The sequence below is a fragment of the Cavia porcellus genome, unplaced genomic scaffold (assembly GCF_034190915.1).
Source record: "Cavia porcellus strain 051 isolate PalLab524CR breed Dunkin Hartley unplaced genomic scaffold, mCavPor4.1 scaffold_8, whole genome shotgun sequence".
NCBI lineage: Eukaryota > Metazoa > Chordata > Mammalia > Rodentia > Caviidae > Cavia > Cavia porcellus.
The window spans coordinates 14,436,892-14,508,980 of NW_026947491.1; the positions used below are offsets into that span (position 1 = coordinate 14,436,892).

General features: G+C 42.7%; 1 long non-coding RNA gene across 2 annotated transcripts; it reads left to right on the plus strand.

Annotated features, from left to right (window-relative positions):
• The first annotated feature begins 8,008 nt into the window (after positions 1–8,008).
• On the plus strand, positions 8,009–34,900 carry LOC101788613 (uncharacterized). Of its 2 annotated transcripts, none has more exons than XR_010049146.1 (3): positions 8,009–8,440; positions 21,851–25,113; positions 27,168–34,900. It is a non-coding gene; the product is annotated as an uncharacterized LOC101788613 (long non-coding RNA). The 2 variants fall into 2 exon arrangements; XR_216197.4 differs by having other exon boundaries at positions 8,030–8,440; positions 21,851–22,261; positions 27,168–31,387.
• The last annotated feature ends 37,189 nt before the right edge of the window (positions 34,901–72,089 follow it).

A 72,089-nucleotide genomic window follows, 5' to 3' on the forward strand; every position in this document is an offset into this window, starting at 1 on the left:
AGCGGAATTTAAATGTATTTGTGTCAACCAGAAGGACAAGAACACAGGACAGTTATAAGTGGGAGATTTTATATCTGACTATGGCATTCATTCTAAACCAATGGGCCAGAAAATATCAAAACTTTCCCCAAGTCTCCAACCACGACTACAAAATCAGTGAAATTTAATTTTCTTTTTTACTTTTTTTGGGATAATGTAGATTGAACCCAAAGACTTCAGACGGAGCTGTTTCCCTAAGCACTCCTGTTAATTTTTTACTCTGAGACAGGTTCTTATTAAGTCACTAAATTTCTTAGGTTTGTTTTAAACTTGGGATCCTCCTGCCTCAGCCTCCCAAAGTGCTGGCATCCCTGGTTGTGCCATCACACCTGACTTGTGTGTTTGTTCTTTGTATGAAATTCTGCGATCTCTTTTGCAGGCTGTCAGTGGATATTTCAGTTCATTTTTTCTTACTACAATTTTCCAAAAATATTTTTTTTTTCTCATTTAGGAGTAGGAGGTGGTTTTTAGGAAGCCTTTTCCAAGTCTGAAAATGAGATCTTTTAATATCTTTTCCTCTTCGTTTGTTCATTGAGGTCACTGGAGTATTCATACTAGGGAATTGCCAGGGCCTGCTATTTTAGGGTTGCTGAGGAGCCCTGGAGACACCTTGTTTCAAAAAGAAAAATAATTTTAGAAAGGGAGGTTAGCAAGGTAGCTCAGTGTGAAGTGCTTGGTTCCATGCCTAGTCTCTCTCTCTCTCTCTCTCTCTCTCTCTCTCTCTCTCTGTCTCTCTCACACACATACACACACACACACACACACACACACACACACACACCCGTGTCTGTATTCAGTTCAATAAATTGTACCATAATTGTGTGTAGCACCCCTTCTTCTGGTTGTTCTCAAGGTTCTGACACCACCCATGCCAGTGTACCCTAGATCCACATAGCTCCATATTATTTCCTAAACAATAGTTACTTTACTTGTAAGTTTGAGACAAATGACCCATGTTTAGTCCAGGCAGGTCAACAAAGGGAATTTTTTGGAAGAATAAACATCTAGTCAATTGATTGACAGTGTTCAGGTCTGTAATTTTTTTTAAAATTTCACACCATTTCACTATGCATTTGTCTCTCCCAGGTGCTGTTTTTCTCACCAACTGAGAAACAGATAAACATTCTCCTCTTCTCTTCTTGCCCTAACTCTGGACACCGGGGTTTTTTTCTCTTCACTGTTGGCTTTGTTGAGCGCCTGTAATAAGAATCTGAACACTGAGGGAAGGAGACAGGAGAAGCAGGGAAGGTGTGGGTTGGAGGCAGGAAGAACCACGGGGTGGAAGTTCAGGCTGAGGAAGGAGGGAGCATGCCCGGTGCAGGAGGGAGACCTCAGCAAGGCTTTAGCACGGCCTTGTGCATTGGAGAATCACAGGGTGGGAGGGTGGGAGCAGAGGTGCAGGGCTGGGGACTTTATGGCTGGGAGATCTTGCTGGGGACGCCATCTGGTCCCCAGGACATTGGGTCTCGAGGCTGAGCCCCATCGTCTGATCAGGGTGGCAGCCTCTCTGCACATGCATCGTGCAACTGTCACCCAAGAGTAGTGAATTCTTCCAGAAATCAGAGAGAGGAAAGAGAATCTCGAGTTCGAGCCCCAAACTGCTCAGCTTAGCGACTTCTCAGACCCTGTCTTACAAAATAAAGAAGAAAGACTGCAGATGGAACCCAGTGTAAAGGCCCCAAGTTTAGTCCTCTGTACCACAAAAATACATTCGATTGCGGACAATGCATATTTAGCAAAAAATTCAATAAGAGTTCATCTGTTCAGAGGACAGAAAATACAGTGGTACCTGAATGTATCTTTCCTACCCAGAGAGGGTGCTGCGATGATTTGCATGACACAAGACAGAACATATAAAGAGAGGCCACATGAGTGTCTTTATCTAGCAGTCGGTCCTGACCAACTTACTCAGAAATGGCATCCACACACATGACTCCTATCTACACAAGCTCATGGAACTGGCAGAGTAGCGCATGTGCAGAATATTCCCGCACTCTGAGAGGCTGAGGTAGGAAGATCACAAGTTTGAGCCCAGTTTGGGCAACTCTGTGACTTAGCAGGACCCTAGCTCCCAATAGAAACTTTTAAAAAATTAGCTGGGTATGGGTTTAATCATTAGTACCTAGAAAAAGAAAAAAAGAAGAAAAGAAAAAAGTAAAGAGAATAGAAAGTCACTCAGAGGTCTTTCATTTGTACTTTTGCAAAGACCCTGGAGTTGCAGACAAGGGTTATTTTCATGTCTGTCCTCTTCACTATTATCGTAAGAAATTAATATTATCCACCTTATCTAGGAATGCTTCAAGGGTCTCGACCCGACCCAAACCATGAACCCAAAACTGAACCAACTCATGTTAATTTGCAAAGCCATCAGGTGAAACTGAAACCCTACAGTAATTATAGTTGAAATGTACACCAAGACCACAGCATCAGCTCCAGACCCTGCGGGCTGGATGCATTTGTAGAGGTAATTAAGGGACGTAAAAATGCCTCTGCCTCGTCGGTCATCAGGCCTTTATTTGTAATATGACTCGAAGCACATGCAGTGTGACCAAAATAATTAAAGAGGAGAAAACCCACACCAGACCTAGGAATGGCTGAGCCATGTGCTTTGCGACTGTGCAGGGGAAGGCGCAGAGAGGAGTGGGGACCAAGCTGAGCAGGGTTGGGGAGAGGAATCAGCAGAGCCAGAGGTCTAGTCTTCTGCAGACAGATCTATTACTTTCTAAAGTTGATGAGATGGAATTAGTGCCCTGACTTGAAACCATTCCCATTGGAATTAGAAACTTGCCTTACTAGATTCCCTCCATTTCCATCGGTTCCTTTTAGTTTAAATTTGTTAATCTTGCAAATTAGAGGTGGACTGGAAGAAGAAACAGCAGGAGAGAGAAAAGGCTGCCTCCTGGTTCCTGTGCAAGATTCAGATGGTTTACATGTAATCCTTGTATGCCGGGAAGCTGAGGCAGGAGGAGGATTGCAAATTCAAGTCCTGCTTGGACAACAACAAAAACAATAAAAAATTCAAGGGTGTCCAGCGTTGCTCTCAGGCTCTGTGTGTGTATCTGTCCCTTGTCCAGACTCAGGGCTTCCTAAGTACTATGGCCATGTCACTGGGTAAGTGTGGGCCAGTTCTTGAGCTGAGCGAATGTTTAAATGAATAGGAAGCAAGTTTTCTACAGAGCACTACTGGGGTCTTTTAAAATTTTGTTGTTGTTGTTGTACTGGAGATTAAACCCAAGACTAATGCTGAGCTACATCCCTGGGCATCTATTACTTTTTATTTGAGACATTGTCTCACCAAGTCACCAAACTTCCCCCTCTTGAATCCAAATTGTGACCCTCCTGCCTCAGCCTTCCAGAACACTGGCATTATAGGCATCCATCACCACACCAGCTTGGCTGTAGTCTTTTTTATTTCACACTCCCTATTTTACCCTATTTCTTATCTACTTTGTATTTTGTTCTCTAGTTTATTTATATTTTAAGTATCTTGTATAAGAAAAATCATGTGATATTTAGGCTTGTGTGTCTGATTTACTGCACTTAGTATTATGGTGTTAAGGTGCATGCACTTTCCTATGAATGATTCAAATTTATCTTTCTTTGAGGCAAAGTAATACTCCATTATTTATAAATATCACATTTTCTTTCTCACTCATCTCTTGATAGACATAGAGGCTGCTTCCAAGATTTAGCTGTTGTGAGTAATGCTGATATAAGCATTGGTATTCATGTGATACTGAAGTGTGATGGCTTTGATTCTTTGGGGAAAATAGCTAGAAGGGCAATAGGTAAGCACAGTGGGATTTCTAGTTGCAGTTTTCTGAGGAACATCCAACCTGATTTCTATGCCGGTCATACTAAAGTCCATCAGCAATGCTGAAGGGTCCCTCTTCCCCTACAGCCTCGTCAGCACCTGTTGTTATTTGCTTTCTTGATGACTGTTCTTTCTGGAGTGAGATGGACTCTCAGTGTTGTTTGCACTTGCATTTTTTTAATGGCCAGTGATGGTGAGTCTGTCTTCTCATGTATTTTTTTCCTCAGGTCTTTTATGAGAGCTCAGCCCCATAAGTGAGAGCAGAGCCTTTCTGACTTAATCAGACCCTTTAAGTTTAGAGTTAAAATTTCAAACTGTGAATTGGGGGGAAACACAAACATGTAAATCGCAGCACACTGAGGCTGGACTCCTACAAAAAGCTCACACATGAGGAGACCAATGTAATCACTGACCAGGGTCTCAGGAAACCGAAGCTGTCAGCCCAGCCAATTGTGCACGGCATGCCATATGATGCTTCCATTCAATATGGTGGCCATGGTCCAAATCAGGGCTTCATGATAGAGAGACCCAGGCAGATCTGCCCTATGGCTGGGCCCCTCCTCTTCAGTCTCTTGCCACCAACTCTGCCACATCCTGTTAGATGAGTTGTTAAATCAACTGTGCTCAAGGGAAGCTGGATTAGACTCCACTCTTAACGGGAAGGTGGCAAAGAATCTCGAAGCCTGAGTCGAAGTCTCCACAAAGTCATCCCAAATGTAAGACAGGTAAACCGACCCCAGACCCCATGGCCTCCTTTGCTTCAACTATAATTTCCTTCTTATTGTTTCATGGTCTTCTTCACACCAGATTGTTAGCTGCAGTACATAGGATCCATCTTACTCCCTATCCTTTTGCTATTACGTAGTACTCTGACTAAATGGCTATTGAAGAGTAAATATTTCACCATATGCATTTTTTTACTGTATTTTCCCCACCTTCTACTGCCCAAGGGCAAGGGCTACATCTCACATAGCATCGTGCTTTGACTCTGGGCTTAGCAGTGTCTCAGTCTCACACAGATCATGGATTGCAGTGGTTGGTGGGTGAATTATTAAGTGCATGGGTTCATGGCTGGATGTATTAACTGGGAAGATATGTCTACATACACGTATCAATGCTTTTGGAAGATTTTTTTATTTACTAGCAAACTTTAGCCTAGACAGAAAACTATTTTTCTTAAAATTCTACATTCAGGGCTAGAGAGTACTTTTACACTGGAATAAGTGCTCACTGGATCCATTCAATTTACCGATTAAATGAATAAATGGATGAATTTGTAATGTGTTCACTCATAGTGGAATAAATTGAAAGATGTTAATTATCAAATGGCTGCAAATTGTGCTCCATGAAATGAATTGTATTGTGGCTGAACATTGGCTCAAGGCTCACCTCCGACCCAGGAGTCGGACAACTGGTATAATTCTCCAGGGAGGCTGAGTTTGTCCTCAGGAGACACTGGCTATGTCAGGGGACAAAGCTGATCCCCTCAGCTGGAAGGTGCTGCTGGCCTCTAGTGAGGAGAAACCAGGTTCCTCCATGCACATCAGGAAAACAAGGGTTTGCTCACAAATTTCCACAGGGCAAGATGATAAGCATTGGACTAGAATTCAGGGAAGCAAAGATGAATAGCACACTGATTTTGTCCTTGAGGCACTCCAAAAAATGTAGACATGTAAGTCAGTAATTATTTGGGGGTAACTTCTTTGAAACCATAAAAAGTATGATCAAAAAATAGATGTGCATTTATGTTAGAAGAAAAATGATTAGAATAAAAGGCACATTTACCATGAGTTTCTCTCAAAATCCTCCCCTTCTCTTTGAAGACACTCATCTCATTGCCCTTGCCAATTTCTGCAGCAGCTCTGAAGTCCTCTTTCCTGAGGGTCTTTAATTGTGCTGTCTGGTTGCCTTGATGTTCTGAATTGACTTAAAACATTTCTCTTGCATGGTCTTTTTGATTGTGTGGTAGAGTCAAAAATCAGCAGCTTGAATTATGTAAGAAGACACTGTCTCAAAACCACTAAAACAAATAAACAAATAAAAAGGAAGTAGCACAGTGTCAGATGCAGTGACTAAGGTGGATGAGGACACAGGATCATGATTTTCTGAGCCGCCTCTCTGCTGGATGGAGCAGGACAGCAGCATTCAATGCATTTCTGATCACATCTCATTAAGACACTCAGGAAAGAGGACTCTCTCAGAGCTGCTTTAGAAACTGGCAAGGAAGATGTCATGAGTGTGTTTTGAAGAGACGCTTTTAAGGGGAATTCATGACAATGCATCTTCTACTGTAGTAGGATTTTCATATTTCAAACTTTACCATTTATTTCAGGCACACCTTATAGATCTCCCTGGAGGGACCCTAGAAGGGTTCATCAGCAGAGAAATAATTTCTGTCTATATTTCACCCTCAGTTGTCTTCATAGTTATTATTGCTAATATTCAGTGTGAAATCAACATAACTAACACATCAATAACTGTTTTGGAGGCCCCTGTTTGCAAAACTTTTCCTAAGATCCACTCAGCATTAAGAAACTGGTGGTCACTATGATAGCTGTAAATGAAGCATGAGGAGAAAGACAAATGCCATCTCTATCTAGAAAACCTTTCTCAACATTTTGTGTCTGTTTCAAATCCCCCTTTCTGTGAATCCATCATATAGAGAAGCATTTTGAGTTAGACTTTCTGGGTTCCTACTGCACTAATCAATTCACAACCTGGGGTGAAACACAGTGACTTTAAAGAATTGCTCTTGGTGTTTTAAAACTGAAAGTATTTTAAATGGTTACTGAAAGAGTAAAACCCTGAGCACTACCCTCAAACCCAGAGGTAATATAGAAGCACGCTTTGAAGAGTGCTAAGGTATATAGCAAATGCTCAGTAAAAATCTTGGGAATTTTGCCAATGTGTCCTTATCACTGCAGGCAGAGGCAGAATCCTGTTCCTTGACAGTGAGGATTCTTAAACATGCAGTTCTCATTTGGTGTCCACTGATGACTGCTGTCAAGGCCCCCAGAAACACCCAAATTCATCAATGCTGAAGTCCCTTACATAACATAGCATGGGCTTTACACATATTCCCATATATATCATCTCATATACTAAGTTACTTGTGATACCTGAAACTTTGTAAATGCTACACAAATAGTTATTATATTGTATGGTTTAGGCAATAATGATAATCAAAAAAGTCTTCACATATTTAGTACAGATGGAATTTTTCTGAGTGTTTACAATCCATGGTTGGTTGAATCCATCTTTGGGAAGAGGCGACCAGACACAAGACCATATTTGCACATTCAGGACTGAGAATATAGTGAGTTATAAGAGAGCCAGGATAGAATCAGGACCTTTGAATAGAGTGTTAATGATGATTAATTTTTATTGAGCACAAATCTAGACCAAGCGCAGTTTCAGGTAGCTGTGCCTGTATCAACACCATGATTTCTGATTGTCATTTCATCAATAACAGCAGACAGTGTTTTCCGTCTTGTCAATGAGAACACAAGGCTTCCTCTGTTAGCACAAACTGTGCAACAAATCCCAGCGCTGAGAAGGGGTGGAGTGGGCAGGTGCAGCTGCAGTCTGCAGCGTTCCCAGCATCTGCTCTGCTGCCTCGACAAGCTACAAGGGGGATGTGTGGTGCTGTAACAAAACTGCAGAAGGGGTGGACTTTTGTGACCAGGAAGTCCAGGGGCTCCTTAGCCCAAGAATCTCCTAGGGCCAGGAGTCAAACGACTCTCACACATCCACACGGTGAATTCATTGTTGTTTCTGCAACTGGACCCCAGCTCTTGTAAGTCTTGAGTGTACGCTTAGGATGCATTCCTTCTTCCTCCCAACCATGCGATCTATATCTTTCTAAAGGACGTAATTAATCTATGCTGTGGCTACATTTAAAAAAATACCCATATCTCCCCCTGTTAACCATATCTTTTCCATATGGAGTTTTAAAGTCAGATAAATCAAACAAGAACAGTACACTGTATGTGCGTAAGGGAGTGGTTGCCAGAATTTTTGTTAAAGAATAAAATGACTTCAGTTGATAGGTATTTATGTGAAAGCACTGGGATCTTTATAGGTTCATGCTTAAAACGTATTTTCATTGGCTTAACTAGCACGAGAGAGGTAAGCAGAAGCCTTGGGATTAGTAATCAGCAGGCTCGGAGTGATGGATTCTGGGCTGGCGCTCTGTGCATCTGGTGGGTTGTGAGCCCCGGGGTGGCCGTCCGTGGGAATCATGGTAAGGCAGGAAGACGCATCTCCTGCAGATGCGAGGGCTGTGAGCTTGGGGAAGAGACGGTTAAAGCTTCCCGTGCGAGCGAGTTATAGCATGCAGCGCCAGTGCCAGGTCAGCAGTCTGCGTGGAGCTTGGACATGGCTGGTAGCGCCAGGCTGTGCCAGGCTCCCAGAGCAGCGCTGCTCAGCATTACTGGTGCGGACCCTGGGCTGCAGCCTGGGCAGTGCTCTGACTGCCGTGCTGGAGGGAACTGTGCTCCGAAAAGAGCTTCCCACAGAAACTGGGATGCAGACACAGCACCCATGGCTGGGACCCGGCTGCTGCCAGGACAAAGGAGCCCGGAGCAGGTGAGAGGAAGCTGGGGGACTTGGGTGCTGCTTGCCTGGTCCATGACTCCGCTGTGCCTCTAGGAAAGTCTCAGCCAGCTGGGGATGGGTGACCAGCTAGACATTTCTGCTTTCCTAATTCCTGGTCAAAGAGCAAAAGCTGGCTGGCAGATTATGCACTTGGGTCAGACAACACTCTCCAAATCAGGGAGTCCACCTCCAGTTAGGGGGAGGGCTGGAGTCTGATTAGCATGTCTCCATAGGGGACATCACTCAGAGCCTTCGGATCAGGAAGAGGATGGTGGTGATGGGTGACAGATACCAGAGGGGCTGGAGTGCTGAGTTCTAATTCAGAGCCTGTTCGAGGGTTACCAGGAATTGCTTGGTGTTGGGAAAAACACAACCTCTCAGAGTCTGGGTCACTGAAAAACATGGATGCACATTTGCTGCGACAAGGTCCAGCCGCTGGGGAAGAGAACTGGGTTGTGTTTGCACCTTTGTTCGGGAGTGCTGGGCGCAAGGCTAGGGGTAAGCATTCCAATAAACTGTCCATCAATTCCCAGTGCTTTGGGACATAAAAAGCAATCACAGAATAGGTGTATGGACTTGGATATCTAGTGCGTAATCTCGCCCAAGCAGCCTAGGAACATGAAGGTGTCTGGTGTTGGGATCACTGCATTGTTTCAGGGGTGAGCAGTTCTCTGGATTGCAGTGAGGATAGTCGTACTGATGGTCTCAATGTTGGGTTAGGGGAGGTGTCAGGGGCATTTCTGAAAGATGGGAAGGAACTTGGAAAGCCTAAGCTTTGGGAAAAACCTATCCCTGTAGCCAATGGGCATGATATCTTGGAACCCAGCTGGGTCAACCTTCATGGTCTACTCAGAAAGCCTAGCACAAAGGTATCTTTGAGGAAAAGAAGCCACACATAGGCAGACGTCCAGCAGCACTTTTTCCCAGACCAGAGGAGCACAGGATCCTGTTCCCTTCTAAATTGAAACCCCTCTAACTCCTGCCTGCCTTTGGGGTCCCATCTGGGCATCACTGTGAACCCCGAGGTTGGTGTTGGTGGATGTGATCCTCTCTCCAGCTCCAGTGTCCTTTCCTGGTCTCATTTTCAGACACACCCACCTTTGTGCCTTGGTGACAATTGCTACTTTTGTTTTCTTGCTATCTCCAGTGGCTTCTCATGCCCCTGCTCTGTTGAGGCTGACAGTAACCTGTAGGACCTGTGTCCATTGTCTAAGGCTGAGCATAGCTTTGCTTTTCTCTACAACTCCCACCCCCGCCTTAGCTCACGCAAGGGTTGCTGCTTCCTGGGGAGCAGCAGGAGTTGTTTCTATTGATCACGTGATGCTGTCATTACTGATGCCCCCGCCCGTGCTCTGGGAAGGCTTCGCAATGCCTGGCATGCAGGATTCAGGACCTTAGCCAACTGCAGGGAGAGGGAGGAGGATCCACGCCCCGGGGAAGCTGGGAATCTCCCAAGACCCGCAGCCCTCAGAGGGTGAAAGATTTGGGGACCCTGGATGTCAGGATCAGGCTGCTGCCCTGCACTAAATGAGAGATGCCAGCAGCTGGATGTGTCACATCGTCCAGGAAACAGAGCCTCGGGCGAGGTCTGCACCAGATGCCGGGCAGAGGCTGGAGGCTGAGCCGCTGAGCGGTTGAGACAGTCAGTAAAGATGCTGTTTATGCTGATGCACTGGTCTGATCTCAGATGACAGCTTGTTATTACCCTTGGGATAATTCGCACAAAAGGAATTTTAATAAAGGCTTTGATTTTGCCTGAGCAGAAGAGCCAGGTCCCTGGTGCAGGAGGAGACCATCCCTGGTGCCCTCTACACGGACCCTTGGAGCCTGTGGTGTTTCAGCGGCCCCTGGTCCTCAGGGGCCTTGCAGGTCCACTGTGGCACCATAGTCCCGATAACAAGCTGCGCAGGGAGGTAGGGTCTACACCCAGGCAGGGACAAATGTCCCCAGAGCCAGGTGGGGTGGGAGAAGAGATGTCCTGTGCCCACAGAGACCAGCACATCACTTACTTAGTGCCTGTCTTGGCTGCACCATGGGTTCAGGCACTGGACAGAAATCGCTGTATTTTGTGTTCCTCTCTCTGTCTTTTTCTCCTGTTTATTTTGGAGTGTTTTGTCACCAGCAAATGCCCTACACCCTGTGGGGTCGCAAAGACCTCTGACCATTCTCATTAGTGACCCTGTGATAAGAGGGCACATTTTTCTCTGGGGTTCACATGAAATGCCTGAGCTAACTGTGGGGCCTCAAGGGATTGCCTACTCCCCCTAAATGTCACACCGGGTCAAGGGGACACAGTGTTCAGAGGAGCCAAGCCCATCCCTGCTCTGAGGGAGAATTTCATGTAGATAAATTGGTAGGCACCAAGGTCACCAGACTGCAGTTGGAGAGGACAGGGTGAGAGGGACTGAGAAAGTACCTGGGCAACTTCTCTCGGTTTATGCTGATCATTTTGGAATCAGGTGGTGATGTGAAAATGCTGACTACAACTTAAAGAATACAGAAAAGGGAAAGAGGAAGCCAGGCCCAAGGGTGCACCCCTGTGACCCCAGGCATCTGGGAGGCAGACACAGGTGGTTACAAGTTCAAGCTCAGCTTTGGCAACTTAGCAATTTAGGGAGACCCTACCTCAAAATAAAAACAAATTTAGAAAGGGCTTGGGATATATCTCTGTGTGAATAACCTGGGTTCAATCACCAGTACCAAAAAGAAAAAAAGTCAAGTGTTCAAATACCTGGTTAATTTGCATACATTATTAGGTGCCTGCTATGTGTAAAATATTATTTTGGTTTCTGAGGGAGACCTGGGAAAGGGGAGGGGTTGGGTCAGTTGTGCTACAGACCAATCAGGAAAGTGCTACATTCAAACCCTCATTTAAATCTGACAGCGTTCGAAGGACCAATCAGAAGAGGCTATTTTCAGTCTTTGATTTGCATTTGGGCACAGCCAATCAAGGACGCTGTTCCAAATCCCTCATTTACATCTCTCAAAAAGCCAAAGGAGTCTTTCCGCAGAAAAGTTTAAATCTGGTGCAACACCAAGTGAGTTTTGGATAGGACAAGTGCCCCAAAGATCTTGCCCTGCTGAGCATATCTCATTTCTACCTTCAATAAATATACAACTTTGCTGCCTTTTCTGGGTATCTTGTTCAATTCTTTGTTCAGGACACCAAGAATCTGGAAGGAAGTCCCACAGGACCTGCCATCTGGCAGCACTATAACAATGAAGTGAAGGACACTTGTAATCTTAGAACCCTTGGTCCCAGGGGCCCAGTGCTTAGAAATCCCAGCTGCCACCCAGGCCAGATAGTAGTCACAAACCATGGAGGTGGGCCAGTGGCGTTGGCTACTTTCTTTCAGTGTGAGATGAAACACTTGATGTCCAAAGTTAAAGAGGAAAGGTTTTTTCCAGCCCATAGTCTGTCGAGGTTTCAGTCCTTAGCTGGCTAACTTGGAAGCAGGGTGGCCTGGTGGAGTGACCTGGCAGAGGAGAAATACTTCATGATGTGGCATCTAAGAAGGGAGCAAACAGCAGCAGCAGGTTTGCATTCTGTCAGTCCCTTTGCATGCTATCTAGGTCACAAACCTACTGATTTGGGGCCATTCACACCTAGAATGGGTACATTAGCCATGCCCCTTAATTCCAGCAGCACACCCTTAATGCACAGTCTCAAACTCTGAAACAGCCACCTTTGAAGCTCACTACCTATGAGTGCATGAGGCTTTGAGGGGACATCTAAATACAATCATAACACCAGCTGCAGGAGGCTGGAGAGCCACCTGTCCAGCTCAGAAGGCCACCATTCTCCAGGGGAGAGGGAAAGAGCTTGAGATGTTATTGTATCCTGCAGTCTCATGGGAAGCCAGAAATCCCAAAGGAAATCTCACATTTTCTGCCTTGCCAAAGTTAAACATGTATGGGAAGGATAAGGGGTGAACGTCATGAGGTTTTGAATTCTACTTGGTCCCTATACAGAAGGCAGGTCACTCTTTCTGAGAGGTAAAGTCCCCAAGTCCAGATGCAGAGCCATAGTCTTGGGTTGACCTGGAGATGGAGAAAATGCAAGATTAAAATCAACAGGAGATGGGTCTCTCCAAGTTGTGCATCATCAGTCTCCTTCAGTCCTTTCCATTCTGTGTGATATGACAGGAGGCAGATTCTTATTTCTCTGTTTCTTACTGATTACATTTCCTCAAAAATAAGCCCAGTTCTTCTGTTAATTTTTGCTCCAAAAGATACAATAGAGCTTATTTTCAGGAAATGTCTGCATTTATTGATGTATAAAAATCTATCTTTCTTCATGTACAAAAATTTGCATTTATTCAAACGCAATTATGTCATCTCCTTCTGGAGCATCATCCTAGTCTCCAAACTCTCCAAACTCCAAATTCTGGCCTGAAGTTTTTATAACTCCATCTTCTGTGGAACCACTGGCCTCAATCTCTCATGTACAGCAGGTAAAGCTCTTTTTAGATGGGCAGAATTCTTGACATGAATTCCTCCCATGAATTCTTCACCAACATCATGACCTCTTGCAGGCTGGGCTTCACAGTTTCCATGCAATCTATTGTTGATAAAGGCTGATAGGGCAGGATTGGCAACAAACACAATGCCAGTTAAGAATGTTGGTCAGAACATAGAAAATTACAGGCATCCCACTTCAGAAAATGTTTATTTCATAGGAGCACATTAAATACGTCAGACATAACAGAGCACATTGAATGATGAAGACTCAAATTAGACACCATCACGTCCATTCGTTATCAAGTACATTCATTACGCACGTGTGTATCTGTACTCTGATTAGTCATTCGACAATAAGCCTCCAGCTCAGCTATTTACATAGGCGCTTTCTTCTCACCCAGGAGTGTCTGCTTGGGTGTTTACAAGTGCCTAATTTTAACTTATATTGTTGTGTAAGTATTAATGTCAATTATGTTTAGTCATATTTAATTATGTGTTAATATCATTATTTTAAAATTTGATGCATTTGTCGTGTTTTGCAATGGACGTACTAAACATGCCCATCTGGCTAGTGATATTAATTGGGGCTCATTTTGGGGTAGGACTCATATTATGAGCATCCTGAAAACTGAGGGCTTACTTCCTGGTTAGGCCTTATTTAAGGGGAGGTATGGTATTCGCTCTGGGTATTTGCAGTTTAAACCATATACGCATTAAGAGGTGCATGTTCATCTCTTTCCTAGTCAGGGCTCGGGTTGCCAGTCTGGTTGCATGGGTAAAACGCAAACTGTAGCCTCTTAGCTCGAGAATTTAATTTGTTCCGCAGCGCTGCGGAAGATGGCCACTTTTGAGTACATCATCCAGTGTGGAGTTTGTGAACAGAAACAAATTTTTCCAAATGCTTCTGTTTGCAAACTGAATTGTTCATGAACGGAAGTGTTTGTGAATTGTGGTATTTGTGCAATTCAGCTGAACTCCAATTTGGGGTTGGAAAGTTGAATGCTTGTGTTCTTCCTAGCTGGTGTTGTAGTGTGGCTGTTTTCACTTTTTCTTTTCTTTCTTCTTTTCTTTTTGAGACCCAGTTTCACTCTGCAGTTTAGGCTGGCCTTGAACTCAGTTCGTAGCCCAAGCTGGCCTCGAACTCACAGGGATCCTCTTGCCTCAGCAGCTTCTTTCTTCCCAAACTTTAGAATTGGCCTGTACCATCGACAGTTAAATGTGACTCTGCAAACAGAACACTTCACACAGCATTGATTGCAGAGCTTGGCATGTAATAGGAGTTCAATACATGGAAATGCATTGCTACTAACCTTCTGACTTCACGAGGATTATTTTAATCTGTGGGCCTTCCATCTGCAGAATGGCTACAAAGATTTCGGAATCACTGAGTGCAGGAATGCTTACATACATAATCCTATAGGGCTCCTGAAGCATGTATCCTATATAGGAATACAAGGAGGTAGATTTCTAAAGCCCCAATTAAGTGGGAAAGGTCGCTTTGGAAAAGGTAACAATGAACCAGAACCAAGCAATAACAACAACAACAAAAAAGCTACTTAGTTTGGCAACCTTTGTTAACAAAAATCCTTTAAAAAGAAAAAAAAAGCCCCCCTTGGGCATCTTATGAATGGGACTAAACCAACCTCTGTTCCTTTGTCCGTCACACACAGGGTTAATTGAATACTCGGGATGGGGGTGGGTCTGGCTTTTGTGGCAGTAACTGGTCACAAAAGAAAAACCAATTGCTAGGTCCTGAAGGGGCTGCAGCTCACACCCAGGCTTCAGTAAGCCCCTCGATTCTTCATTCTCAGCCAGGAGGAGGCGAAGAGAAAGTGAAATCTTTCCAATGCACAGAATTAGCTGGGAAAAGGTGCCATCCCGTGCAAGGCCCACATTCAGTGCAGAATGCCCTGCAAGCAAGCCTGGCTCCTCTTTGTGCCTGGAGCAGTGGTGTGTAGCTGCTGGCTCTGCAGGCCCCTGTGCGCAGGGGATGGGACTTGTCAGGCTGAACGGGCCGCCCCTCCCCCACCCGTGTCCATTCCCCACCTCCAGTCTGCATTGTGTAATTAAACCTCCAGAGCCAGAGGATTTGGGAGAAACACTACACTCCAGACTGCTGCTTGCTGGGGGACTTTTCTTTAGTTCCACTTGGCTTCCCAGGTAAACAAGCTTGGGAACAGCTACCAGGTGGGAGCCACATTCTCACCTTCCTCTCGCTCATCAGAAGGTCATAGCACCGTAACACTGAACAACATGCAATTGTAGCTAAGATTCAAGCTTTTCTAGGGATTCCTGGCTTCCCTCCCTCCTTTGTGGAATGACCCCATTAAGCATAAAATGTTCTTAGACACTGATGAGTGTGTTTCATTTCCGTTTTCATTTTATGTTTATTAGTCCACAGTTGCAGGACAAAATGAGTGGTTACCCTTGTCCCCGGAAGCTGGTAGAGGCACACAGCACCTTTTCATTCTTTGTTCATCCTTTTTGCCTCCTGTTCCTTTCAAGTGAGTGCCTCCATCTGCTGGTCCTCTTCTCATTTGCAAAAGATCTGTTTCCCTCTTTCCAGTCATCTATCCTTTCCTTTGCTCTTCAATTCATTTATACTTTGAGTTTCTCAAATAGAAGAAACCACACAATATTAATGCTTTCTGTGCCTGATTTATTTCACTTAATATTATGGTCTCACGATCCATCCATTTTCCTGAAAAAGACCAGATTTCATTCCTCTGTCTTTTTTGCTTCATGGTGGGCAAACTTGTGTAAGTGAAAGGCAGGCTGCTGTTGCGATAGTGAGACGCCAGAGCTGTGGCTTCTCAGGCAAGCTGTCTAATCTCTGTGGGTCTCAGCTTCCTTCCTACAAAGCTGATGTATTCAGAGTATCTGGGAACAGCTCAGTTGTATGGAAAGCCTAAAGGATAACAGCACTTTCTGAGCACTTTGATGGATCGAGCAGCCACTCAGCGCATCTTCGTTCACACAGCACTTCCAAAGCGGACACTTTTGAAACAGGAGGTTAGGGCAGGGCAAAAATGGACAAATAACTCAGCAAAATCTGTTTGGAATCACAAAAACCCATGGCTACATGTTTCTTAACCAGAGAAGATGTGCACAAAATAGAGGATCCAGAAGTGTGTCAGGTTTACAGCTGTGTACTGTGGACCAATCATAAAAGTGCTATTTTCAATCCTGTGTTTGCATTGTGGGGACAACCAATCAGAAGACAGTGTTCCTGATTCTTCATTTACATAAGGAGACTCTCCACAGGGCCAGGCCTTGTGAGTTTTTCATGGGACAGCTGTCCCAGGGCCTTCCTTATCTGCATGAGAGGGAAGACCTGGAGAATAAAAGCAGAGGACATGAAGGAAGGAGGCAGACTTTCCAAAGCACTTTGAGAGCCACCAAACAAAATTCTGTGTGGTTCACACTAGTGGGCATGGTTTAAGGTCTGTGTATTCTGGGCCATCTCTAATTCGTCAAGCAATGGCTGGAAATTGAGCAGACATCAGATTTTTATTTGTTTTTTGTTGTTGTTTTGTTTTGTTTTTGGTACCCAGGATCGAACTCACGACCTCAGTGTCACCAGGCAGGTGCTTATGCCACTGAGTTAAATTGCTGGCCCAAACATCAGTTTTAAAATATCACACACACACACACACACACACACACACACACACACACACACACTAAACAGTAGTAAGGTTCATGGGAGAGGCGCTAGCATTTATCAAACCCAATTTTTCAGCCTAGAAGTTTGTCATGTTCATGATACTTGGTGTGGGCAGAGAGCATTTGTTAACAAATCATAAAATACAAAGTTCAGGGTGAACCCCATGTGCAGGGAATAAGCATTTGGTGGTTAGGACACTGACAGCACCTGAAAGCCACTAAGTGAAATTCATTATTACATTTGCTGGGCATGGACTCAGCAGAGGGGTGGACCCAGATATAGAGGTGCCAAATTTTGTATAGGTCCTGGGTGGGGATGGAGGGCAAAGGACATGGGGGCCTAGGAGTCTGGAACGCATTCCACATGCATGGGGTCATTTTTCTACTCACAATATGTGTCCTCCTCTCTAGATTCCCCTGTGGGTCCTGGTGGATGAGGTCTGTCCCTTGGTGACAGCTGTAGGCAGCGCCCTATTCAGACATCTTGCAGCACAGGTTAGCGACCTGTTACATCTGGAGCTTCCTTTAGGAAGATCCCTGTTCCAAGAACCTCAGTTTTCCTACTTTTGAAATCATAGCCCACAAAGTCATGGAGCTATCCCACGGGAAGATGCCAGTAATGTCCCTGGTGAGGTGAGGTCTGGCGGGTTCCGCTGACCCTCAACTCTGCCTCATCCTGCTCTAATCCCAGCTGATGAGATGAGAATTTCGCAATGAGTGTTCTTTCTCTCCCCCACCCTTTCTTCCCGCCCCCCACCAAGGATGAAATCAAGGGTGCTCTACTAATGAGCTATGGCCTCAACCTATTCACATCTGGGGAGCTGCCCAAACCCCTATGATCACTCAAAGATAAATTTTAAAAGGAAAAAGAAATATAACCCAATCATTAATGGAAAGATAAAATGAAAACAGAGTCACAGAAATGAAGCTAGTAAGATGGACTTGAATTGCTGCAGTGCCTGGTGTGATATCCTTGGGGGCTTGGGCTCAGGTGACTTTGAATGTCAAAGGTTCAGCACAGGACTTGGTACAGGACAGGCATACAATGCACACACACACACACTGAGGATGACAATCTGTGTGTGTGATGAGGCACTGCTTGGGGAATCATCGTGGGTGCACTGTGGCTGCCTCCAGTTCCCTTTGGCCCCAGCCAGGCAGTGACAATGTGGGCTTAGTGATTGGAGGAGCCTCATGCGCTAGTGGAAAGGAGGGAGAAGCAGACGGAGGTAGAGACTGGGTTCTTGTGTCTTCCGTGCTGCAGGGGAAGCATTCCACTGTGGCTGTGGGATTTATTATGGTGCCAGCAGAGACACAGAGGACCTTGGCTGCCTTATGATTTTCTCGCCCTGGCAGCCTTCATCTAGTCATTTCCGGTCACACTGTTTTCTGTGCTCTCTGGTCTTGTGCTAATGAGGATCTCTCAGGATTGACTGGTATGGTAATGATCTATGGAGCTTACTGTAGATAGCAATTAAACGTGGGTAATGGTCAGCGTGGGTGGACACATTAAAAGTCCTAGAGGCAGAGATTTATGGCAACAGTGCGGCTGTCTCCTTGGTGTCTTGTGCGTTTTCTATTTCCTGCTTAGTCTACTCTGAGGCTAGAATGATTTCTCGTCTCTTCCAGCATCTCCCCAATTTCCAGGCCACCCCAAATCATATCAGCTTTATTGTCCTTATTACATACCTTTCACTTCCTGAGCTGGGATCCAACTGAGACCTGTGTCTGTATTTCTGTGTGCAGAAAAGCCACGGGCTATCCAAGGAGTCATTTAGATGTAATGCAGGAGAGGATTTTTATAAGTAAGATCTGATGACACCCAACTGTCACAGTGGGAGAGTTCCTGCAGGCTCTGGGAAGCACCATCTCTGAAAGCAGCACCCTTACCTCTGGGGTGAGAGGTTAGCAACCCGATCGTCAGGGCCCCGCAGCTGCTGCGGGCGGGTAGGACTCTGATGCTGTATTTCCCCCTGGTAATGTCCACATCTGTGTTTCCCTCTACCATTGCAGCTGAGGGAAAGGAAAGAGCTGTGTTTACAATCTTGGGTCTTTCCTGAGAACCTACTGACTGAGCATGGAAACGGTGCTAATGATATCATTTGTGGCACAGCTTCCCGAGCATTTTTGAGGTATCTTTTCCTACTTTTCATGGCCAAAGTTGCACACTTTGTTGCCCAAGAACACAGTGAAGGGTTTTGTGTTATAAGACCAAAAGCAGAAGTCTGCAGTGAATAGCAATGCATCAAGGGGCTGCTTTTTTTGAGCAGGAGTGACCGAGGTGTGGCATTTCCAGGATGAAAGCGTCCAACCAGGCATCAGGGATGATGTCTCTGAGAGGTGCGATGGCTGCTTGTTGAGTGTGCTCTGTGACTGTGATTTGTGAGTTGTTTAAACTAGCACCGCATACACTCAGAGGCCACAGAAGACATGATGCCCAAGGGGACGGTGACAAATGGTGGCAGTGCCCAGATTCACCTTGGAAGCCCCTGTCCTTGGGGACAGAGAGCACATCCCTGGGACCTCTCATGCTGAAGAACACGGAGATTTTCTTGGACATTCAGATCACATCAGCACCCTAGAATATGCTGTAGCCTAGGAGGAGCAGCCAGTGGGGAAGTGAAAGGGTCACTGCCATCAGGTCTCACTCAGCCCAAAGGAACAAAGGCAAGGCCCAGCCCTACTGCATTTCAGTGGCCTGCACCTCTTTCTTCTCAGAGAAGAAAGGGTGTGGAAAGTGACACCAAAGTCCCATCTCTATGTGTGTTTCCAAGAAACGAAGGCTTTGCCTAGAGCAGGTCTGTGTGGCGGGATCGGAGAGGCAGAGGGCCTGCCGAAGAGTCCAGGGAGGATGGGCGAGCCCATCACTTGTATTCATGTGGTCGATTTGTGCAAATCTAGTGCCTCCTAAAGTGGAAAGGCTTGGGCTGAGGATGACACAAGAGGAGCCCTAAGAGGGTGTCCAGCTGCCATGTCCCTGGTTTTGGAAGTGTCTGAGGAACAGAGAAGCAGCAGCACCTGCTGGATTGAGGCAGGGTTCCATTGTTAGAGTGTTTGTGCCCTCAAAGAGAACTCATGTCCAGTGGGGTGGTGCACTCCTATAGTCTCCACACTCTGGAAGGCTGAGGCAGGAGGGTCACAAGTTCCAGCTCAGCATGAGCAATTCAGCAACTTTGTGAAAATTTGTTTCAAAATTAAAAAAAATAATAATAATTTTTAAAAGGCTCTGTGTGTGTGTGTGTGTGTGTGTGTGTGCCAGGAAATCTGCATTGTTTGGGAAGCAGAAGTGACAGGCTCTGATAAGAGAAAGAAGCCTGGACCCTGCTCAGGCCTCTACCGAACAGGGTTAGGAAAAACTGAACTCCAGACTCAGCAGGACAGTGCTTAAAGCCTTTGGAAATATTCTTGATTGTTGGTGAAGCCAAAGAGAACCTGGAGCAGAACGTGATCGCCATTCCTGGAAAGCAAAGACAAGAGATTCAGACAGGAGATTTGGCCTTGATATTGTTAGTGATAGCAGACAGGGGTCCAACCTGGTACAGAAGATCTCTGGGCTCCTCTAGAGAATCAAGTGTGGGTGCCCTTCATCAGGTACTGGACAGCCAGGGACAGCACGTAGGTTACCTGCCATTAAAAGGGAAGCAGCTCTCACCTTACTCTAAACACCTGGGGTGACTTGGGCAGGACTCGTAGAGATGAACTAGTTACAGGCACATGTCCTATAGGTGGAGTGGAAGAAACATCTCAGGTCCATATAATTCCTCTCAAGGCACAGTTCGCTAGCTCCAAGGTAGGGCAGCATGGCAGAGCGGACTGGCGGAAGAGAGGTGCTTATGGCATAGTGGGCAGAAGCAAGGAGCATTAGGAGAAGTCAGGGAAAGAGAGGAAGAGAGGAAGAACGGAATCCCTCAGGTTACTAAGAGGCTAAGTCTGACCCTCTGGGCTCCAAGTCTGAGAAGTGATGAACAGTGAGACCCAAATGCTTCTCCTAATTTCATGTCTGGACAGCAGAGGCCTTGGTCACAGCCTCGTCTCCAGTTGCAGTTCTAGCCTCCAGTGTGGCTAGGCTCACTGGCAAACCCTCAGTGCAGGGACCCACAGGGTGACTGTGGCGGGTATATTATAAATGCCATTCCTCTTTGCTTGGATTTCAGACATGAGAAAGACCTGATGACTTGCCTCTTCCAACATTACAGGTGTGAAACTTGCACATGTAAGCTCAGCTCACGCCCACTGGGCTGGGACACAGTCAAGCAGCCATGCCCAGCTGCATGGGGTGGGGAGGGCTATAATTTTGGTGGTCTGTGCCCAGTTACTTCCTGGGTCTGTTATTGCTTACATATAGATGTCCGCCCAAAGCCTCATGCACTCAGAGGCAGGGCCCTTGGAAGGTGATTGGATTATGGGAATTTAGAGCTGACTTGCTGCTGTTAGGTGGCGGAGTTTGCTCAGAAAAGGTAGGTCACAGAGTGTGGCCTGGAATGGTTTGTCTCCTTCCTTGGCTTTTCCTCTTGCTTCCTGTTCACCCCACCATGAGCATCTCTCCTCTGTTGGGTCCCTCTGCCATGGGCCAACCTGCCTTAGAGCCAGCTGGCTGTGGGCTGAAACCTCTAAAAATTGTGAGCCTAAATAAACTTCTCCTTCTTTAATTTGTGGGTGTTTGTGATTGTGTCTCAGCAATAAGAAACTGACTCACATAGGATCTCTACTGCAGTTAAAAAGAAGGGACATGCAGATATAGGGAATCAAGTAGCAATGTAGCCTGCAGGCACCTCCCGAGCTCAGAAGAGGGAGTTAAGTTAAATAATAAAAACTGCAATAAATAAAATAAGAAGCCAGGAATTCCACTGAGAACACTGCATTCCTTGACTGAAATTTTATGTGAAATCTTTGCAAGTTTTTATGGTAGCTCCCCCCAAAAAAAATACAGTACAGTCTTTTTACTGTCTTCTTTAAGTATTTTTTTTTTACTTGTGAAAGCAATAATAATCTTTATATTTTATTTTGGAAAAAATTCAAAAATTGTGGATAGATGAAATAAAGAATTAATTAATCACCACACTTTCAGAAGTTAATGGCAACAATCACATTGGTCTGGAGTCTTCCGGGGTTTTTGGTAGATGGGCACATATACCAAATGCACATCTATGTCTGTGATAGGATCGTACAGCACAGACTGTCTTACAGCTGCTTGCCTTCCAGTAAGTAATTCCACCGCTATCTTTCTTCGTGCCTGTATCCTCAGGGTTATTTTTTTTTCCTCTCTGATGGCAGATAATCAAGGACAGAGAAGAAAGTCGATCTCTGCACATGATTGCCGTGTGAGCATGCGGAAGGACAGGAGGAATTCAGGAGGCTTCAAGAGGAAAATCATGACAACAGACTGGAAGTGTGGGCCCCTGCCTGCCTACTCTGCCTCTGCTGCTCAGAATCGGTCCGATCCTGGGCTTCCTTGCAGTGCTGGTGACAATTTCTGAGACAGAAGTCTGGACCCAAAGGGACAAACCACTGGAGTTGTCACACATCCAAGTGGGCAAGAGGAAAGCTGGAACGTACTCAGCCCCAGGCCGCAAGCCTCCAGCTTCTGCTTGGCCAGTAGAAACGGTGTTACCCAAGGTGCTGCTTTTAGGGAACCTCACTCAAATCCAAATGCGTGCCACAGTCCTACAAATATGGGGCCCTTTGGTAAGAGGCTTTTTGTCTGAAGGTCACACAGCCTGTCCACTTGGACTTCAATTTGAATTGCAAATTACATGGCTCACAGTCAGCTTTTCCTTGCGACATAGATTTTTCATACCTGGGCAACTGCATACACGTGTGTATGTGCACATGTATGTGTGTCAGTGGGAAAGAGGGTGAAGCCCACAGACTCAGCTCCAGGAAGATTTTGTTTGTTCCCAGTCTGTGTTAGCAAAGGACCCTTTATGGCTGGCACGTGTTTCTTAGGGTTTAAACACACACACGTGTGCACATGTGCACATGCACCTCCATGCTCCTCCATTCTGACATGATAGATAGCAGGGGTGACCCAGGGCCCTGCAGGTTACCCCGTGTTGAGGAATCAATCTCAGGCTATTATCTCTCCAGATTCACTGAACTACCAGCTCCTCACTTTTGAGGCAGCTTCACCCAGCCCTGCTCTGCAGGAGGTGAGGCTTTGTTAGCCTCCCAGGGCCGCCTGTGACTCAGCCTTGCAGAGGAATAAGGGAGGAGCCACGCAGCTCTAGTGGCTCCTGAGCCGGCCCACTGCAGCCCACTGCCAGCAGTGTATGGCACTCTCTGTAGAGATTTTTCATGAGCGCCATACATTCGGGGAGAGAGAGGCGGAGACAGTCATCTGACAGTCACGCTAGGAATCCATCAAGCTCACATGGACAATGCACCATTTAAAAATTCTAGATAGCAAATAGCCATTAAAATTCCATTTAGCCATGCTTTAGATTTGGTGTGCCGGAGGCCCTTGCAAGGTCCTCCCAAGGTCCCAGTCTGTGGCTGACACAGGCTTTGTGAATTCACCAGTTTTCCCGGAGCATAGTCCTGTCTCAGCCCGCCTGACCCAGCTTGAAGGAGGCTGCTGAAGAGTGCATCACTGGGGAGAGAGGGCGAGAAGGAGGAAAGAGCTCAGCTGCAGGCTCAGCCGGTGCTCCCGTGGAAATCGCTATCTGGAGACTACAGGAAGATGGTGTCTGCCATTGAAAGGGGAATGGGACTGCGTGTGAATGACAGCTGCAGGCAGGATGTGGTCTAGGTCCCCTGAGACCTTCACCTGTGTGTCTTCGGCCCATGCAGCCCTGTCTGGGAACCTCTGTGTTTGTGGAGATAAATCGCGTTGCTTTTATTTTCAGCGAAGTAGATTGTGCTGCACCCTTTCCTGCAAATTTCAGGAAAAGCCTTTTCTGGCTGGTTTTTCTTTTCTAAGCAGGCAGCCTCTATCTCTGAGGTGCAGTTGGAGCTCTGAGCAGTGGCCTTGCTTTCTGTACTTCAACAATACAGAGGAACATGTGGAAATGTTCTATTTTGCAGCTCTGAAACCATGTGAACCAGATTTCCCCAGGCCTGATCTTCCCACAGATAAAAAGCAAGAGCCCAAGAGGCCGGGGTGCACACAGAAACCCTGCATCGCGTAGTATAATTTAATCATCCTGTGCTGCAGAATTTCTTTACATAAATTATGGCCGTGGTGATAGCATCACTTGGACAAAAGGTGGCCTCAAATCAATTCGCTGCTCCCAGAGTCATGGGGACTTTTTGAAGTGGACACTGATTCCTTGGATCTCAGAAAGCTGATCACACCTAGGTCTCCCAGAGGGATGTCCATCGAGCTGCCCAGCCTGGCCAAGGATTTATTCAGCTGATTTTTTATCCTGACATTTGCTAACTGGGTGGAGTTTATTTTCTAGGAGTAAAGGGTTATTGGCAACTGCCACCCCCTAGTGTCTGGCAGAGAAGGCATTTGCAGGATTACTCTGAGTGGAAGAGATGGTCTTTTTTTGCAAATACCTCCTCCTTCCTCTTTCCTCTCTCTTTCTCCTTTTTCCCCACCCCCTGGGCAAACATGATTTTTAAATTCACCACATTTTTCATGCTTCAGAGTCTGCTGACATCTGGCCGAAAGCAGTTACTTTGTGCCCCAAGCAGTTCCGGGTCCCAGGCTCAGCCCTTCCTTCCAGAAGAGAGTCTTTCTCAGGACCTCAGAGCCTGCTCTGAAAGCCTTTCTATTGAAGGAGGTGGTCAGTCAGCCGTGTGGGTCTCATTGTGGGTGTCTCAGCACGTCCAGGGCTGGCCTTTGAAAGGATGGGTTGGGAAGATTCTCAGGCCAGGAGCAGCTAATTTCCATCCCTGCAGCTTCATCTCACAAAGGACATTTGGAAGAAGGCAAAAGCATCGCCTCTACTCCTGCTTCCAGTGGGGTTGACTGGCTGAAATGGAATATAGTCCCATTTCCCTCAATATGAAGGATGTTTTCATTGCTTAAATCCTCAAGGAAAAATGATCATGATTACCTATATATACTGGGTCATAGCATCAAATGCTATTTAGTAGGACCAACAAGGGTAGGATTATGTGGTAAAAATTAATTGGGTAAAAGCATACCATTGATATTCAATAAAACCCAATGAATGAGTGAAAATACTTCACATTGGCATTGGCATTCAAAAACGTAGTGACTGTTCACAGATACAAACCTACTCTCCTATTTTGTAATCACAACCAGAGAAAGGCCTTATCCACAAACACATCACTGTGAGAAGGCTTAGCTGTTTACTCTCATAGGCAAAATGGTCATGCCATGTGTGCATGTGCATAGATAAAACACATGCCAGGTACAGGCCTTAGAGCTCAAGGATTCTACCTTTCTACATTTTGTCTATGCAGCTGTGGTTCTAAATCAAAATACTCCATGCAATTATCCTAGAATATTACAGTGCAGAGTACTACTTCAGATACTTTAGTAATGGGTTTCCACAGACTTCATATGTGTAAGCAGCAAATGCTGAATGCAAAAGGGCTCGTGAAGCTGAAGACACTTTGGAAAGGTGGGAACTGGGAGCTCTTTGATTTTCTCAAACTCTTTCTCATTTTTGGCCTTGGGACCAGAGAGGTGTGGGTGGTACTAACCCCCACCCACCCACTCACTGGGGACTGTGTGAATGACCTTCTCCACTACTCTGCAACCTTGTTCTTGGAGAGAGATCTCTTAGCTGCAGGATGGGCAGCCAAGCCTTCTTCGTTGGGTGGTTGCATCAACTGCCCTTTAGGAGGGGCAGTATGGGGCGCTCAGTGGGAACTTAGCAATAGGAACTATTTCCTGTCATTGTGGGTAGACCAGTTCCCTAAAAGTTCACCGTAACAATGATTTACAGAGCATTTACCTTGTACCAGGCACTGTAATCTTGAGATGACTTAAAGTATATGGGAAGACGCAAAGATGATGTGCAGATATGGCACCAATTTACACAAAGGACTTGAACAGCTCCAGAGTCTGAAATTTAGAACCAATCCCTTACGGACATAAGGAAGATGATATCAGTGCATCCATGCTCTTAGTATGTACTTAAACAAGTCTATGTTTCTGAATTAAGCATACAAGGTCATCAAAGGCTGAGAATGTGTTATTTGAAACACCTGCAAAGCTTTGCAATTAATTTAAACTAAGGAGATCACACAGTGGGATCTGTCTTGGCTCTGTCATTAATTAGCTAAGAAGCCTGAGACAAATTGTGTCACCGTCCTGGGTCTTAGTTGTGTAAAGAGAGTCCTATCGTAAATATCACATTGGCTGCAGAATAGAGCCACTGCATTGGCCTGGGACAACTGTGATCTTTGCGTCTCGGGGAAAGTAGCATTGGCACCCAACTGCATTTGGTGTTTTGTGTCTGATATTAGTTGGCAGATGGGAGGTTGATTCCATCTGCACACTGGTGAAGTTGCCCTGCAGCAGGCCAAGCCCAGCCGCTGACCTCTTGCTCCCCTGGAAGCATATTCTTGCCAGGATCATGCTGGGACACATTCTGAGTTCACCCTCTCCTCTCTCTGCATGCAGTGGCCTGTTTGCCAAGAGTAAAATGGCTGTGGGGACCCAGCCTGGCCCAGGTTTGCCCCTTCCTGTAGTGGCTTAAGTCAGCCAAACTTCAGTGGCTGATTCCCAGGGGCCAGGCCTCCCTGGGCTGGCAGGAGGGCTGCCTGGTGTTCTGAGCAGGGTTGTTAAAGGCCTTTCTAGATGGCTGCATGTGTGCTAAGAGAGTGCAAGTCAGAGGCAGATGGATATCTGTAATAACAACACTCTGGAAGGTTGAGGCAGAAAGATCTCAAGTTGGAGCTCAGCCTGGGCAACTTAGTGACTTAGTGTGACCCAATCTAAAAATAAAAAAAGGAAAGTATTGGGGATGTAGGTCATTGCAAAGGCTCTGGGCTCAATCCCTAGTGTTAGCAAGCAAGCAAGCATGAGAGAAAGAAAGAAAGAAAGAAAGAAAGAAAGAAAGAAAGAAAGAAAGAAAGAAAGAAAGAAAGATGGATGGAAGGAAGGATGGAAGGAAGGAAGGAAATAAGGAAAAAGAAAGAAAGTAGAAATGCTATCCTGGGCTGTGACCCCAAGGTTAAATGGAACAGTGATCTCCCCACCCCAGAAGCTGCCCCTTCTGGGCTCCCTGAAAGACACCTGCTCCTCCATGCAAACCTGGCCACCCACCCACCCCCATTCTGACACTTCCTTTTGTGTCACCATTCCCTGATTCCATCAGAGACTATGGGTGTGCCTATCCCCATGTCCTTTGATCTGCTCCATCATTGGCCCGAAGCTCACTGGGTCTGCGGAGTGGAAAGGCGTTTTGATTGCATGCTTTTCATTATTCAGACCAAAGCTTTGTAGGTCTCCAGGTATCACTGCTGCCTAAAGAAAGAAATTTGACCCAGTTCACTTTCACAAATCCACACAGAACAGATTCATGGTTCTATGGAAGGAACTCAGAAAAGTGTGGAGACCGACCCAAACCCCTGAGTTTCTGTCTTTCAAGCTGATTATGGGCAGTTGTAGTTATTTGTTAAGCATTTTGAAGATGGATAGCTGATGAGTATTCTCTCTCCTTTTCAGAAAACAAAAAGTGGAGTGGAATCTGGTCTGGTGGCTGGGAAGAGTAAACAAACAGACAAGACAGCGCTTCTGAGAAAGATCTGACTTTTCAAATGGCACCAGAGAGCTTGGGAACTCCAGGCACCGATGCTATACTATCAAACTTCCCGGAGGGGCCTAGGCGTGGCTTGCAAGTTGCTGCTGAGTTCTGTGATAGAGTAAATTTAAGATCAGGGACTCAGTTTCCCAAGTATCTGCACCGCAGCACAGGCATACATATTCACACAAACATGTGCACAGCCTAAGGCGCACACAGCCTGAAGAGGAGGGTCCACAAGGCGTGCTCCGTGGGGAAAGGGCTATATACTGCTGCCCTCAGTCACTTCCGGTCCCTGTCCCTCTAAATCTAAAGGCCGTGGAGAGGCACTGGGCACCCAGAAATGTGGTTTCTGTCTCCTGAATCCCACTTTCCACTCTGGGGGTTTCTCCTATGCTGAACCTTTATTTCTCAAGCTTAGCTATTTATCACACACCTCTGCCTAACTTTATACATTTCCCTCAATATTTTCATGGAGAACACTTTGTTAGGGTTCTCCAGAGAAAGAGAATCAACAGGATATGTAAAGATACACAGAAAGAGGAGAGAGAGAGAAAGAATGAGAGAGACAGATTAACTGAGGAATGAAGCCAGGACCTTCATACTGAGCTACATCCTAAGCCTTTTTCATTTTTTATTTTGAGGCAAGGTCTCACAAAAATCACCAGTGTTGGGCTTGAGTTCAGGACCCTCCTGACTCCATCTTCCAGCATGCTGGGATTACAGGCTGTGTCACCATACTCAACAGGAAGAGATTTATTATGAGGAACAATTCTGGATGCCAGGAAGTGCCATGATCTTCTGTGTACAAATCAAGTCCTGGGAAAAGGTTTGGGGTTGGTTCTGGGAAGCAAGGGAAAATCAACTTTAGATTTCGACAGACTTGGTTTTACAACTTCCCTGAGTGATGTGCCAGGTCTCTGTGTTGGAAAGAACTGCTTATATTTATTTTGAGCTTCAGTTTTTTCCTTTTAGAAATCAAACAAACAAAAAGGGATATCATTCAGATTAAGTCAAATTGATTACTTCACTCAGTCATCAAGCACTAGACCTCCTTTTAGCCTACTATTTACATAAGGGATGACTGCTATCTCCTGTGATCCAGTTTTGAAATGTGTTTAAAAGCTTAGTAATTCACAAAAGACAACTATTACCCACTGGGACATTAGTTCCTTATTTTGTCCATCTTGAAAAATTGATGCTATCCCTATGTTTCTACCAGTGGGAAACTCACAGGGATCCTCATGGAAAACAATTACAGTAATTTCTTCTGATTGTAACTCCTATAGTGTCATCAGCCAGGTGTCCTGAAAGACTCCATCTGTAAAATCGCCTCAAATTCTGGATGCACAATGATGGATTTATTTTCAATGTCTGGCCGCATTCTAGAGAAAAGAAAGGGCAGAGGCAGTAGCTAAACAAGGCAAATTGGCGTTTCCACTCGGAGCGTGGCCACAGGAGCTTCCCCAGGTGCAAAGGGATGCAGCCCTGGAAACAGATGGGATCTTCAATCCACTGGAGTTGGTAGTAAAAAATCTGTCTACTTTCTTGCTTCAAAAATCTAGGCCTTGGGGGCCACATCCTTATGGTAAAGTCTGGATCTACAGTGCCAAGCCTGCATCTACTTGGTGTGGGATTTGAATAAAACCAGGTGAGAACAAATTCAGGTGTGTAACTGCATTGATGATGATAATCAGAGAGGATCAAGATTGAGACTGTTTGGCACAGCTGAGCACAGGACACACAAATCCACTCTTGAAAAGTAGACTGTATCCAAGAATCCGACATCCTCAAATCCAAAATTCATTTGGAAAGAAAATGTGTAAAATGTTTAAAGACCTAGAAAAAGGAAACCCAAATCACCAGATGAGACAAATATTGCTTCAAAAATACCAGGAAAATTTTGGAGAGAGAAAATCAAAACCTCCTAAAAGTATATAATAATTTCATTTAAGATAGTTCGAGTGAGGCAAATAGCATACAAAATGCATGTGAAAACCTAAGTAATGGGTGGAAAGATGGACTTGAATAATGTATCAATACAGAGAAAAAGAGAAGCACTTTCGTAGTTTGTCTGCTAGAGGTAACCTGCCACTGATAGCACTACCAATGGGAGGTAACAGGGAAATGGAGGAGAGATAATATTTGAAGAAACAATGAATGAATTTTTTTTTAACAGTTTATGAAAGGTTAGAGTTTGGAGCCAAGAATCTCAGTGAGTCATAGGAAAAATAGATGCAAGTAAACTGAGGTATAACTCAGCTCAGTGAAGTCTCCTGCTACCAAAGACAGAGACATGATCTTAGCCTGACTCATGGTGGGTCACCTTGAGTTTAAAACCATCCCAAGGGGCATTCCAAATCCCCAAGGCAACAGGATCTGCCTGTGCACATATAGAAAAAGTTGGGGACAGTTGGTAGGGACTGACCATCCACCTACTTCATTTGTCTCTGAGATAAATGGGTTCTACTATGATTAGCCAGGACTGAGAGTCTAAAGGGGTCTTTCCTGACTGTGCTTATGGAGATGAGAATTAGCTCACCCTTCAGGGCCCACAATGTGGAGGTGACAGCCTGTGAGCGTGACTCATAGCATCCATGGGATTCAGGGCAACATTGACCTCCAACTCCTTGACTGCCTTCTGCCTTCCCTGTCCTATAGGAGAACCAAATGCCTGTTTGAAGACAGTCGTGGCAGTGCTTGTCTCTAGCTGAATTTTTGTAGATATCTGTGGAATAATGGGGAAAATTTGTGTCAATAGTAAACAGATGTGTTTTTACTTACCCCTGAAATTGTATTCCTGTCCATCCCATCCTTCTAAGGCCAAGCCAACAGGTTGTTGCAAAGCAGGAGAGAGCAGACACCGTGTAAGAATAAATTCAACAACTAAGCTTTGCGTTGAATGAGGATTTTCCTGGTCTCTTTAGCTAGGCTTAGATTTGAAAGTCAGGCTTTGCAGACAAAAGAGATTCTTAGCTTTTAAATGGTCTTTTCTCAATACCTAGGGCTAACCTTTTAAAATTCTGTTGTGGTTAGAGAGTTTTCCATAGGGAGCTTCCCAAGAGTGGAGAGAGGAAGGGGAATGGGATGGGCTCCTGAGATTGAGGCTACTGTGTTGAGAGCTGAGAAGCTCCTGGAACACCAACGGGGTGCAGAATGGCAGTGGCAGGCAGACAGACGTCAGGTGCACCAGAGGCAATTTGTTCTTTTCTCAGTGCTTTGTTTTGTGATCACTTCCTCAGAAGGACCCACCCTGATTGTCTGATACAACAGGGTAGCAGTTCTATACCTCCTCCTTCTGGGGTTGTTCAACTTTCTCTGTCTTTGTGTCTTGGATTATGATCTGTTTTACCGACTATTGTCAGCTTTTCTGGAACACCAACCTTGATATTATCTTCCTAGAATCTGGGAACACCAGATCCTTGAGTTCACGCCACCAATGGGTATGAAGTGAGCTCCAATCCAAAGTAATTGCTCTGCTAGCTCCTCATGGGTAATGCCTAAGAGAGGATCTGTGCAGTGTGGGGAACTCACATGTGATGTTTCAGCTTGACAGTGTCAACTCAATTTACTTAGACTCTGCCTTGGGATTAGTGTAACACATCTGGGTGGCTCATAGAGGTATGGCCTTGGGTTCCATATTTGGTCCCTGCTATGTCCAGTACAACTCTTGAAACTTCGGAGATGGGACAGTGGAGGATGAAGAAAAACAAACGTTAAGATGCTGAAAGCTGAGGTCAGTGGAGCCACCTCTCCTGCTGGGAGAGAAAAAGACCACCCAATGAATGCAGCGCATTTATTTATATACTCTGGAGGTCTGTGTAAACTGAAACTCCTTTGCCTAACAACTCGCTTGTCTGACTCACTTTGGGCACCTTGTGTCCTCAGAGCTGGAACAGTTTGCTCATGTGACTTGCTTCAGGTGTTCTGTGTTCTCAGGGCTGGCCTTGCTTTAGCCCTGCACATGGACAGATCTCCAGCTTCAGACACTCCCCACACCCTACCCCTTCCTGTCTGGCACTGTTCCTTTATTCTGCTTTGCTCCTCCCACACCTTTGTAACATGATGTTCCTGCCTTGAGGCCAGTAAACCATGGCCTGAAACCCTTGAAATCATGAGCCAAGTAAATCTGTCTTCTTTTAAACTGTGGGTGTCAGGTTTTGTGTCCCAGATGAGTAGTGTATGTCACAGTGAGAAGGAAGTGGCCTCTAGAAAGTCCTTAATGGAAGGTGGTGATAAAATAGAGTGAGAAAGATGAAGCAGAGATCCAGGCCCACTGGTTAGACAGAGATGTGCTATGTTCTCATGAGGCCATGAGGGTTTTGTACTGAGTTCATTGGGCTGGGGTGCTCTGGGATAGAATGAGAGCTACCATGATTAGAAACATCATTTTATGAGCAGAATCTCCAGTGGTTCCTAAACACTGTTTTTCTGCTTTCACAGACCTTTGCATGAGTAGGGAGGAGTAAATAGCACATTAAGTGCAGAATAGGAATTAGAATTCAGTGATGTTATGTCAGTCTAGAATTTTACAGTCCCTGGATTAAACCTGTCTAGGGATGTCCACTCTTTTCTCTATTTAAAAATGTTTGCTATTCTTTGAGAATGCAGTTCACTATTGCCATATAGGGACACTGGAACAGAAAACATAGTTAGAATTCTCCCAGCTCCATTTTCCTGATTTCACTCAGGATGTCATTCATCTTGTGAGTTTCATCTCCTAGAACACTGTCCCATATGCAGTAGGAAGATAACACCCTTCTCAGGTCTCTGAAGACACTGTGGATTTCTCTGATTCTTTCCAGCACACTCTAGGTGTGTGTAATCTCAGGATAACAGAATGCTACACTGTCTTGTTGCCTAATTAAGCTCCCGTGTTCCAAATTGCAGGTGTCAAAAGTTCAAGTGTTAAATGGTGGGGCAGTGCATCCAAGACAATAGTGTGCAAAGTGGCTACTCAGGAACGGGCTGGGCTTTTACTTCTTGCTGCTTTAAGCTTCCTCTGTCTTGCCAGATGCTGCCTCATTGAAGATATGAATAGATTCAACATGGAACCGAATACATTGTCCAGAACTGACATTCAGAGCCAAGTCACATGTGATGAAAGACTGTACACTCTTTTAGCATGGGGGTTCCGTAGCAGAGTGGAAAATGCTACAATAGATTTTCTTGTTAATTCACATAGCAAATATCGTGCAGCTTCTGTGTCTCAGGCACTGGAAGAAATTCTATGGGTGTTAATGCCCTTAAGACAAGAAGCTTAGCCTTGAAGAGTAAAGTCTAGTGGGGATAAGTACACTAAGATAGGACAGGTCAGTAAGGTTTGAAAGAGAAGCTAATTTAGGAGCCTGGACTTGAGAGACAGAGGGGGAGGGGGGAAGGAGGAGGAGGAGGAAGAAGAGGAAGAGGCAGAAGAGGGAGAGAAAGGGAAGGAAAGGGAAGAGAAAGGGAGGAGAGGGGAGGGGAAGGGAGGGGAGGGAAGGGAGGAGGGGAAAGAGTGCTAAGGACACAGCCAAGTAAAAACTAGAACTCACATACGAATGCCTGGAGCTCAAGAGAGAGAAACACATGGAGTGGAAGGAGGTTTTTAAGTTAAAAATTTCCAGGATGATTGAAAACTAGGTAACTATACAGTGAGAAAAAAAGGAACGAAATTATAATTACAAAATCCTGGGAGGAAATAATGTATAAAGAAAACAGGATAAAGGAGAGCAGGCAGGTAGGCTGGGAGCAGGTGATCAAAGAGTTCTGAGAGCCCAGAGGCACATATGTCACAGAGCTGGCACAGGCATGGCCATCACAAGGAATGGATTCAGCAAGGTCTGAGGCCACAAACAGTCCCCATCAAGCTGGGCGGATGGAACCCTGTCTCCTGGATTCAGCAGTTCCCTGGACCAACTGAGTAATTTCAGAGGGTTAAAGAGCAAATTAAAAATTAAGCAAAATAATAGGAATAAAATGGGAGTAAGGGAGGGGTCTCAGCTCAGGTGAATGGTGGGAAAATGGAGGCTGAAGAGATTTAACTGCCAGTGATGCATTGGGTTTAAAGACCAGGTTGCTGACGTGAGTAGGGGGAATTAGACAGCAGGCTCCTACTCCAAGCCAGGAGCCGAGGTTTCAGAATATGGCTGATGTTCCTGGTTACGAGGACTGACTGAAGAGTTTGGGGCTAGAGCAGGGGTGTGCATGAGAATGTTTTATAATTATTCTGGTAAAACATGAGTGGGACTGGAGGGAAATAGCAGAAGGCAAAGCTAGAACTTGAGATTGGAGGCAGTAGAAACACAGATGTAAGTGCTGATCAATGAACAATTGTGCTGATTAATGAACAGGGGTAAAAAGAATTGAGGTTCACCCATGTTGCCATACATGGCAAGAAGTTTTTCATTTTAAAGAGTAGCACTCTAGTGTGTGACACTTTCATTATTCATCCATCTCTTGAGAGTCGCGTAGGGTGATTCCACATAAGTTAAGGAGAGAGTCTCCATCAGCAGGAGAACAGACATCTCTCTGAGATCCTGACTTCATTTCCTTTCCATATGGCCTCAGAGAAGAGGTTACTGGGCCATGTGATATGTCTACCAAGTTGCATTCCCATCAACAACAGGGAGATATCAGTCCAAGGGTGCAGGTTCCAATTATTGAGGAAGATCAAGTTCTGGAAATCTGACATACCACATGGTGATAATGATTAATAGTATTGCATTGTAGACTCGAAATACAATGAAAAATTGAAGAGGGCTTTAGTGGTACTCCCAAAGAAAAAAAGATGGGAAGGAGGGAGGAGACAGAGAAAAGAAAATAAGGAAGGAAGAAAGGGAGGAAAGAAGAAAGGAAAGGCAAGAAGACAAAGGAAGGAAGGAAGAGAAGCAAAGAAAGACGGAAAGAAATGGTTGCTAAGTGAAATGGTGGATATGCTAATTAGATCAATTATGAGATATTTCAAAATGTATGCACAAATCAAAACATCACATTGTAAATATATAAAGATCCTTACTTGTTAGTGATGCCACAGTAAAGTTAAGAAAATAAAATTGTGAGGCATTGTCAGTGAATGCAGGGAGGAGAAAAAGCCAATCCCAAGTTTTTCAGTCTTCCTGTGTTTGAGGAACAGAGATTAATTGACAGAAACAGAAAAGTACTGTTACTCACCATGTAACAATACCATTTCTTTGCTTATTTATTTATTGATTACTTTTGATTTTCAAGAGAGAATCTCATTGTGTATTCCAGGCTGGGTTCGAACTTATGGTGGCCCTCTTGTCTCAGCCTCACAGAGTGCTGGGCTTACAGGTATGCAATATCACGTCTGGCTGACTATTCCTTTTTTTAAGAAAATAGTGATGTTGATTTTTCAAAGCAGAAACAGTGCTAGTCTGAACCAGAAGAAGAGTCCTCCACTCTTGATATGGGATGAACTTCCACTTATATTCATGCTGTTCCCTTACCAACCCAGCCACAGTGTGCACCCTATGGGGTCTCCCCTCACTTGTTGGAGTGGTTTCATAGAAAACTCATGGTGACATCTCAGATTACTGAGATTTCATTACTTGGACCAAAGAGACAAGGGTGCATTCATTAGTGTGCTATGAAATATTACTCAATAAAGAAGGTGAAATTATACTTGCCAAAATAAATGATGGTTGTATATACCAGGCCACAATGTCCCTGATTCTTTTAACTATGTTTTTCTTAACTTGCTAATTTGTGAAATTCACCCATTCACAATGGGTTTGCCGGGCATTCATGACAATGTGCTGGGCTCTGATGAAATGCAGCGATGGATGCCCACTTTCCTTGCACAGCAGCTGACATTCTGTACCAGGGCTCCACAAGCCTAGTTGACTGGCGTTTTTTATTCTCTTCTAGCTTGCTGCAAGCTGTATATTAATTATCACCTTCTGAAATTGGTGATTAGTAGATAAAGTCAGTCCGGGCACACTGGAGGGTACCATTCAGTTCTGACCCTGCAGTGTGTCCTAGCTCTTTGGTTTCCACAGAGCAGTTCCAAAATGTTTGTAAAGAAACAGAATAGACATATCATGTACATAGACTCATCTCCCTTCTGTAACTGCGGCCGTAAATTTGGAACAGCTGACTAGCTACTCCCAAGACACCAAAGCAGGGAATGAAAGTTCTTGCTACTTAAGTCATGCCTGAGTCTCAAACAGCTGTTTTTCCTATCACATCACAAGATCACAAAGGGAATGCCTTTAATGGCCAAAATCTTCTGTTTTTTCCCCTAGAATTGCAAAGGCTGCTAAATTTTACAAAAATTGAATGATTTTTAGCTTATGAATCTTTTTGGAATTGATGAGTTTCTTGAATGTAACAGACTGTTGGGTTCTATTTATTGACCCTACCTTCCAGTCTGTATCTTAATTGGAGCACTGAGGCCATTAAGGAAGATGGATGTGAACTTTATGTGCTGCAAATATGTAGTAAGGATATTAAACTAAATTAAAAATGGAAGGAAGTTAGGAGATGATAACCTGTAATAAGAAGTCATGTTCTTGTCTTAAGAGAATGTACCAACCAGCTGTGCAATGCTAGTGAAAGGCCTCGTGTTGACTGATGTGTATGTTTAGGGCCGATTACAGGTAGAGCAATAAATCTGGGTTTGAATACTGTAGTTTAGAGAGTGCAGTCAAAGATAAATATATTTGGAGGAAAGTGATATGGATGCATATTACACTAGTGAGTTATTAGTGGATATGGTTAAACTTGGAGCAGTCAATGGCATCATCCAATGGCTGCACAGAAAGGTAGACAATGGCTAACTCATCATGGATATTCAATATTTGTTGGGAGAATCAATGAAGCAATATATGAAGCATTTAAATTCACTGCCTGTAGGATATCTCTTAGCCTTGAGAATCTGAGATTCTATGATTCCTTGCTTCTACATCTAGCCATATACAAAAATGGTATTAGTTTTTCTAAAATTTGTATGCAATATGAAATGCTCCATTGCCATCAGTGCCTCAGACATACAATCTGATATTCTGAAGGACAAAATCCTCTTTGAGTGCTCTATACTCATACACGTACTGGCTGTCTGGCAGCATGCATGCCATCTGCTAGGATGGCATTGTGCCTAATTGCAAGGTGGCCTGACAGTTTTAAGGCACTCTGCATGCCAATCACACTTGCGCTTAGCTAGCTAACCTGCAGAACCCAGAACATAACTGAGAACAGTTATCCTGTTGGTAAAATATAACTTTGAATGAGAAGATCATGCCTCATTAAAAATGGCCATAATTTTGACAGTGGTAGGCATCCTTCAAATAGCTTTTATTGAATTTACCTTCCCCTAAATGATCACTGCTACAGCAATGTCATGCCAAGGAGCTGAGATAATAGGAAGAGGGCACATTTTTGTTCAGATAGAGCCACAGTGCCTTACAAATCTCTCAAAAGTCTTAAATATTCCTGTTAAAAATAAAAGCACCAAGGTGCCAGAATTTCACGGTATTGTCTTTCCATAACAAGCAAACATCTGTTCAGCTTAACTTTAGGAAAAGACACAGTAGGAGTTTGGTGTGAGTGGATTTGCCTGCTTTCTGGAATAGTCATGGAGGAGACCCAACACCCACATTAAAATATGTAGAAAATACAGGAAATTGCAGAGCTTCCTGGACTTTGAAAATCAGAAAACGCGTGTTTAGGCTTAGAGCTGCTAGTTACAAATGAGAAAGTAGGCTCAAATACAGTAAAATGGTTATTATTCAAGATCAAAGAAGCTATTAATACAGATCTAAGATTAAAACATGGAGCCTTGATTCTGCTAATACACTTATCTGTCCTACTATACTGCTGCAATGATTTTGATAGTTTTTCTAGTTAAATAAATAACATTCAGCTTTTAAAAAGTCTAAATTGTCCAAGATATATATATTTCCTGTTTATTTAGTGACTTTCTTTTTTTATTTTGACATTTAGTGGCTACTCACATAAGCATAGTTTGTCAGCAGCATAATTATATAAAATATTTTGAAGATTTGGTGCTCTTGATCTTATAACCAAAGCTTTCAAAATATTTAATACTGTTTGTAAGTTGCTTTTATTAACTGATGTGTATTTTGTGCTCAATTTTCACTGTATCACTGCAGACAGATCATTTTGCGTACATGCATCTTCCAAACACAGAACTGAACTCGTGGTAGGAACTCAGTGGTACTATGGGCTAAACATAGTTTAACAAAACGAGTAAGTGTTGCTGTCAGAAATGAGGGTCAAACTGATTGCCTTTGGAATCTACCTGGGGGATTGGTGGAACATGCTTCTGGGTGTGTGAGTGGCATATGGAGGTATAGCAGAGGTCTATATCTGGCTGCTGGCTGTTCCTCTTCGGCATTGTTCCCTGCTCTGTTTTCTGGCCACCACGAGCTGAGAAGCTTTGCTCCTCCCTGCCCTTCTACCATGATGGTCCTGCCTTGGAGCAGCTAACCATGGGCTGAATACCCTGCAATGGTAAGCTAAATTAGACTTCTCCTCCTTTACATTGTGGGTGACAGGTATTTTGTCCAGCAACAGGAATGGTGGGGAAGACAGAAGTGATGTTAAAGACAAAAAAAACACTGTCAGTGGATGTACATATGAATAATGTTGGCTTTAAAAATAAATCCCAAATTTTCGAGTGCAGCATTCCTCATCTACTATTTCTGTTCTAACATCTTCCATTCACATGTAGTTCTGTACATGCATGGCTATCTGTAGGTGGCTGAACTGGGCTTGACAGGCAGGTTAAGAAATAGTTTCTTTTTCTCCAACTGCTATCACTGAATTCAGTTATTGATCATTCTCCCCCCATCACTGAGTGAGCAGTTTTTATAGCTTTTGAGTTACCCTCAGGCATTAGAACAAATGCATTTTCAAGAATTCCAATCTGGTCTAAAGCAGTACTTTTCTCTCAAATCTGTGTTGAAATGATCATTATCTCCTGGTGCAGGGCAGACTCAGCTCTGCATTCCCCTGGAGGAAGCCAGAGCACAGCATGTTCTTATTTTTGCCTTGTGCTGCCTCTTCTGGGTGTCAGCTCTGGTCCCTCCCGCAGAGGGAGGGGAGGGTAAGATCCTATGTGATCTGGGACCACTGTGTACAGATCCCAAAGATCAGCTTGTTCCTGTGGGGGTGCATACTCTGGGTTTGTAGTAGACATAACTGATGCTGTCTTCCTCCTGTCTCCTCTGGCTTTTGATAATGTGTTGGTTCCTGCTATGAGTTACTCACTACTTTTTGTTCAGTTGGTTTCCTGGGAACCTTCTCTTGCCAATAGGCACATACTTGCTTCTGAATCTGGACATAGAGGCACTCTCAATGGAAATGTAGTCACCTCTGAGGGGAAATGAAGTATATGTAACTTCCAAGAGGAATGTGGACACCTCTGTGACACAGTGGCTATTTTCACGGGTGTGAGGACACCTACCAATGAAACTCTATCCTCTTTTCATGGTCATGCAGGTCATGAACCCCATGGAAAATCAGGGTGCCTTCCACAAGCCCTCAAGCTCCACACTGGAGAAAGCAGATGTCCTCATGAATTGGCTTCTGTGATTACCAGCAGCTCATTTACACACTGGTGAAGGATGTATAGTGTTCAGCCTCTCCTACCAACAGATATTTTCCCCTATGGTTCTGAGAATACTTCTTTTACTGTAGGGACACAGTGGTGATTACTGGGGCCCATTGGTGCCTGCCCTTGCCTTCTTTTTTCTAGCTCTGACCAATTTTTTGTCTTATAACCAAAGTTCAAAGACTGGTGATACACACAGGCTCTCAGAATGTGGACTACTCCTTAGCCATTCCTGTGATGGATGAATGTAACAACTTTAGAAATTACGTTTTTGTCTTCTGAGTTCTCTGGAACAAGAAATTATTACTCTGTAAATATTCTCTCTGAGGTGTTGTGTATCAAAAGAAAATGTACATCCTATGCATTATATAGCATTAGAAAATTGTGTTAGGAAAACACTCTTTGTACACATTTAACACAAATCATCAAATGCATTTTTGTTAATAAATAGCAGTTCTTCTAGAATAAGATATGTTATAAAAACTTTTATATCTCAATGTTTTGTCAAATCCTCATACATGTGTAGGTGGGACTTTTGGGAGCTGGCTGGATCTAGAGCATGTGATATGAGGACTAGGGTGTGCGGCATTACATTAGTCCACAGGTTGGAATTAGCATAGTTCTGAGTGTGGACAATGGAAATCCCATTGTGGATGGCACCAATCAATAGGCTGATAGCCTGGATGAAATATAAAGGAGAGAAGGGAGGCAGGCTTGCTGCTGCTGCTGCTTGCTGCTGCCCACTGCCTCCTACCTGCTCTGCCATGAACTATTTCTGCTCTGCAGTGTCCTGTGTCATGTTGCCCCTTCTTGGAATCAGGCAACTATGGACTGAAATCTCTACAAACTATGAGGTGAAATAAACCTTTCCTTTTTTAACACTGACTATTGGGTGTTTTGCCTCTGCAAATGAGAAAAGTAACTAAGACAGGATGTAAAACAATAAACATTAGTTTTTCTTGAAAAAATGCAGCATTGTCCTATTATACTTTGTTGGAAAACTGTAAGTTCGTTTATGAAAGGAAATATGGACCTACCATGCTGGAGAGCATGAGTGGGTGATCAATAACAATTGAAGTTCTCAGGGCTCATTTCACTGTGTACCCAAACGCAACAGGGTCATTTAGACAGTCTCAGTCTTCCAAGTTACAAAAGAATAGATAGGAAATATATCCCGAGGAATTATCTCAAGGCTTTCCTAATGGCTCATAAACAAAATCCTCTGACTAATATATAATGACATTACTTTTAATCTAATGAAAACATTACTAGTTCTTAATTAAAATCAGATACTTATGTAAGGAAACACATCTTTCAAGTATCACAGATCTTTTACATGTGAGTCACAAAAACTTGGGTGGATTCTTATTTTCCCTAGAAAAGGTGAGTGAGGAAACCCAGCCTAGTACATTTTCAAAAAACAGGTGAAATCTTTCTTCAAAGACAAATCGTAGATCCCTATTTTTTCAAATCTTAGATCAAGACTAGTGAATCCAATCACTTCGCAGGGCTCAAATGCTCTGTGATTGCTGTCGGGGCCAATTAGAGTCACTTGGCGGGGCCTCTGGTCTTGCAGGGAGGCTGTGTCAATATGCCAAGCCTCCTGAGCTCCATGTGGCTGCAATTAGTTCCCCCTGTGCTTAGGCTTTCAGAATCCAGACCTGTGGTGCAGAAGCCTTCACTGTCTGCAAAGGCAGGAAGTGCAGAGAAAACAGGAGGGTGATTGCCAGCACTCCAGAGAGGCACAGGCTAAGCTACAGTCTGTTTCTCTCCTCTGATGACTTTCTTTATGTTCTATTGATTTTCCTGTTATTTCCCATTTTTGAGCAGAATAGCCTCCAGCGATAGCAGCAATAAAGCACTGTTTCTGTCAGTCATCTCTATCTTTCTCACTCACACACGTCCTTTCCAGCACACGCATACACACAAACACTTGTGATTCTCCTAAGTTTCCTAAGACAAGGAAAAAGACTAAGTAATCCCAAGTAGAACTTTTCTTAGAAGACTTTCTTATCTACTGCTTTACTTAGACTGCAGATGAAAACAAACATTCAGTTCCTCAACCTTTTCAAGTCTTAGGCTGGGGCTTTGGTTTTCAGTATAAGTACTATTAGAGCTGTGCTCAGTTTTCTGCCCTTGGCTGGGTTTGTGATAAAATCCACGCACCTCTGCAGTGTGTTCTGAATAGGAAAATTTGGTGTGATCGATATCAAACCAGGAGGAGATAAACTAAATGCGTTTTGGAAGGCCAACGATAAGATCAAGATTATAATCCCAGCTGTATACAACAGTACAGCCCAATCGCATGTCATCCAGTGGGGTACACAGCACAATGGCTTCAGGGGAACAAGATTGCCCTGAGTATCTCTGGGCTAATCTGACAAGCTCTGCCAAGGGGCACAACCCACACTGAATAAAGAGATCCGAAACAATTGGGGCAAAAAATGAACTTTAAAAAGAATTCACAATAACTTATGTTGAGATATAAATCATATACCAAAATACTCATTGTTTTAGACTATAAAATTCAAATTTAAAATTATTATATTCATAGAGATGGTCATAATCTAATATTAGGAAATTTTTATCACTCCTGTCAAAAAAGCACTTCATACTCATATGGAGCAATGGGTCTCTGTCCTCCTCCACCCACCCCAAACAATCCCAAACACTTCAGCACACAGAACTCCCCTTCTGACATTGTGAACCTGGCTTTTCTTGGAATTTTGTAGAAACAGAATTAGAGGACATGTGATCTTTTGTAATCTGATGTCTTTTCTTGGCATCAAGCTTTCAGGGTCCACCCATTTTGTACCATTTATCAATACTCCATCTTTCCCATGGCAGAATATTCTGTCAATCTGTGGATAGAACATTTAGATCATATTTTATCATCCCTTCATCAATTGATGGGTACTTGGGCTGTTTCTCCTTTATTGGATATTAACATTTTAACATTTTTTGGCTATTAACATTTTCCCAGAGTTGTTTATGAAGGTACATGTTTTCAATTCTCTTAGGTATCTACAAGGAGAATACTAAGTAGCATGGAAACTCTGTGAGTAGCATTTTGAGGAACTTCTAATTTATTTGCCACAACTAGTGCACTATTTTATCTCCATATTAGCAAAAAATGAGGATCTTATTTTCCCAACATTCACATGTGTTATTACTTGATTTTCCTTAGAAATGTGCTACTCAAAATCTTTTTCTATGCAAAATTTGGATTATTTTTTATTGTGGACTTGTATATTCTGGAGACAAATCCATACTGAAAATAAGATTTGAAAATATATTCTTCCATCTTGCAGACTGTCTTTCAGATATTGAAGGCATATATTTCAAGTGCAAAACCTTTTAATTTTGAAATAGCAAAACTTACCCATATTTGATTTTGTCAAGAGCTTTTGGTACTGTACTTGAGATCGTCACTTAAGCTTACAAGGTTTACTTCTGTAATTTCTTTCAGGTGTTTTAGTTTTAGATCTATAGTTAAATTGGTGATGAATTTTGAGTTAGTATGTGTAAGTGGTATGAAATACAAATCCAACTTTTTCCCTTTGTGTGTTGCTATTCAATTTTCTAACACTATTTATTGAGTGTTATATTGAGGTTTTCTGATGTATTGAGGTTTTCTGATGCCTTGTCAAAACTCAATGCAAAATAAATTTAAGGGTTTCCTTCTGCATTTTTTGTTTTAGTCTGCTAATCTGTATTTTTGTTCTTATTCCAATACAACACTGCCTTCAGCTTTTGGAAACTGAAAACTTCAAGTTTGTCATTTATAAAAATTTATATACTTTTTATCTTTTGTAGTTCTATATGAATTGAATGATTCATTTGTTAAACCATATTTAAAATTCAATAGGACATATTTTAGGGGTTGCATTGACTCTGTAAATAATTGTGTGATTTTTTTTCTAACATGTTACATCTCTCACAGGATAAGTGCTATTTTTCTTCTGTTTGATTCTTCCTTAATTTCTTCCAATTATTTTTTCCTGTTATATTTCATATATATAAGATTTGCACTTCATTTGTTACACTTTATTCTAACAAAGTCTGTCTCTTTAAATATTTAGTCTTTTAATAGTGGCATGAATTAGTAAGACCCAGAAGCTAAAGATGGGTAATTTCACATTCTCATTGGACTGTTGGATCATTATTAATATTTGCCTTTTAGGTTTATTTTATTTTTTTTTGTTTTAAAACAACCAAACACACAAATCATTCATTTTGATGTTATTGCAAACAACATTGTTTTCTTTAATTTTGTGTTTCAAATGTTCAACATGAATCTATAGAAATAAAACTTTTAAAATATTGTTCTTATGTTTCAGTCCCTTGGTTTCTTTTATTCAGTGTAAAACGTTTCTGTGGATTCTTTAGGATTTTTACATAGAAGATCATGACATCAGCCAAAAAATAATTTTCTTATTTTTTTCATTTCCAACATGGATGCCTTTCATTTCTGTTTCTTGTCTATTTGTCCTGCCTGTTCTAGGAGAATATTAAGAGTAAGGGGTTAAACTTTGTCTTGCTCCTGATTTGCATTCTTTTGTCATTACATATGATTCTAGGTGTGTGCACTGTGTGATTTTTTTTTTTTTTTTTTTTTGGTACCAGGGATTGAACTCATGACATCACACTTGCCAGGCAGGCAGTTATGCCGCTGAGCTAAGTCCCTGGCCCTTGGTATTTTTATTGTGCTGAGAAAGCTATTTTTGTAGTCACAGTATACAGTCTTCATTTTCTCCCTGCATCTGCTGAGATCATCATATTTTCTTTTTATTTATTTATTTATTTTGAGGTAGTAGAAATACAACAGAACAAGACAGAACAAAGCCAATTGAGACAATGTGGTGAGATCGGTACAGAACTTCAAAGTTACCAGGATAACAGTAATAGGTACCATAATATATCTCGTTATTTTTACAATAGGTGTCTAGCCAATTAGGTATAGTGAAATCAAACCAAAGACAGAACAGTATAAAACCAATCAAAAGAGAATATTGAATAGAGTAAAAATGAAACAAAATAGTGAAAACAACATTTGCTTTCAAACAGAAGATAGAAGGAAATGCCCCATATTGGCTATATTGCATGTGGTCATCCTCCCAAGAGATGGTCAGACTTCTGTTCCTAGTTGTTAATGAGGGGTGGGGTGTTTGATTCCCAGCCCGTGCACCAGTAGGCTCACAAGAGGAGCTGAGTAGGTCCCCTCCTGGCTCCTGCCACAGGATGGCACTTACCAAGAGGGTGGGGGAATTGCTTCTTTGTGCAGCCTCCTGGGTTCCAACCATGGCCATGGCTGGATCTTGGAGGCCGCTGACTAATTCTCCTTTTCCCTTATTTTTTTTTATTCTGCTAATGTACTGCATTACATTGATTAATTTTGGGAGACTGGGCCAACCTTTGCATTCCTGTGTCAAATACAAACTGGTCATAGTGTATCATCTTTATATATTTTTCTAGATTTGGTCTGATGTATTTTGTTGAAGTTGATTACGCATACATTTATAGGATATATTGGTCTGTGGTTTTCTTTTCTTGTGGTATCTGTGTGTTTTTTTTTTTCATAGACATTTGGGCCTCAGAAAATGAGAGAGGAGATATTTATCACTTACTTACCTCTTTCCTGCAGTAATATGTGAAAGACTTGGGTTAAGTCCTTCTTTAAACATTACTAGAAATTGGTTGTATAGCCAGGCAGGTCCAGGATTCCCTGATGAAAAGTTCATCTTTTTGGAATAGAACTGAAGAGCCTGCCTTCCTTTCTTCCTTTCTCTCTCTCTCTCTCTCTCTTTCTTTCTTTCTTTTTTTGTGGGTCTGACACTTACTAACCATGAAATATTGGCAAAGGCATCAGCTCTTTATCGTCCTCCTCTGAGAGATGAGAATAACCATGCCATTTGCTCCATGCCATTGTTGAAAAGATAAAGGTTAATACACACCAAAAAAAAATTAGTACAACGTGTGGCACAAAGCAACCTGGCAATGAATGCCAGGTATCACCAATATTAAACGTGCATTTTTTCCAGGAAGTAAGTCTGAGACGTTGGCAGCAGCACACTGAGGTAACGTAGTATGTGAGTCACCAGCTAACTCTGCCTGTTTCCTTTCTATTCTCACTGGGATGCATCCTCGTTTTGCTTTCTACGGAGCACAGCCTGCAGACATGAATTTATTCACACTGAAACAAGCATTCCAGTCTGTCTCACACAGATTTCCCATTAAAAATTAGCATACTGACATTATGGTTCAGCCTTTCAGAATTGAGTCAGCATCATTTAATCCTCCTGAGAGACATCAATTCTGGCTGTAAAGACAAAACTGAGTTTCTGGGCCTGAATCCCCTGCTACTGATGGATCATCAAGGGGGCATCAATAAGATGGCCCTTCTGTGGTCAGAGTTGCCTGTTCCAAAGCTCATTTTTTAAAGATAACCCAGGAGGCTCCTGCAGGGTAAATGCAAAGATATGGCACTGCCTTTGGTTCCATGAACTCTGTTCCAATATGATCCAATGTAGACATTTTCCCCCTTGTTCTTTTTGACCATGCATGGGCAAGAGTATTTATCTTATAGCACTGCACCATGCTTGGATGTGAACATCAGATGGAAACCAAAACTAACATGGACACATGCAGCCAGTTACAGACTAAATTGCATCCCCCCAAATGATAGGTGGAGGCTCTAACTGTACATCGCCCAAGGTGCCCTTGTATGAACATGGGGAACCTGCAGATATAATTAGTTCAAATGAGGTCATCATGGAACACCATCACCCCTGGCTCCACTGTGACTGGCATGCTTATAAGAAGAAAAGAGAGATGCACAAGAGAGGAAGCCAAGAGGAAACACAGGTGCACAAAGGGAAGACAGTTATGGCCAGTGGTGCAGAGGCTGGAGCAACACAGCTGGAATCCAGGATATGTAAAGATGGGCACCCAAACCCAAGGTGGAAGAGCCAGAGAATGATTCTGCTTGGAAGATTTCAGAGGAAGCACAGCCCTGCTCATGCTTTCTGTACTTCCATAGTCCACAGCAGTGAGACAAGAGATTTTTGCTGTGCTCCCGATTTATGGCCCTTTGTTAGGAACACACATAGGGAGCCTCCACCATCCCCAGCAGCCACAGACTCCCTGTGTCAATGCTGACTCTGTCTTTCTTTACCAGCTCATCCTATACTGAATAGGTGGTTGATGTGACATTGGCAAAGGCAATCTTTTATCTTAGACATTGAGCAGAAACCAGCAACAGTATTTTCTGGGATTCTAAATAATGTATACTAGTTGAAAATATCTATTTCTAGCTGTTATGGTTGACACACTGTGTCAACTTGAGAAGTTTAACTAAGAAACTCAGCTGAGAACCAGGATTCTTACTTTGTAAATATCTTCCTCCTGTGCAAGAGGAGGGCACAGAGATTTTGTGGATGCTACATCTGCCCTGGGGGGAGGAGGTGGCCTGCATACAATATAAAAGAGGAAAAAGTGTTTGCTCTGGCTGCTTTTGCTGTCTTCTGTTGCCTTAAAGTGTTGCTCTAGTGCCATGCCATCCTGCCTTGGAGCCAACCAATTATGGACGGAACCTCCATAAGCAGTGAGTGAAATAAACCTTTCCTTCCTTCATTTTGGGTGTTGAGTATTTTGTCTCAGCAATGAAAGACTAGTAACCAAGACACTAAAATTCACATATGAGCTCAGGCAAACTAAGTGCACTCCTGCCCAAAAACCTATGGCAATGATTTACTTAGCCAGTCACTTGCAAATGGATGTTAGAATGATTTTAGCAAGACATCCTTGCAGTATTTTATTGCTCTCTGATTGTGCTCTGTACACATCAAGGAAATGTAGAATATGCTGAAGACACATCATTTTACAATGCTGGGAAGATTTATAGAGATTCCTATAGGCACTGAACCCCTTCCCAACCTTTAACAATACTAGCTTCCTACAAGTTCTTTGTTGTTTTTGTGGACTTGGTCCATACAGCAATGTGAAATTTATCATGTGAGGGATCTGGTGTTAGAAAAGTGAGTTATGTTGATTATAGGATGATTAAATATTGTATCTTATAGAAATAGAACCCTTAATTCAGACGTTCCAGTTTGAAGGGACAGGTTATTAGCTAAGAAGTAAACTGACTGAGCTCACAAACATATTTATAGAGGGCCAAAGAGTTGTAAAATAAAGGGTGCTGTAAATTGTACATCACTGTTTTTCTCTCTGTGTAGAGCACCACGGCAAGGAGCAGAGCCCAGGGCTATTGGCAGGGCTGGTATTTTTTAAAAAAACATGATTACTACTGCTTTTGAATTAGGTAAGCTGTGAGGAAGCAGAAGCAGGTCTTTCTAGCTTGAGACCTTGTGTCCCTGCCAAATGTGTGGTTTTGGAAATGGGCCTCCCTTTGCTGAAGCACATTTTTCCCCCTCTACAGGCTAAAAAATGTCAGGCATAAAAGAGAAATGTGTCAGGGTGCAGGGGGCAAATTGGACACTGTGCATTCTTTTTTTTTTTTTTTTTAATTTTTGTTTTGGAAAAAAGACTGTAATGTGGGCTTCAGGGCTCTTCTGTCGCTCCTGGCATGGACTCAAGTTTCCAGCGCTCAGCACATCTAGCAGTGGCCGGGATAATGGGGCAGGACCATGTGAGCTCTGTTCATGGTGATCCCCAAAGAGCTCCTGAGAACTGGGAGCAGTAGATTGGCTGGAAAGCCAGGTGGGTAGAGAAGTGCCCTAGACAGAGCTGTTAAGAAGACTTCCACAGCTAAAGCATAGGCTTGCCAAGAATTTGCTGGATCTTCGGAAGTCCCCAACTCCAGAATAAAAGAAAGGAGTCTGCTTTTTCTCAACCATCCAGTTTATGGCATTTTGCATTTGTAACCTGAATGGACAAAGATATTCAGAATTGGGGCAGGCAGGGAGGCGTGGGAATTGGAGGGGCAAGAATCCCCAATTATATCCACTGTAGACTCTTCAGTCCAGTGCAGGTGTGCACCATTGGGGAACTGAATCATTTTGCAACTGGGGAAACAAATATAGAATCAATAAAAAGGACACATAGGGACCTGGGGTTGAACATTGGCTGCTTTCTCAACCGATCAATCAAACTGAAAGTGATAAGCAGAGCTTGGGATTCCTGAGAACCCAGACTACGACTTCAAGTTTGAGACGCTACCACAACTTTGTTGATAAAAGACCCCTAGTAGGGTGTGTAAGAAGATTGTATTCCTTGAGCCAGGATGGTGTGGGGTGCCCTACAGAGAACATGCAGAAGAGTTAGCGTGGCTTCTATTGTGCCCCCAAAAGAGAAGAGAAGTAGGTGGTGGAGCTATCCTTGTGTTCACAAGATGTTTAGCATGAGTCAAATACTAGCTTTGAGCATTACAGGGATGAGGGTGGTGGCATTTGATCTTTGCTCTCAGAAAACACTGTTGTTGGAAATGGGCATCTGGTTGGCATCAGCTCAAACCAACAGAGTAGGAAGAGCACACAGGCTGCGTGCAGATCAGAGGAACACGTGTATCTGTGGGTGCTTTTTGATGAAAGTGCATATATGATAAAATCCCAAAGCAGGCAGCCAATTATTAGTCAACATGGAAGACTTTCAGTCACTTTTTGGTCAATTTTAAATATGGTGTTGGGGAGAAAAATGAGGAGTCAGGGGACTTGTTCTGCTTATAGTCTAGCGATGGAAATCACATGCCTGTGCAGAGATGTGTCAGAGTACACACAGAGGCAGATGTGTGCCAGGGATTCCTCAGATCAGTGTGTCTGGCAGAAAAATGCACTGGGCCATCTGCAAACTTCTCCAAAGAAGTTGTGGAGGTGGAGAGTGGGAGAAACTGTTGGACAGTTTATTGAGTGTAACCTGGTCACATTTATGTTGTAAAGAATGATTTGTGTGCCATTCATTTCTTGAAGACGCATCCCTCACATTCTGGGCTTATCTTTTATATGTGTTGCCCTTTTCCATGTGTTCCTTTTATCTGTTATGTAAGTTGGAGAAGCAGAGCTGGAAGCATCTCTGGATGCTAGTCTTTCTGAAACTGGGGAGAGCAATGCTCTCTCGGGGCATCAGACAAGGCCTGCAGATGTGTTTGGTTGTCTTGACTTCTTAGTGATGGTACCTGGTGACAAGTGATAGAGGCCAAAGGTGTTTGGAAACCTTCCACACGGAGCATCCTGCCCCATGAAGCAAAGAATAATCTCTCTCTCTCATATTAACGGTACTGATGCAGCGAAATCCTGTCCTAGCTGAATCACTGAGGAGAGAGGTATTTTTCTTAAGACAAGAAGCTATCAAGTAGATAGAAGAGAATCAAAGAAATTTAGGGCCATCTCCATGCAAAATTCTTTTTTTTTATTTAAGGAGAAAAAGAAAAAAACAGAAAAAGGGTACAAGTAATACAAAATTTAAAAAATAAATAGTAAGAAATCACTAGTTAATAGATTACATATTCTCATCTTAGAAATACTTGTTCAAGTTACAAAATTGAAGCATATAAAGTGGACTTTCAAACAGTGAGACTGCAAACAGTTTTGTTCAGTGATCCAAAAAAACTCAGTAATATGGTTATCTATCTTATACACGTAAACATATATGCAGTTATAACCTTTAGAGCACTTTCTTTTCTTTTCTTTTATACGATGACAATTACACATTTTGGGTTTTATTACTCCCACAGTTCTTATTACTTTTTTGAAGAGAGTAAAACCAAATACGACATATCAGAACAGAGTCAGTCAAATCAAAAGGATGGACATAATAGATAATGTAAAAACAAAATACAAGGTGATCAACAATGGTTACCATACTGCCTCTTGCTACTTTAAGAAGAATTGCCAGTTATAGTAAAATTGGACAAAACAGTAAAGAATAAAACCAATGCATTGGAGACATTACAGGACTTTAAAGGAAGATAATAGTCAACCAGAATGGGCATCATAATGAATCTTATTGTTTTCACAGTTTTGCCTATATTTTTGAACTTGGTACTATCAAGCAAAGCAGAATAGGGGAAAATCAGTCAAAACAAGATGGTGAGGGCAATACAAGATTTCAAATCAAGTTAATAGGAAATCAAAGTAGGTTACTATAATGTATCCTGCTATTTTTATTTATTTTTCCCCCAATTAAAAAGATAAAAAGAAAAAACTAAATAATTTTTAAAAAGAGGGGGGATTGAGATAAAAGAGGGCATAACAACAGAACAGCGCAGGTCAAAACATAACCATTTAAGCAAAATAGTATTTCACCACAAGATATCCGACATAAAAATAGTTACCATATTGTCTCTTTCCTTGAAATCTTTGAGTATAACTTCATATACTGTAACACCAAACATATCAAGACACTATAAAACCATTCAAGAGAATGACATTATTACACAGCATGTAGAACCAATTAACAGAAAATGAACAATGGTTTCTGTATAATCTCCTTGTCCATAAAAGTTTTTACTTATATTATTATATATAATAAAATCCAATAAGATACAACCTTTTAAGACCGATTCCATGCGAAATTCTTTAGCAAACCTGGCATGTATTGAAGTGAGGTGTGTCCTCAGTACTTCGTAATTACAGACTAGTAAGTACAGATATATACATATCATTGTCACATATGTGGGTTCAACTACCTTTTCTGCAATGGAAATGATGGTATGTAGTTGACTTTAATAGGGCAGAAAAAGTTGTCTTCTTTTGGAAGAAGGAAGAAGATGACAAAAAGCCAGGTAATAATTGTACAAATACTGTTTTTCCTATGATATCCACTGTTTTATGATGCCAATTTCCAGGCTTTTTCTCTATCCCAATTATAAAAAGTATTTTTCTGTATTATTTCAAATCAAAATCGATCAACAAAAATGGAGTAATTCTGTGCATAAGCTTTGAGATAAAAAGGACAATTAAACCTAGTACTTCAAATCCGTAAGGAAGACAGACATCTTTAAAGCCCCAAATAAACACATAAGAAGCACAGGGGTGTCTACAGGCCATATTAAGCAGGGCACTTTATTGGAGAAAGAGTGCATCGAGCTGGAAATATTTCATGAAAGTAGAAGAAATGGAGTGGAAATTTGAAACACGTTTAGGATTTCAAGAGAGAAGAGATGGGGAGAACGGTAATACAGGTGCATAACACACGTTAAAGAAAGACTTAGGATGAGTTCTGCAGTCTATTGGTCTGTGAGTTATTTTAGTCATCGTGGAGATAAGGCTGTAAGAAGCCAAGGGCAAGCAAATGTATGGGGAACCCACTGCTTTAGCATTTGTTTAAAATAATTATCTCTTTCTGATATCACGGGGGCTTTGCTAACATCTTTGTCTTAGTTTCCCCCAGTTCTGTCTGTCTTTTCTAACTTGTAAAACATTTTACATTTCATTAGCTCACTGGGCTTTCCCATGAATGAATCAAGGTTGGCAAATAGCTGAGATGTCTTCCTTCCACAGCAGGAGTGGAGTTAACAGAATCAGAGATGTGGAGGAGAGGCGCAAAACTGAACACACACTGCTCCTTGGAGCATTGCTCCTCATATGGAGAGGGATTGGCCAAAGCCCAGGAAACGATGGATAATGCAACATCAAACTGTCCTTATTCAAATGGCAGAGGTCCTGTAGATTTGTCACCTGACATGCAGCGTGTCCCTCTGTCCTGTCCACAAATCCAGAGTCACAGACTATATTGGAGATTCTGCAAAAGAAAAACATGAACCAAAAAACAAACAACAAAGTTCATATGTGATATTCTAAATTTATAAAAATTTATCCAAGAATGGCTTGTAAACTAAACAGTCTAGACCTTTCTCTGACTTGGGAAATTTTGTTGATTTTTTTTTCTTTTACATTTTTGACACTGTTACTAGGTTTTTTTTTTTTTTCTGGATTTGGTTGAAATTTGACGTCAATTGCTTTAAATGAATAGCTTCAATGGGATATAAGATATTTTAATAACCATGGAGCTATTGATTTTGTACTCTAATAATCATCTAACTTGAAGGAAAAAGTCCCAGTTAAAAAAAAATAAATTTCAGTTGGGCGTGGTTGCTCACACCTGTAATCCCAGCACTTGGGAGGCTGAGGCAGGAGGATCGTTGCAAGTTCAAGACCAGCCTGGGCTACAAAGTGAGCTCAAGGCCAGCCTGAACTGCATAGAGAGGCTCTGTCTCAAAAAGACAAAAAATAAAATAAATACCCAGTTAAAAAATAAAACCTTTGAGAAATCTAATCTTAAAGTGTTACAAATTTAAGAAATCTATCATAACTATATATTGTCATATTTACAGTAAAAAGATGTTACAAAAGATGTTACTTTCTGGACATAGCACTATTTAAACAAATAAGAATATTCAGCAGGCAGAAAAATATCAAAAAATAACATTCAATATAAAAATAGGACAGAAAGTCAGGAGATGTTTTATATATCCAAATTTAGTTCTTCACTAAACAGAATTTTAATCTTTAAATTATTTTTTCACATGTTTTAGGATTTGAAAAGAACATTTGCATCTTTTTCTTTGTGTGATACTTGCCATATCCTCTCAATTTTTATTTCCAGACTTATTTTTCTGGTGAAGAAACTGAAGATTACATTATTTTAATAACTGAGCTCACTGGATCACATTTCCCCTATTTTAATGTTTCTGAAACAACTACCCATCTTGCGATTAATGTATGAGAAATCATGCTTCAGTGGATTAGCATTATTATACTTCACATCAATTGTATGTATGCATCTTGAAATTAAAAGCATTGTGAAATCAGTGGAGTCTGGTTAACATGGATCCAACTCCAACTTTAAACTGTGCCCTCTTTCCATGAAACTCTGTGGCCTCACTTAAGGTAAGTTGAAAATAAACCAAAGACAAAAGACAGGTCTGGGTTTTGAGGTGGAACTATATTGCATACATTTAAAATATCTAAATGTGAGTTATTGAGTTTGTGTTTTATATAATACAAAATTGTATTCTAAAACATTTGCCTTTTCTGTATTTTCTAAATCCAGTTTAATTCTATAAACATTTGTCAAGATCATATTTTACGCAGGGCATAATGCTAGCCATTACGAAGTCTCCATAGTTATGTAAAATTCATATTACGCCCTTCTGGGAGGAGAAGACAGAAAGTACAATTTTATAAACTTCCTACAATAATGAGGCATTATATGTTATGACCTTTTACATATTGGAACTCACTGAATCCCCATCTTGTAAATGAGTAGTCCAAGATTCATAAAAGTATGATTATTTCCCCACGGTACCGTAAGTATAAAACATTGACCTAGAATTAAACCAAGATTAAAACTCCCTGAACCTGTTTTCATTCTACCATCTATAAAACTACTTTTTATATAAAAAGACATATATGATTACATTGGTAGCCCATAAGCAGAAATGAGATTATTTGGCTTCTATCGGGAAGTCAGCAAAAATACCCTCTGCTTTAATCAGAGAGATACAGCCTCTGCTCTGGAAGAATTCTGGCATCCTGCTGGGGTTATTTCTCATGGGAATTATTGTCTCATAAATGGAGTCTGAAATCAATAAAATGATCAAAATGTTGGCAAGGAGGGAGGGAGGGATGCGCTCATGATTTTATCTGTTGGTAACACTAGATTAAACTTGAAATTTCAGAACTTGTTCCGGACTTGTGTTTCTTCTAAAAACAGTTCTCTTCCAAGAGAGGAGGAAAATAGTTATTCCCTCAATCCTAAACCAAGGGAGACATCGTATATTTTGCAGTAGCTTTTAGTCACATGAAAACTCCAGGAGTTATGATAACCTGAGCCTTACCAGGGTGAATGTTCATGGATGTTTTATATCACTGGACAGGTTTCCCAAGGTCATATGTGTAACTTTGCTCCATTCATTTTCTCTTCACCCTCCACTTCCATCACATTGATCAACCTTTTGCACTCTGACCAGTACTGAGGCCAAGGATCTGCCATCTACAACATGGATAACTTCCTCAGTTTATCCATTAGAGGCTTGCCTGAGATCTCACAGGACTGAGTTAAATGCATCTGAATTAACAGAGATCATATGTTAGCATTTAATTGGTCATTGCCATTTTTAAAACCACTTCATTATCCTCTCAGTATTTTGACGGTCTTATAGTATAGCTTAAGCTGATGTTGAATTGACTATGTAGCCCAGGCTGGCCTCGAACTCAAAGCAATCCTCCTGTGTTAGCCTCCTCTGTGTTGGGATTACAGGCATGTGCACCATTCCTGGCTGGCCACTCTATTTTTAAAAATCTGTTCACCGTGCTTTCATGTGTCTGCTTAGTCACCCACCATAATGATGATTATTATTTTTTCCACTTTATTGTGTTTATGATGATGAATTCTAAATGCATAGAACTATATGAATCACAAAAGTCCCACAGATATCAAGTGGCAAAATAAAGACAATTTGAGCTGTTTAGTTTTTTCCAACATTATGTCTTGACTGGGCAAATGGTAGATTCACTTTATTGGTGTATTTCAAAAGGCTAAGGATTGGGTGAGAAGTGTTGCTTGGTGGTAAGGCACTTGAGGTCTCAGGTTCAATTCCCAGCACATAGGAAAAAACATAGAGAAAAAAATAAACTCAGCTGAGAATAATATAGCGCAACCACAGTGAGCACCAAGGAATGATGTCCACATTTTTAAAATACAGGATGAATAAACCACCTCCTAGAAATGACTGAGAAAATATTCACATCTGTGTTACTGCATCAGACATAAGTGTAGAATCTCAAAGATGAAGACACCAGGCTTCTTGAGAAGACATAGAGACCTTTGCAGTGTCATAAACCTGGTCATTGGCAAGAGGAATAATATGGTATCACTGTCTGCTTGTGCCTCAGGCCTGCCATTGACAAGGGAATCTGGTGAACTCATTAAGAATTTAAGCACTAAAGTAAAACTAACTGTCCTCCAATCCTGCACTTCCCTGAACTTCTATTTAATAGCTTCATGACTCTGGCAAGTTCCTTAATATCCCTGGGCTTCCTTTCCATCCCATGAAAGAGAGGAGATTATATTTTATCTGTCTTATTAGTCTTAAAATTAACTAGGACTATGCTCCCAAAGTGCTTCCCACAGTACCTGGGTGCAAGCTGGGAGAAAGACGCTCCTTATCCCTGTTCTAACTCTCTCAGCCTTCATGCACCTATCTGCAAAATGGGAATTGATCCCATAGTCTCTGAATGTCATCGTAAGATTTGCCTAAAATATAATGTCCAAGAGCCATTGAAAAGTGTTTACTGTAGGTCTTCTCACTATTGATTTTAAGTTAGGCAGAAAGAGAAAGACCCAGTGTCCATGTCATCTCTGTAAACATCAAACCATTGGGCTCCACATGGATTCTGGTCCCTGGGGCTCACAAGGCAGCAAGGATCACAGACATGCAAAGAAATATTTCCTATACCCAGCCAGAGATTTCATGGAGGTTTTATGAGAGGAAGAGAAGAGATCGTACCTGGAAGCTTTCTCACAGCAATTTTCATTATGAACTTGTCTCAGCTTAATAAAAGGCAAGAATGGCTTTGCTGTACCCAGATTCATGTTATCTAGTCCTGGGTCAAGTTGGGAGGGTGGGATGGGGAGACACCAGGGAACCTCTCCTAGCCTGGGGTCTATGTGTCCCACGGGGAAATCACTCCATTTGTTTTCCCTGCATACTCCTCTGGACCAGTAGCTTCTCAGTATGCAACTGTCTGCAGCTGATCAGTCCAGCCTCACTCCACCCAGAAGCCAGGGGACACCTGAGACCTCCAATGATGGTCTGTTGCTGATCAGCCCAAAGCAAAACACAGGGATCAGGTAAAGGAGATGAAAGGCCTCAGCATAGCACCTGATGAGGCAGGTGTGGGCAGCCCGGATGCACATCCTAGGGTCTTTAGTGTGGACCAGCCAGTCTGCCTCAGCATGACTCAGACATCTTATAAGATGACTCAAGATGGTTTTCCACGAGAAAGGAAGTTGAACTCTGAGCTATTGATTTGAAGATCACATGGTTTCTCTTATATGAGAAACTCGAGGTATAAGTACATTAAAGAGCAAATAAAAGACAGGTCATAGGAAATGGAGAGAGAGCTCTTTTGCAAAAGGGAACAGGGCCAAGAGATAGGGGGAGGAGAAGGAAGAATAGGACTGGGATGGAAAAAGAATTAATATATGCTGTGTGATTGTACCAGCTTTTCACAGGCAATCTAATCATTATGCACTGCAAACGTGCACTAATAAAAATACAAATTAGAAGGAGATGAAGAATAACACAATATGGACACCATGGTGCATGACGATAATCTCAGCACCCTAGGAGGCTGAGGCAGGAAATCAGTATGAAAGCTCTGGTTCAAGCCCCAGTACTGCAACAAACAAACCACCTCTGCATCTTTCAACTATTAGTACATTCTTATCAGTCTCACTTTCTAGAGTGAGTTGGGACTGTTCATGAGATTTTCCTACCACTGTGCTGCCAAAATGCTTGCGAGATAGGTCATGTTTCTGTTACCTGTGCTCACATGGTAAGTTAATACTTGATTGTGGTTCATGCTTAATGAAGCCCACTGAGAAAATGAGGGAATAAGTGGAAGAAATTATGCAGGAGTAGAGGAGTGAGGAATGTGAATCAGCCTCCTAAACACTCATCAGAGAAGGTTCTGTGATAGGTGACAGCACAAACCAAGAGTAACTTGGCCCAGAATTTCATTCAAGTGTCTCCCTCCAAGTCAGGAGAAGCACAGTGCCCTTCATGTCTGTGACTCTGTCAGTGAGCAGCTGAATTCTCAGCCTTTCATCCAGTCTTTCCCACCCAGGTTAAGGTCCTCTTTGCCAGTTCTCTGTCAGCCACCAAGGTGTCCCATATTAGCATCCTAGACTGTGTGTGTCACGAGTCTGAGGTGAGGTCCTATTCTCTCCCAGGCTACCAGGAAGACTGGCTCTGACTGTCTCTGCAGGCCCCTGGTGTCTGTGCTCTGAAGTAACCTTATTTCATGCGAAACCAGGGCCTGACACTGCAAGAAGAAGCAGGTCTGGGTTCTGTCCGGGTTGGGTGATCTAGCTGGCAGTTGGCTCCCTAGAGGTCACTCAGCAGCCTGGAGTCTCTTCTGCTCCACAATCAATGGCCTTGCAGCCTTAATACCTGTGTCCTCTCTCTGTGCTGCATCCCACCTTAGAAGCATGAGTTCACCTGGGCCTGCCCCTACCTGGACTTTAGTGGCTTTCTCTTGGTGCACAGTCCTTTCTGAAGCTCTGGTTGTCATGCATTGCCATGCGAACTGTAACTGCACCAGGACCTCGATCACAAGTTCATCTTAGCCACAGAGCTGCTTACCTCAGTTATTTATTGCCCATCTTCTCATCTTAATTCCTCAAGGGCTTTCTTCAGTGGGTTCCCAGATAGATTGGCTCCAGGTATTAAATTCCTCCCCTCCAAAAGGGAATTACAACCATGGGCTGTCTTAAACAACAATGAAGAAAATCCATGTAGAAGACTGGGTACAGGGGTGTGAATAAAGGAAACATAAGTTTCTGCTTCAAAACAGACATCACAGTACAGTGATGCAGGCATATTCAGGTTTACAGCTCATTAACTCATTAAAGCTAAGTCTTGGGAGCAGCCTATATATCCATCAACAGATGAGTGGGTAAAGAAAGTAGTATTTACACACAAGAGAGTACTAGTCTGACATAAAGAAGGATAGACGAGTCAATTGTAGGAAAAAGGGTGTGTCGTGAGACCATATTGTTAAATGAAATGAATCAGATACGCAAGCTTAAATATCACATTTTGTTTCCTACATGAGAAACCCAACCTATAAGTAAATCAAAGAGCAAAATAAAAGATAGACAATAAGAAATAGGGAGATGAAACTTTGGTTAATGGGATGGCTAAGAGGGAGGGGGAAGAGGGAAGGGAAGGGAATGGAAACAGTGATAATATGTGTCAAATACAGGCACTAACTACCCTCAATGCACATATTTATGATGTACTAAAAAGCGCATCTTGAAATATCCCCCTTTTCCCACTCCAATTGTAAGCAAAACTGTGCTCCATCTTCTGTCCTGACTGGGAATCTACAAGACAACAAAAGTCAAAGGTGAGGAGATGCTGTTTTGTTTGCTTTGTTTTGTTTTAACAAACAATTTAGGAATCACTCCATGGGAGTAATAGGAGCCCCTCAAACATGAGCTGCTACCCAGATTGTAGAAATAAACAGATGGTTTTTGTTCAAAGCATGCTATGAGCTCTATGATTTGGGCAGCGTTAGTGAGGGCTTCCACAGCTCCACAGAGAACTTGATCAAACACGACAAGAGGCCCACTGTTAACATCTTGTCAACTTACTCAGTCCAGTTATCTGAGAAATATGGTGTTTAATTAGCATCTACTCTCTGTTCTGTAGAAATGTGAAGGTAGAGACTGCTTGGCAGTGGATAGCAGGTGCAGAAGGAAGGGTGTGTTGCAATCAGTCCCTCTTTTCTTCCTTTTCAGAGCAAAATCATGAAAGGCTTGTAGGACAAGGACATCTAAGTCACAAGAAGAGAGAGCCTGGACTTCTTAGAAAACATGAACCGTCCTTTTGCCTAAGTGGAGCAAGGATGAATTCCTTACGTTTCGCTGAAGGGCAGGCTGCAAAGTGAGCTCACTCCAAGTCATTTACCAAGAAATGTGGTACTTGTTTTGCACTCACAAGACTTGATACATTAGGTAGCCACAGGAAAAGTTAACTGCTAGCAAAACCTACTTGTAGCAAAGAAAAATTTTCTTTTCTTGCATCTGTTTGCTTTGGCTCTGACTGTACTAAAAGCAGAGACTGGATCCTTGAGTCAAGAACAGCAGACAGGGTACAAGGGCATGGTGGATTGTAACGAAAAATAAGTGAAAAACTCTCCTTGGATTTTTTTTTTCTTTTTCTAGATTACAGTTAGAGTGGTAAATTTTCATGTGCTATATCTATTTTTTAATTTATGGTGGTCCATGGGTCCTGGCTTGAATATTTTTATGTAATGATGAAATGTGACTCCCTTAGGTTTGCAGAGATCTTAACCATTAATCACACTATGGCTTTGGCTGATTTAATTCTTTGTCTTTGTCTTCCTGCATTGTGATTGGGAATGCAAATGGTACAAACGTTGTGGAAATCTGTGTGGAGATTTCCCAAAGAACTAAATGGAGAGATTCTATTTGACCCCGCTCTACTCCTTCTAGAGTCAAAGGCATCAAGAGAGTTAACGACATCATGTTGCAATGTTCCATGCAAACCTGTTTATAGCAGTGTAACTCATAATAGTTGTACCTTGGAAGTGGCCTAGATGCTATCAATAGACAAACAGATAAAGAAAATATGATATCGATACATAATGGAATATTACTCAATTATGTAAAAAAAAAGGATGTGAGACATATGTAGGAAAGTAGATCCATCTGGAAAATATAGACTTGAGTAAAGTAAATCAGGAACACAAGCTTAAATACCACAACCTATCTCCCATGTGAGTAAGGCAAAGCACAGATTAACAGCGAAATAAAGTTTCAGGAAAAGAATAAAATAATCCTCCAATTAAAGACAAAATGGCTTGAGAAAACAGTTTGACAAAACTGCTGATTCTCATGGATCAAAAATACTACTCAGGGAAAACAAAGGTAACACGTATCTTTCCTGCAGCATCAGTCCAACCCTTGTCTGGTATCCGGCAGGTGTCACAAAGCAGAAGGTAGGTGGCCCACGGCGTTTGGGACAGGACACTGAGCTTTGCTGAGCAGAAACCCAAGCTCATTTCTCCATGTCAGCATCCCCTAGACCTTGTGTTCACAGCTAATCTGGACTGACTGAAATTCTTTCCCCGTGCTGATGTGGAGCTGTGCAGTAGATTTATGGTCTTCAAGCAACAATGCACAGTGTAGCCGTGGCCTCTAATCCTTCAGAATCCAGGAGGATCCAGCTGTGCCCTGGAAGTTTCCAGAACTTCCACATCCACAATGGCTGCAGAAGGAGCCTCAGCATATCAGTGAGCAGCCTTGGTATTTGACTTTTCTCCTGCATACGGAAGGTGGCTGTCGACCACAAGGATTTAGACAGCTGGCCTCCTGGGCCACAGAACCATCCTTCCTATTCTTTTTGATTCTTTGCAACACTAAGGATCAAACACAGGGTCCTCACACTAAGCTATACCCCCCAGCCTTTTATTCATGTTTTATTTTGAAATAGAGTCTTACCAAGTTCCTAAGATATCCAAGCTGCAGTGGAACTCGCAAAATCCCTGCCTCATCCCTGGAATTACAGGAATGGAACAGCACCATGCCCAATGAGGGCCTTCCTATTGAATTTTGTCTTTGTAAAACCAACAGACATTTCCAACAGACTGGAGGATACAGAGGAAAAATGCCAAGGGGCAGTAGGTTCACAGCTCTCCTCCGCCTCCACAAGGAGAGTTAGTGATAGGTCATGAAAAACAAAGAGCCAGAAATTAAGTGCTGAATTTTATAATCTCTCAAATGTGCCCAGAGTATGATTCCAGAACATTCCACTCACTAAGATAATCTCTCACCTCACTGCATACTATACACGCTTTATGACTTTTTAAACCCATGTTTTACATATTTTGTGGGCATGTTTGCATCAAACGCATGTGGAAATATGAAAAAAAGAAGAATGTTTTTCCAAATCTCATATAGAACAAAATTGTCAGGAACAAATTTTATTTGAATGTTTCAACATGTTTTTCTGAGCCTAATTTTATTTTAAACTTTAAGTAGATGTTTCTTTCCTTTGACAATTTTCTACATAACCGTCTATGCCTTGCATGTTGATTGAGTCATTAGATTCTCTGATATTTATGAGCTGAAATCTTCAGCATGTCTTCAGTTGCTTTATGCCACATAAATTTAGCTTTCAACAATTTACTTGCTTCTTTCCCACTAAAAGACACGGGTACAGTGTGTAGTGTTTTCTAAATATCTCATTGTGCTTTTGCCCGGGTAGCTTAATGAACTTGTACAATGGTGGTAACAGTGCACTAGTTACAATTCATCTGAGCCTAGTAGGTTTAATAAACTTATTTGTATTAGTTATAGTTTATCTGAACTCAGGTCTGAAAATGCCCTTCCTGTCATTTTAAATCCTGTCTTTATCTTAGACAAAATTCAATTTTCTTTTATTATTTTACCATTCAAATGGAGGATTCCAAAAGCCCATTCATATCAATTTGTCCTGCAACCCTCCCAGAGACGGTCTTGGAACAAAATATGCAGCCCTCTCAGTAGACTTCCTTCTTTGTCTCTTCCACTTTCATTAATATTTCATCTCTCAAGCCTGTCTATCAGGAGCCCAAGTCAAGGAAGAGAGTAATTTTGATTAAATATGTCTCCAGCCAGTGACTCACTCCAAGCCCGGCCTTAATAGGGAGACACAGGGGACGTGATGTCAGTGAGAGCAAACGCTGAAAAATGATGTCAGCCCCACCCCAGGACCAGGAGTGTCTCCGGGTATGAGATTTGCTCTTCGCTGACTAATGGACCTGTGAGTTTCGAAGTAACTGTTTTGTAAATGTGTGCCTGGCGGGCTGTGGAGCAACACGAAATCGATAAGAAACGGATCTGTAATTCTTGCCCTGGCCTCTTCCCAGCCCCTGGCTTCTGATTGCTTTGATCAGCTGGGCTTCTGAGACAGGATGCTTGGAAGATGGTCCCATCTCCTGGCATAACAGAACTTCACTTCACTCTGGGCTCTGCCTAGCAGGTGGCAGAAGGGCATGTTAAAGAGCAGGCGAGGTGAGAATCTCTCAGACACTTGCCTTGTGTTCTGAGAGGGACAGCTGTCTGAGGTGCTGGTGTCTGTGGAGGCTGCAGAGATTTCACTTTACTAAGGCACAAGTTCCACATGACTGCCGGGCCTGACGCCATCTGATGTGTTCCCTGCATTGTAGGAGCGATTCTTCTCACTGCTTTTGTATGACTCTGAAAGGAGAGGAGCTGGCCCTCGAAGGCGCGGCTGTATAAATTATGCATCTGTGAGCTCCTGCTCATGTGGTGTGTGAGATGTGCCACTGTGGGGGCAGAGGAAGAGGAATGGGCAGGCCAGGCTGGAGGTGCTGGAGGTTTCTGTGGACAGTGAGCCCTGGGAGGAGAAAACAGGGTGGCTGGGAGCTCTGCAGACAGTAAGGGTGTTAGGAGCCCTAAGCCACACAAGCACTGTGCTGCTGTTACTGGCCTTTTGGTCCCCTTCTCTCTTGCTCTTCCACTCCCTGCCCCTGTGCCTGGTGCCACTGGCTGGAGGCTGCTGGGCAGCCAGGAGCAAGGCCTGCTAATTTTATTAAGCAGACTTGAAAATCACATTTTGGTGGGTGATAAGGGAAAGGTATGAGAAAACAAAGTGGGCAGTTGATTATTAATTCCCCCATGTGGTGCCCTCTCCTACTGATGGTTTATCTGGGAGAGAGGAAAGACATTAATAAATGTTGATAATCACAGAAGTCCTAAAGAATCACTGTTGAGGAAGGGGACTGGTGGACATGATCACCCCTGAACACCCTCAAGCCTTACAAAGTGGGTGTAATCAGTACAGAGTATGAAACTGTAGTTACTGCCCAGATTGGTACAGATGGGCTTCCTAACTGGAGTAAGACAGAGGGAAGGTAGAAATTATTCAAGATCACAGCCCTTCTAGGAGGAAAAGTGTCACTGCACAGGATGAACTGATGCACTCTCCCCAAAGGGATGCTGTGCCGCCCACAGTGCTCCAGACTGTCCATCCCATGAGGCTTCAGTGGGCCTGCAGTGTGGAACAGAGTCCACTTTCACACATCAGGCAGTTGTGGGGAACACTAGACACAGTGCGACAACAGCAGCCCTGCTCCAGTGCTGCAAGGAGAAGAAAGGTAAAATGAAGGCGTGTGCAATTAACCACTTCTGGGGAGAAAGTACTGTATATAATGTGGTTAATTAAGGTGATTTGAAAATGGAAAAAAGAGTGGAAGGGATTGCCGCAGTACAGAAGCGGTTGTACTCGGAATGCATTAGCAGCTGATGTAATTATTGGACACAGACTTGTATGCATATGGAGTGCACCTGAGTTTTGCAAGATGTGCAGAAGCTGGGGGAACACAAGTGGAGGAAAGAGCAAACTGCTTCTGATAGTAAATTCCCTTCTGCCTCTTTGACTAATTATCAACCCTGCCCCTGGGTGATGAAACTACTCTAGCCCATACCATTAGTGTGATCCTGTTCAAACTTTTTATCAGTGACTTAATTGGCAAGGCTATGTTTTAGGTTCATTTAAAAGAAGGATAAATGAAAATAAAGCATGCATTCTCTGATGCTTTTACTGCTTATCCTAGTCACATAATAAAACGTCTATGTTCTTCACTGCCCCAAAAGTTTTAACTTCTTTGGTTTTACAATGTTCCAGGAGTTTGGTGTCAGTCCCACAGCCAGTGGCGGGTGCTCTGTTGATGTGGAGTGTGGAAGCCCTGCTCAGTACCTATGTCCTAGTCTGCCAGTCCTTTGTACAGGACTTAGTGGGTGCTCCCAAGACCTTCTGCAGACTTGGGGGTAAATCTATAGTTGATATGTGTGGGTGAGGTATTGCTCAACTTTCTCATCACTGGGCAAAGTATTCAACACACACAAATAAGAAGAGGAGAGGTTTCTTTTGGCTTGTGGTTCTGAAGTTTCAGTCCACAGTCAGCTCGCCCCAGAGAGCTACAGCATGGTGGAAGGGTTTGGTGGAGGAGAGTTGCTCACCTCATGGTGGTCACTAAGCAGAGAGAGAAGAGAGGATCTGGGGTCAAGGTCACATATTCTTCCAGATCATTCCCAGTAACCACTTCCAACAAGATTCCACCTCCTAGCAGTACAGTGAGCACTGAATTCACCCACAGATGAACGTACTGAGAGGTGTGGAGCTTCACGACCCTGTCACCTTCCAAAAGCCACACCTCTGAACACAGGACTTCCAGGGGCACATTCTCGATGTGAACCATTCAAGTGGGTTTCAGCTTCTAATGCAGTGTCATGCCATCCCAACACAGCAAAGCAGTTTCACCCGGGTTCGTTTGAGGTGTATAGGTCCCTGCTGACATGGCCCAGATGTGTGTAGAGTGAAATCGAGTGCACAGAGCTGCCACTAGCACATCCCTGGCTGCAGCCCCTGCCTGCAGTCTCTGCCTGTTGGCCTCTTCCTTCCTGTAAATTGGGACCTCCAGCCTTGGACTCTCATCATTCTTGGTCACCACATGGATGAATCTCTTACCCCACTCTTAGCTCTGTCTCCTAGTTCATGTTTCTGTGCTCAGTGATTTTTTCTTGATGATTCTTCTGTGTCTTCTGCAGTCATCATGGAAATTGCCTCTTTCCAGGATCAGCATTTGGCAGGTGAGCTCTGTGAAGGAGAAGAGACTGGGTCCCCTCTCTCTCCTCTTTCTGAAGCACAGAGCATACTTGTGCTGTCCCTGGAGATGCAGGCATGTTGCATCCAGGCCAGGCTTGCTTTGCTGATGAGTGATTATCAGAAATCACACACACATATGTCCACGTTTACATACATGCATTCACATGTGGGCATGAGTACTGTGGATTTTTTCATAAACATATTTACTTGTCCAGGTTATAAAGGGCAACACCATATGATAAAAAACTATGTACATATTAGAACTAAAATGGTAATATTTGATTTTTTAAAATTTTTTTAAAAATTTGTTCTTTATTGAAGAGTAATTGAAAAACTATATATTTTAAGTGCATAAGGGACTATTCCGATGTTTATACTGTGAAGTGATTTCTACAATCTCGCTCATATATTGATGTACATATGATGTACATATGATGTATATATATGTATATGTACATGTACATGTATATATGTATATATATATGATGTACATATGATATGTATATATATATATATATATATATATCACTTTGGCTTTGTGTTATTTTGTGTAAAGAAGATACTTGTGGTATCATTAGTACCATTCCATTAGGCTTGTTCTGAACAGTAAGTATTTCATGACACACTTAATCTATACTCACTCTTAGTTACTATCTCATCTTCAATCAGTTGCTAAAAGAGAATAAACTTAGAATTTAATAGAGATAACAATACTTGGGCTATTTTTCATGAAGCATTCACTATGTAAGTACACTGTGGGGATTAACTTCTCCAAGTTTAAACTCCATTTTTGGAAGGTGTTCCTAGGCAACACTGAAAAATGAACAACTTTCTCATCTACAGAAGGAGATTAAAATATATTCTTTCAATTACTGTGACGTTTTAAGTGATACTATCTACATTGAATGCTAGGAAACTGGTGTTATTGCTTTGTTAATATTCATGTTTATTACCATTAATACCAACTTGTTTTCTGAAAAGTGAGGTGTGGTAGTGCTGATATACTGCAGTGATACATGTGTGGCTCTTCTTGCAATGTGACATAAATATAAATGAGCATTGTCTTTACTGTGACAAACACATTTAGATATCCAGGGGAAAAAACACACAGCAAATCTAAGAAGACTTAACTTTTCTTTCTGTAATGACACTGTTATTTAAAGGTACAGAGTGATCTTAACAGTCTCAGGTATTTAATAATCTTAAATATCTTTAATTTTTTATTAGATAGCTGAAGAAATGAAGTTTAAGTACAAGTAGCTCACATTAAGAACTAGAGTGAAAGAGAAAAGAGGCAAAAGAATAATTTCTTGCAAACCTTGCTGATTATAAGTGATCTGAAATTACTTTTCCAACCACAAGAGAGTGGAAAGTATACAGTAATTCACATTGCAATGGCTTAATTTAGCATTTCCACACTATCCATCCACTATATATATAATTATAATTATATATATCAAATATATAGATATATATCAATACTGATGTATATGCTGTCTGTCAAAATATCATGTTGTGTGCCATGCCAGAAAAAAACTTATGATTTTTATCTAGCAATTAAAAAGTTCATTTAAAAGTTGCATTTCCTGTTAGGCAACTGTAACGCAGGGCAGGATTTCCTAAACTCAACTCTTTTGCTAACTCTCTAAAATCTTAGCCTACAAAAGACAATATTTTAAGAGTAGCCCCTGGTTCTTGTCTTGTTGGTGCTGCTATTTATTTATTTATTTCTTCCAGGAACAATATAAGGGTCTCCAATTAGTTGCAGGTGCAAATATTATGCATGCAATTAATTGTCTTCAAACGGTTAATTACGGGCAGAATTGGCTAATTTGGGGTGCAATTAACTACTTGCCACTTACTCCAAGAATGCCCGTAGACAATTGTGTCTGCAATTAATTTACAAGAGCCATTAAAATGAAATCCTTGTACAATAAATCCAAGAATAGAGCTGCAGAATTTTGTGGAAGCAGGATTTTGCCCTGGGTTAATTGCATTGACTCTTCCTTTTGGCTTTCCGAAGCGAGTTGACTGTGAATGGGTTCCTGGAATAGCGACTGTGGTTTGTGCAGAGTGGCTAGTGTGGGGCGTTTGAAAGGACCAACTAAGAGCGCAACTGGTCAGCCAAGGCATAGGGTCTTGGCTTTGTGCAGCCTGCAGGGCTTGAACCTAAGTCTTATTTGTTTGTTTTGCTTACTTGTTGACTTTTTCCATGCATTTTCTGAAACAGTGATGCAAGAGCATCGGCACAGACGAAAATGTAAATCTTTCCAGAAAAGTCCATCTTCCTCAGACTTCCAGCCCTTGAGACAGTCATAGTAGCAGTGATCAACAGATAAAACTCAATCCTGCAAACAATTCCAAGTAGAGTTTCAATATTTTAGCCAGGGATGGTGGTGCACATCTGTCATCCTAACACTTTGGGAGGCTGAAGCACAAGAATGAAAAGTTCAAGCCCAGTCTGAGGAGTTTAAGGACTTAGCAAAACTGTCTCAAGACAAAAAAAAAATTTTTTTAAAAAGATTGGGAAGGTAGCTCAGTGTGAAGGCCTTGGGTCCAGTCTCCCCTACCACACACAAACACATAAAACCAAGGTACTTCTATAGGCTGGCTACTGTGATTAAAGTAGCTCATTTCATCTTCCAAATAATCCTCTATATTAGGCACTTTTCTCACACATAGTCTGCTTAAAAACTCCAAAAGAGCTTGGGGGCTTGCCCGTAAATGGTGGAGCTGAGATTAAACCAAGTCTCTGCAACTCCAAGCTCCAGATCTCCCCGTATATATGGAATAGCAGAGTTGGAGGGGCACCTAGATCCCATCTTATCCAGCGTCTCCCTGGGACAGATGGGACTGTGGCGGTGCACCCAGACACTTGAGGACACACCAGGCTTAGGGACCAGATTCCCTGCTGCCTAGCACAGTGCTGTGACGCCAGTGTACCGCCAAAGGAGAATTCTGCGAAGTTCCTTCTGCCCATTCTCTCTCTACTCTTCATAAAAAGTGGTTGTCCTGTGGAGTCTGAAGTGCTCAGGCCATTGATTGGAAATGACATTCCATTGAAGACGTCTCTGTGCACCAGACACGGGTTCCCAGCAGGGAAGGGTTCCAGTGGCAGTGATTTCGCAGGTCAGATCAAACGTTTGGGGAGGCCACTCTTCACATCGTGTTTCTTTAGTATGGGGATAGGGTGAATAATCAAAGGTGACAAGCTTGCTGGTCTGGTCCCACTACTGCACGGTGTGGCCCCATTGTACATTGATAGGCGGTGGCAGCTGCTGCTGGCCTGAGACAGGCTCTGGATTACTGGGGAACTCAGCAGGTTACAGGAAGAGAGAGGGGGAGGGAAGGGTGGAAGGGGGCAAAGGAGGGAGGTAAAGAGGGAGGAAAGAAGGAAGCAAAGGAGGAATCTCCATGCCACTATTAGAGAATTAAGACAAGGTATTTTCTCTCCTAATTCATGGCTTAGGCTTTTAGGACTCCACATTGGGACTCAGAGAAGGCCAAGGCTGGGGGAGAGCAGTTGGAGTTGCCTGAAATTTCAGGTTTGCTGCAGTTGGCTGAGCCTTTGTGAAGCTGGAGGCCTCCACGTCAGACCATGCAAAACAGCAAATCCTGTGCTATAAAGGCTCCTTCCCAGTGGGGAGATGGGCAGTGCAGAATCCTTTGCTGTAGGATTCGAAGCTACTATTTGGAATAGATGTCAACAAAGGAGGAAAGAATCTGTCAGTATTTTTTACATCTGCTCGATGTCAGCCCCTTGGAACATGTTACTCTCTTTAAACCCTGCAGGAGAGAACTCCCCCACCACTTCAGGAAGGGCAGATGACACAGAGAGATTCACACCAACATCGGGCAGGGAGCTGTGGGGGCGGGGCCGGCAACCTGAAGACAGGATGGCAGAGGTCATCTGTTCCTTAGTGCAATTTGTCATGCTCCTTGAGACTTCTGGCAGACGGCCTGAGAAGGCAGGGGTCTCACAATTTGGGGTAGGATTGTAAATCTAAGTCTTTCTGCCCCCAAGAAACGAGAGTTCATTTTGTCTTCAAACAAGCACAGCATGGGGAACATCAGACATAGGTGGCAGATGCTCCTGAGCCTCTAACCAGAGTTCCACCATCAAGGGTAAAAGGATACTTGGGACCTCCGAGGGATCCTGTGGGTAGAGCTGCTATGATCCAGCCAGATCAGCAGAAGCCTGATCTGTGAAAATGCTTGAGGCTCTGCCTGGCAGCTGCCCACCCCGTTTGATGTAGGTATGTGGCTTCTTTACAGCTGTAAACCATACTTAAATGCCTGATTGCTGATTCGCTCTTCTAACAGCAGCAGGGCATGTGCAGTGCAGTGTTTGCATCTGTCTCCAAGAGTCTCCATTCCCGAAAGGTACAATCATGGCTTTGTGCTGGGGATGCAGGCCACTTTCCCTGAGTCCACTCCTTCTCTGCCAGGTCTTGCCACCTGAACCGATAAATCTGTCTTGCTGGGCTCAGGCCTGTAATCCCAGCACTCGGGAGGCTGAGGCAGGAGGATCATTGTGAGTTCGAGATCAGCCTTGGCTACAAAGTGAGCTCAAGACCAGCCTGAACTGCAACTGAACTGAACAGTCTCAAAAAGACAAAAAAAAAAAAAAAAAAAAAAAAAAAGATCTGTCTGCACTGAAGTGCAAATTCCACAGCACACATCCATGACATAATTCACACTGATCAGTCCTGAAGTAGAAGGTATAAAAGGTGTCTGAAAGTTAAGAAATTGGCTTTTAAAAAAAGAAACAAGAAAAAAAATGACTTCTGGAAGAAAACACTGGTCAAAACAATTTCTTCCAAGGGCAAATCTTTCATTAGAAATCAACTGAGATGCAGTTTTGAAGGAAGGGACTGAATATCTCCCAGCATTTTGTACTGTCTTATTGGATGTGACATATGGATCAAAGCAATTGCTTTCAGTCTCCTTTACATTAAAAGAGTGCTAACCAAATGCGTAAAATAAAATGAAATTAGTTTTACCTGGATTTTAAGTATTCAAAACAATTAATAAAACTGCATGTTGAAAGCTGCTTGTTAAATAAATTGAACAATGAGAAATCTGTTGCTTTCATTGAATGTTTTCTTATGTAAACCATCCTATACAAGTCAATTTCCTATTTGAAGGACAGCACAGACCACCTGGAGTACTCAGCCACAGCATGAACGTAGGTGCTTGGCCCATGATACCCAGCAATGACAGAAGCTCCCATGTGGATTGCAGCTCTAGTCCCTGGAGAAGCATAGGAGGGAACCCAATCTAACAGCACTGGAGGCTTCCAGAATAGCCTGGATCTGAGTCTGAACATATGCTTTTCTGGATTCCTGGGCAGAGCATACATTTCAAAACTGCAGCTTTAGCAGTGCTGGATCCGTACTGGGGTGGTCCAAGCATAGCAGGAACAGTTCCTCCAGCATCATGTTTATGGTATTCAGCCCACTTTCCCTTCTGATCTAAACCCAGTATAATCTATTTACTATGACGCTATTAATCCTATCTTGGTAGCTGCTGTGCATAAATATAATTTGCAGAATGTTTCTGTTATTTTCACTGAAACAAGTTACAGTCATGCAGTTTTTAAAAGAAAACGTGTGTCACTCTGTTGCACCATGAATGTGCATGATATTGTTCATAAACCTCCGGGTGCTGCAGGATGAAGCTGTGAGTCTGAGTTTCGTTCCATCTGTGAGATGGTGGTGGTGGAGTTCTCTTCCTCCTTCTGTAGTGATATTAAGCAGTTTTCAAGAAGGGTCTGGAGAGCAGAGGCTACTTGGGCCAAGAGCTGTGACTCTGGGAGCCATTACAGAACTCAGGATGAATCTTCTACTCCCAAAAATTTTATGACATTTGGATTCACTGTGTATTTTGAGTTTTTTCTTATAGTGCCATGAGTCTTGGGGCTATTAAAAATTCTATGATAGCATCCATAATTCCACCCGAGTCCATTTTATTTGAAACCCCTGAGAGCATTTTACTGTGTGTTACCTGAGTTCATCAATGCAAGGAAATAACAATTATGCCTCCAGATCAGCTAAGGCCATGGGAACAAAAGAATACATGGCCCGTTCCTTGGAGGGAATCGAGTCAAGAGTGAAGTCTAAGTTTGATGGTTTCTGTCCCAATTGCAGTGGAGATTACTTAAATATCTCTAACAGTAACTGTATGGATGAGTGCAGATTACTTGGTTTTATTTTATTTATTTATAAGTAGCAAAATTCCAAGACAGGAATGGGCTGAATTTATATATCTTGTTCCCTGAATTTCCATCAGGTCCCCAGAACTCCATGTCCCATGATCCAGATATCAGAGATGGGCAGCTCTCAGGCCTCTCCAAACTGCCTACCTGGTAAGAATGATTCTCCAGAGTGGAGCTAGGATTTTCCAAGAGGAAGAGTCTGACACATTTTATTTGGACTCTATGAAGACAGATAATCATGGAGGCATTGCTTAGTTCCCTGGTTCCCTGTACCAGGTAGGGAGAGAAATTGGAAAGAGTTCAGGCAGCAGAGTGGTTTAAATCACAGCCTCTGTGAGTGGTTTGTGCCTTAGGCATCTTCACTTTTCTGTGGGTCCAGTTAAGATGGAAAGAAGCAACCTCTTCTTTCTGTCTTCAGGAAGACCACGCAGTGTAGGGCCAGACCTGAGTCCACCCTCTTCCATGGCAGGTCTGGAGAAATAACTGCTTAGATCCATTGGTACAGAACTACCAGGCATGACTGAGAGGTGTTGGGTTTAATTTTTTAAGGAATTTACTGCAATAATAAACCCATAGCCATTAATTTCTCTTCCCCTTGCCTTGAATACACTCACCCCATTGTTTTTGCCACATTCTGCAGCCTTCTGCAGTCCTCTTTCTGATTATCTTTAATTCCACTGTTCTGGCTGCTTCGATGTTGCGAATAGACTGAAAACGTTTCTCAGTCAGGGTCACTTTGACTCTGGGGCAGAGCTAGAAGTCTCACGGTTCCAGAGCTGGTAGAGAAGGTGGATGAGGACACAGTGTCACATTTTTAACAACCTGCCTTTTTATTGGATGTCACATGGCAGCCGCATTCATCACACTATATCTTGTGAAGACACTCAGGAAAGAGGGCTCCAGAGCTGCTTCCGGATTTGAGAAGGCTTCTTGGCAATGTGGTTTTTACTGCATTTTTTAATTGAAATATTCACCATTTCCATTACACTTTGTATTTTTCACAATGCCTAAATAAGGCTTTCTATTTTTGAAAGGAAACAGCAAAAAATAAAAAACAGTCTACAAAGCTCCATATGTCAGCCCCCCTCAATAAGGAGACAACTTAAAATGCACCTAAAAGCAAAGAGATTAGATGACATATAGAACAACATATAGATGAACAAAGAGGCCAGAAATATGGAACATATGGGTGAGAATTTGCTTAAAATACAAAAATGCACATGAGTTTAGAGAGAAAACTTCTGGCAAAAAAAAAGGTGCTTGGGATTATGCCAGGTTTGAAAACATTGAAATAAATAATTTGAGTTTAGAAAAAGGACAGAAAGATTTTTTTTCCATCCTCCTATGTAAATGAGGGAAGAGAAATGTGTCTGGCTGATCAGTACAGCGTGGTGTGAGGACAGAGGGGTGCTGGGTGACACTCTCATCTGGAGTTGGCTGGTTTAGTTTTAAACATGAGACCCTTACCTCACTGACTCAAGCTGAGCAGTGCACAAAATGCAGTACATTTGTAGATTCATGCACCTTTTGCTTTATTTCCACTTGAGCATCACCGGTGATGAAGTAAGTAAACAGCAAACACATATAAGTGATGCACACTGCGACATTGTTGGATTCTGCAAAAAAGGATTTAAAATTTTTCCCAAGAAAGTGAATCTGGGGCCAGGTCC